We start from the raw sequence: 72,089 nt of genomic DNA, 5'->3' as shown, positions 1-72,089 counted from the left end.
TTAATTGTTATTGTTATTATTAATTGTTATTGTTATTATTATTACTCTTTTATTCATAAAACGTGAAACTCAGTCAACTGAACACTCAAATTGACTGGCACTAATGGTTGACACGGGTTGCTGCCAGCATCCTAGGTATCAACCAGGTATCTATTATTATTATTATTATTATTATTATTATTATTATTATTATTATTATTATTGTTGTTGTTGTTGTTGTTGTTGTTGTTGTTGTTGTTGTTGTTTTGTTGTTGTTGTTGTTACTGTTACTGTTACTATTGTGTTTGTTGTTATTAATTGCTATTGTTATTATTAATTGTTATTGTTATTATTATTACTCTTTTATTCATTAAACATGAACCTCAGTCAACTGAACACTCAAATTGACTGGCACTAACGGTTGACATGGGTTGCTGCCAGCATCCTAGGTATCAATCAGGTATCTCCTTAAAATGTAAGATGTTCCGAGTAGCGCAGTTGTTGTTGTTGTTCTTGTTGTTATTGTTACTGTATTTACAAAGTAATAAAGGCACTCATTTCTCATGCTAGTAAAGTCATGCTTAAAATCCTACAAGCTAGACTTCAGCAGTATGTGGATCGAGAACTACCAGAAGTACAGGCAGGATTTCGAAGAGGCAGAGGAACTAGAGATCAAATTGCCAACATACGCTGGATCATGGAGAAAGCTAGGGAGTTCCAGAAAAACATCTACTTCTGCTTCATTGACTATGCCAAAGCCTTTGATTGTGTGGATCATAACAAACTGTGGCAAGTTCTTAAAGAGATGGGAGTACCAGACCATCTTATTTGTCTCTTGAGAAACCTATATGCGGGTCAAGAAGCAACAGTGAGAACTGGACACGGAACCACTGATTGGTTCAAAATTGGGAAAGGAGTCAGGCAAGGCTGTATACTGTCGCCCTGCCTATTTAACTTATATGCAGAGCACATCATGAGAAAGGCAGGGCTAGATGAATCAAAAGTTGGAATTAAGATTGCCGGAAGAAATATCAACAACCTAAGATACGCAGATGATACCACTCTAATGGCAGAAAGTGAAGAAGAACTAAAGAGCCTCTTGTTGCGGGTGAAGAAGGAGAGTGCAAAAGTTGGGTTGAAACTTAACATTAAGAAAACCAAGATCATGGCATCTGGCCCTCTCAATTCCTGGCAAATAGATGGGGAAGAAATGGAGGTAGTGACAGATTTTATTTTCCTGGGCTCCAAGATCACTGCAGATGGGGACTGTAGCCAAGAAATTAAAAGACGCTTGCTCCTGGGGAGGAAAGCCATGGCAAATCTAGACAGCACACTAAAAAGCAGAGACATCACCCTGCCAACAAAAGTGCGTATAGTCAAGGCTATGGTCTTCCCAGTTGCAATGTATGGGAGTGAAAGTTGGACCATAAGAAAGGCTGAGCGCCAAAGAATTGAGGCCTTTGAACTATGGTGCTGGAGAAGACTCCTGCGAGTCCCCTGGAGTGCAAGGCAATCAAACCGGTCAGTCCTAGAGGAGATCAACCCTGACTGCTCTTTAGAAGGCCAGATCCTGAAGATGAAACTCAAATACTTTGGCCACCTAATGAGAAGGAAGGACTCACTGGAGAAGAGCCTAATGCTGGGAAAGATTGAGGGCAAGAGAAGAAGGGGGCGACAGAGAATGAGGTGGCTGGATGGAGTCACTGAAGCAGTAGGCGTGAGCTTAAATGGACTCCAGAAGATGGTAGAGGACAGGAAGGCCTGGAGGAATGTTGTCCATAGGGTCGCGATGGGTCGGACACGACTTCGCAGCTAACAACAACAACAACAAAAAATGTAACAAGGTAATCTAGGGATGAAAAATTCAGTGTAAAAGGCTTCATTAAGGGATATTGTTGCAAATCATATAAAAAGGGGGAACTTAATTGTGTAGTCACAGCTGCTGTTTTGACTTTTTGACACCCTGTGAAGTCATCCTTGGCTCAGTCTGCTAGGAGTCGTTGTTTTCCACTATCCCTAAAAAAAATGCCTGTGCACAAAAGCTGAATTAACCCATTCTCCGGATTCACACGGTTATCTTGAATTATCACTTCACTAGAATATGCAAAATATGCTATTATTGTTGTTGTTGTTGTTATTATTATTATTTGTGGCAGGGGTCATGTGACCCCCTTTTACGAACTTCTGAGAAGCAAAGTCAATGGAGAAACCAGGGTCACTTAGCAACCGTGTTGCAAACTTACCGACGGCAGCGATTCGCTTAACAAGCATGGCAAGGGCAGAACTCACTTCATGAACTTCTCACTTGGCAACATAATTTGAGCACTTTTCATTATCTGTACCCAGTTTGATGGTTCTCTGTCCTCAATGTCATAGGTGCTACGTAGCAGCTATAACTGGCAGAAAGAGAGGTGGGTCACGTTGGAGAAGACGGGTACGATGTCAACACAGAGAAGGCTATGTATCATGCTCATGTAAAGTTTTTACGTTTGGACATTTGATTTCCCCTGTGTAAAATTATAATCCCCTTTCATCCTTCTAATGAAAGGTTTACTCAGTAGTAGTAAGGGATTTGATGTGGGTGAGTTAGATCTCCTAGTCTCGAATCATCATTGATCCTGTTGATTGGTGGTACTGGGAATTATAATTACAACATCGGGTTTTTTAATTAATTCTACAGGTTGGCCAGGTCTGTAATATCCATGTCTAGAAATAAATCCATAACCTGCCTTATTTTATCCTCCTAATGCATATAAATATTGCCTAAGTGGTTAATCGCCTTTGGGTCAATACGAAATGTGAAAAGTTTAAAAGGGGGGGAAAGTCCTAAGGCAGGACAAAATAAGCCAATCGATCTGATAAAAGTAATTAATTAGAGGGAGAAATTCAGAAGTTGGCTTTGCAGGTGGAGAAGACATTTTCCTAAAAATAACTATCTCGACCCATTAGTGCATGTTTTTTTCCAAACTCGGTTTCATGAGAGGTTGGTGGGCTTCCATGGGAGATAAAGGCAGGGTAAAATTCAGCCAATATGTGTCATTAAAACCTTGCTTTTCGTCAAGAGTTCTGGAGAACTTGTTAATTAATTAACAAATTCCACAGCCTTTTCATGAAATTTGAAAACTTCTCAAAACCAGCCTGGGAGGCACCAGTTGAGTCTTTCAAGAGACGGAGACCATACTTGATGGATAATCCTTGAAGCAGGTCCACCTTAGTTCCAACCAACTCTACTGCTTCCATAGACGGTCAATGTAGACAGCCCTAGTGAGCGCCTTGAAGGAAATATGAAGAAGATGAATAGAATCATAAAAGTTGGCTGGGTGACTTTGGGCCAATCGTCTGGAGACTATGAATTCTAGTCCCGCCCCTTAGGCACTAAAACACTGCTCTCATGTCCCTCCTCGTCCTCCTCTTCATTAAACTAGACATACCCAATTCCTGCAACCGTTCTGTGGGAAGTCAGGCCCCCAAAGAAGGAAATGTTAACAGGGCAGAAAAATATATTTCCTCAAAGGATCTTAAAAGAGGCAGAAAAGCGGGCCCAGTTTTTTTAATAGCCCCAAGTCTCCCTCCCCCAAGCAGAAACCAGCTCTGTAGAAATGCAGATGTGATAATCCATTCAGGAAGGTTGGAGGCCCCCAGCTAGAAGATCGAGAAGACAAAGACACCTAAAATCTACATACCCCACCCAAACTCTAAGACAGGACATAATAGGATTATCCCACAGATGCCAAAGGGAGACAGGTCAAAATACATGACACAGGAAATACAAAGCCTCAAACAGGAACAGGAAACCACCTCAAGAGCCCCAGATGGTATAAAAACCCACTCCCTCCATGTGCTCACTCTCTCTTTTCTTCCAGAGCCATCTTCCTGCCTGACTCTCCTCTTCAATAAACTGCAACCTTCTTTCTAAAGCAGTTGCCATGTTGTTTATTCCCGGCTTGGACTGAACCACGATGAAGACTTTTCTTTCAACCATTCCTGATATGTTTCAGCCTCCAGTCCTTTAATCGTCTCCCCTGTTGAATTCCCACCTGGGGGTTTTCACAAGCCTCCTGAAAAACCTAATTTTTCTTTTTTTTTCTTGTTGTGAAGTTTAATTCCTCCGCAAATGGACAACACATTCCTAATTTGGAAAGAGAAAAATAGAGATAAGAATGGAAGGGAGAAGGGAGAAAATGGAATTCCAGAATTCCTTTTCAAAAAAACCGCCTCTCTTTTTTCCCCCTCCCTCTCTCTCCCCCAATATACATTGAAAGGGCCTTTTTTGTAAACTAAACTTGGGGGGGGGGAACGGAGGGAAGGGATTAAATAAAATCAGAAAAAGAGGAGAAGAAGAAGAAGAAGAAGAAGAAGAAGAAGAAGAAGAAGAAGAAGAAGAAGAAGAAGAAAAAGAAGAAGAAGAAGAAGAAGAAGAAGAAGAAAGAAAGAAAGAAAGAAAGAAAGAAAGAAAGAAAGAAAGAAAGAAAGAAAGAAAGAAAGAAAGAAAGAGCAGAAGGATCTAGTGAAACTTATCCAAATCTAATTAACTAAAGGAGCTGAAGGCTTATTAAGTGTCTCACTCCCCCCCCCCTCTTTGGATCTGCATTCATAACTTTGCAACCACAACAGAAAAGGCGAGGGAGATTTCTTTATCGCTGTTTCTATAGCCTCCCCCTCAAAAAAGCCAGAAAGAGGCTAATAAGAAGGTTTCTGAGAAAGTGGAGGAGGGCATACATCGAAACCCCCACTTGGCATTTCGGTTACGACACGCTTTGCAAGATAAAGAGGTTGCGGGGGGGGGGGCTTCCGAAAGGCTTGTGAGAAATGGCGAGAATTGGTTCCCCCTCTCTCAAGAGGCTCTTCGGTTCGTTTCTGGATTATAGCAGCTCTAAGTCAATGAAATAGCCTTCCAAGGAACGATGGAGGGACCTTTTCTTCCCTCCCTCCTTCCTTTCCTCTCTTGCCTTCCTTCCCTCCTTCCTTCCTTCCTTTTTTCCTTCCTTCCTTCCTTCCCTCTCTCGCCTTCCTTCCCTCCCTCCTTCCTTCCCTCTCCCCCTTCTTTCCTCTCTGGCCTTCCTTCCTTCCTTCCTTCCCTCGCCTTCCTTCCCTCCCTTCTTCCTTCCCTCTCTCCTTTCTTTCCTCTCTTGCCTTCCTTCCTTCCCTCCTTCCTTCCCTCCTTCCCTCCTTCCCTCCTTCCTTCCTTCCCTCCCTCTCTCCTTTCCTCTCTCGCCTTCCTTCCTTCCTTCCTTCCTTCCTTCCTTCCTTCCTTCCTTCCTTCCCTCGCCTTCCTTCCCTCCCTTCTTCCTTCCCTCTCTCCTTTCTTTCCTCTCTTGCCTTCCTTCCTTCCCTCCTTCCTTCCCTCCTTCCCTCCTTCCCTCCTTCCTTCCCTCCCTCTCTCCTTTCCTCTCTTGCCTTCCTTCCTTCCTTCCTTCCTTCCTTCCCTCGCCTTCCTTCCCTCCCTTCTTCCTTCCCTCTCTCCTTTCTTTCCTCTCTTGCCTTCCTTCCTTCCCTCCTTCCTTCCCTCCTTCCCTCCTTCCTTCCTTCCCTCCCTCTCTCCTTTCCTCTCTTGCCTTCCTTCCTTCCCTCTCTTCCTTCTTTCCTCTTTCACCTTCCTTCCTCCTTCCCTCCCTTCCTTCTTCACTATCATTTTTTCATTCCTTCCTTCCCTCCTTCCTTCCCTCGCCTTCCTTCCCTCCCTTCTTCCTTCCCTCTCTCCTTTCTTTCCTCTCTTGCCTTCCTTCCTTCCCTCCTTCCTTCCCTCCTTCCCTCCTTCCCTCCTTCCTTCCCTCCCTCTCTCCTTTCCTCTCTTGCCTTCCTTCCTTCCTTCCTTCCTTCCCTCGCCTTCCTTCCCTCCCTTCTTCCTTCCCTCTCTCCTTTCTTTCCTCTCTTGCCTTCCTTCCTTCCCTCCTTCCTTCCCTCCTTCCCTCCTTCCTTCCTTCCCTCCCTCTCTCCTTTCCTCTCTTGCCTTCCTTCCTTCCCTCTCTTCCTTCTTTCCTCTTTCACCTTCCTTCCTCCTTCCCTCCCTTCCTTCTTCACTATCATTTTTTCATTCCTTCCTTCCCTCCTTCCTTCTTTCCTCCCTCCCTCCTTCTTTTTTCCCTTCCTTCCTTCCTCACTCATTCTTTTCCTTCCTTTCCACCTTCCTTCCTCTCCCCCTCCTTCCTTCCTTCCTCCCTCCTTCCTTCCCTCCCTCCTTCCCCCCACCTTCTTTCCTTCCTTCTTCCCTTCTTTCTTCATTCACATTTTTCTTTCCTTCCTTCCTTCTCTTCCACCTTTCCTCTCTTGCCTTCCTTCCCTCCTTCCCTCCTTCCTTCCTTCCTTTTTTCCTTCCTTCCTTCCTTCCCTCTCTCGCCTTCCTTCCCTCCCTCCTTCCTTCCCTCTCCCCCTTCTTTCCTCTCTGGCCTTCCTTCCTTCCTTCCTTCCTTCCTTCCTTCCTTCCTTCCTTCCTTCCTTCCCTCGCCTTCCTTCCCTCCCTTCTTCCTTCCCTCTCTCCTTTCTTTCCTCTCTTGCCTTCCTTCCTTCCCTCCTTCCTTCCCTCCTTCCCTCCTTCCCTCCTTCCCTCCTTCCTTCCTTCCCTCCCTCTCTCCTTTCCTCTCTCGCCTTCCTTCCTTCCTTCCTTCCTTCCTTCCCTCGCCTTCCTTCCCTCCCTTCTTCCTTCCCTCTCTCCTTTCTTTCCTCTCTTGCCTTCCTTCCTTCCCTCCTTCCTTCCCTCCTTCCCTCCTTCCTTCCCTCCCTCTCTCCTTTCCTCTCTTGCCTTCCTTCCTTCCTTCCTTCCTTCCCTCGCCTTCCTTCCCTCCCTTCTTCCTTCCCTCTCTCCTTTCTTTCCTCTCTTGCCTTCCTTCCTTCCCTCCTTCCTTCCCTCCTTCCCTCCTTCCTTCCTTCCCTCCCTCTCTCCTTTCCTCTCTCGCCTTCCTTCCTTCCCTCTCTTCCTTCTTTCCTCTTTCACCTTCCTTCCTCCTTCCCTCCCTTCCTTCTTCACTATCATTTTTTCATTCCTTCCTTCCCTCCTTCCTTCTTTCCTCCCTCCCTCCTTCTTTTTTCCCTTCCTTCCTTCCTCACTCATTCTTTTCCTTCCTTTCCACCTTCCTTCCTCTCCCCCCCTTCCTTCCTTCCTTCCTCCCTCCCTCCTTCCTTCCCTCCCTCCTTCCCCCCACCTTCTTTCCTTCCTTCTTCCCTTCTTTCTTCATTCACATTTTTCTTTCCTTCCTTCCTTCCTTCTCTCCCATCTTTCCTCTCTTGCCTTCTGTCCTCACTCTCATTTGTTAAGTGAGTTTTGCCCCGTTTTATGACCTTTCTTGCGACAGTGAAGTGAATCACTGCAGTCGTTCAGTTAGTGTCACGGTTGTTAAATGAAACCGGCTTCCTCCATTGACTTTGCTTGTCGGAAGTTCGCAAAAGGGGATCACGTCACACACACACACACACACACACACGGACACACTGCGACCGTCATCAATATGAAACAGTTGCCCAGAGTCTGGATTTTGGTCACGTGACCACAAGGCATGCTGCAACGGTCGCTAAGAGTGAAAAACGGTCATAAGTCATAAAACCTTGAATGGCCACTAAAAGAAAAGGCCTATCTGTAAATAGAGCTAGGGAGAGGTGACAACTGATCTAAAATGAACCAATTTCCAGATCTTTTTAATCATCCTCAGAAAGCGAAATCGAGGCTCCCCTTTGCCCATTTTGCTCAAGGATTTACCACTTATTTTCTTTGTTCTTCAAAAATACACTCAGGAAAAGTGTTGCAAAAAGGCACGGCCGCATTAAAATTAGCATTCAAAACTACGGTACTTAGGAAATCGTTGCAAAAATGAAACATTAAGCAAAAAAAACAAACCCAAACCCCCATGCATTTAGTAGACGGTTTTTAATTGTGAGCTTTTAAATCCGTTTTAAGTTAAACCACCCTTGTCATATTTGACAGAAAAAGAGCAATTCAGGAAAGGAAACTCCGACAGATTTTCCAAAATCCGAGAGAAATCAAAGGGGATAGAGTCACCACATGTCCTTATTTAGTTCATTTGCATCAATTATAATTAAGATATAAGGTTCCCTAAAATGTCAGAAAATAACATTACGGAGAATTCAGCTGATATTCTCAAAAGTTATTAACTGCCTCTAGAACTCATTATCTTAAAAAGTTATGCCTTTTTAGCCTGCATTAACACCAAAAAATACCTTAAAATTTGATTGTTCTACAGACCTATGGAAATTTAAAGTTAACGGACATTGCTTTTATTTTTATTTTTTATTTGTATTCCCGCCTTTATGAGGGCAACGAACATATACAACACACCCTTCCTCCTCTTATTGTCCCTACAACAACCCTGTGAGGTGGGCTAGGCTGAGAGTGAGGGACTGGCCCAAAGTCACCTGTCTGGTTTTTCATGCCTAAAGTGGGATTAGAACTCACAGTCTCCTGGTGATTGGCCCAAAGTCACCCAGCTGACTTTCATGGCTAAGGCAGGACTAGAACTCACAGTCTCCTGGTGATTGGCCCAAAGTCACCCAGCTGACTTTCATGGCTAAGGCAGGACTAGAACTCACAGTCTCCTGGTGATGGGCCCAAAGTCACCCAGCTGACTTTCATGGCTAAGGCAGGACTAGAACTCACAGTCTCCTGGTGATGGGCCCAAAGTCACCCAGCTGACTTTCATGGCTAAGGCAGGACTAGAACTCACAGTCTCCTGGTGATGGGCCCAAAGTCACCCAGCTGACTTTCATGGCTAAGGCAGGACTAGAACTCACAGTCTCCTGGTGATTGGCCCAAAGTCACCCAGCTGACTTTCATGGCTAAGGCAGGACTAGAACTCACAGTCTCCTGGTGATGGGCCCAAAGTCACCCAGCTGACTTTCATGGCTAAGGCAGGACTAGAACTCACAGTCTCCTGGTGATTGGCCCAAAGTCACCCAGCTGACTTTCATGGCTAAGGCAGGACTAGAACTCACAGTCTCCTGGTGATGGGCCCAAAGTCACCCAGCTGACTTTCATGGCTAAGGCAGGACTAGAACTCACAGTCTCCTGGTGACTGGCCCAAAGTCACCCAGCTGACTTTCATGGCTAAGGCAGGACTAGAACTCACAGTCTTTCACTTAACCGCTAGAGTAAAATGGCTTTCGTAGCGATTGCTCATCCCTTTTGTTATAGTTATCTTTCTAAAATTAATGTTTTATTGCCAGGTTACAACATTCGGCGCCTATTGTACACGTCTCGCCTCTTCAAATCCAAGATGAAAGAACTGACTCCAGATTTGTTCAGGTGATGAATATCAAAGTCACTCCATATTCCTAATACCACTTTTCTCAATCTGGAAATAGCCTATTTCACGTCCCAGCTTGAGAAAACAAATAAAGCTACAGGATTGTCAACTTTGCTTTTTGATTGCTTTTTGCGTTTTTGTTTTTAAAAAAAGTTCCTCGAACTCCAGTCGCGCCGTTGCTCTTCCCAACGATAACAATGTCAGCTAAATATGCTAACAGCGAAACCGTCCCTTGCTAGCCACGTTAAATGTAGGAAATCCTGAGGCTGTTTTTGTTTTTTTTTTAAATTTCAGATGAAAGTTGGCCTTTCCAGTTAAGATAAGCCAGCTGGACCCCTCTGATGCAATTACGTCTAGGAGAAGCTTTAAAAGAAACCGCATCACTCACCAGAAATTACGAGGGCTGCAATAATAAGCTCCGTTTCATCAATCGTTACTTCCGCTGCAATTATTAGCGAGACCACGAAAGGAATTCTTTGCAGCCAGGGCTGAAAAGAATTAACGCACAGAGTGTTTTCCCAGGCTTGCCTTGAGCAAAAACTGCAGATGTCGCAAAACTAACCCAAACCGAACCAACGCTGTCGACAAGGTCTGGTTGCATTTTCGCTCCGAAGCCTTCTGGATACCGTCAAAGATCTGCGGGACAGACAAGAAGGAATCATGGCATGGTCGAGCTGGAAAAGAGCAGGATGACCCCTCAAGTCATTGGAAACTGGGTGCAAAAGCATGAAAGGCATGTTCCACCGGCGTCCGTTTTCTGCCTCTGTGTATTGGCTTTGAACTTATAAAGGATAAATAATTTTTTTTTTTTAAAAAAAAAGAGGCGCTGCGCAGTTTTGTCCACTTCCTTCCTTAGTTCCCTTCCCTTTCTGCTCCATTCTCCTTCTTCTCTTTCTCTTCTTCTTTCTCCTTCTCCCTTCCCTTCCTTTCGTCTTTCCTTGCGCCACTTTCCTTTTATGATCCTCCACCTACTCTTCCTGTTCTTCTTTCCTCTTCCTTCTTCTTCTCCTCTTCCTCTTCCTTCTCCTCCGCCTTCTCTTCCTTCCCCTTCTCCTCTTTCTCCACCCATCCTTCTCCTCCTCTTCCTCCTTCTCTCTTCCCTTCCCTTTTCCACAATTTACTACCCTGCTGTTGTGATTCAGGGTCAGCCTGTGGGTTCGGCAGTTGGGTCGGACGACTCAGAGGAGGAGGAGGGGGGTGTTGAAGACCTTGCTGAGGGGGTTGAAGATCTTGCTGATGAGAGCCCTCAGGCAGGCCCCTCCCACTTGGTCACCACGGAGACCCAGCTGTGTGAGCCTGACAGCGTGGATGAAGATGACCCACAGCTGGCCCTGTTCAAGGACGCCCGACGCAGGAGGCAGTCAATCAGGAGTAAACAGAGGAAGGCAATGGGGCACCTTGGAAGGAGGCAGAGAGAAGCCACGCCCTGAACTCTATAAATTTGGCAGGCGTAATTCCAGCCTCTTGCCGTTTGTAACGGGGTTGTCCCTGCCTTTTCTGCAGGGCCGGTAGCAGGCTGGTACAGAACACCTGCCAGATTCCAGCAGGTGGTTTAATGCCTTTACGAATAAGTCCTACATATATCAAATTCTATGGCTATGGTCTTCCCAGTTGCAATGTAGGGCAGTGAAAGTTGGACCGTAAGAAAGGCTGAGCGCCAAAGAATGGAGGCCTTTGAACTCTGGTGCCGGAGAAGACTCCTGCGAGTTCCTTGGACTGCGAGGCGATCAAACCGGTCAGTCCTAGAGGAGATCAACCCTGACTGCTCTTTAGAAGGCCAGATCCTGAAGCTAAAACTCAAATCCTTTGGCCACCTAATGAGAAGGAAGGACTCACTGGAGAAGAGCCTCATGCTGGGAAAGGTTGAGGGCAAGAGAAGAAGGGGACGACAGAGAAGGAGGTGGCTGGATGGAGTCACTGAAGCAGTAGGCGTGAGCTTAAAGGAACTCCAGAAGATGGTAGAGGACAGGAAGGCCTGGAGGAACGTTGTCCGTGGGGTCGCGATGGGTCGGACACGACTTCGCAACTAACAACAACAAAATATCAAATTCACATTTCATCAGAGTCCCCTGCTAGCCTGAAGTGTATTGCCAATCCAATAAATATTTTGTTTCTGGCCAAGATTTCCTGGTTGCTCCTTGCATTCATTCCATAGTGTGTGATTTTTCTCTTACATGAAGATAAACTAGGGGAAAACTATTGCCCAGAAGAATAAGATAATCCGCTGGGCCTCTTCTCCTGTGTTAATGTTTTGGTTCTTGCGCTTCTCGACACCTCAACCCTTGTTAACTGAATGTTGCTGTAATGGGTCTCTGATGTTGTCTCTCCACCTTTTTCTGTCTCTCTGGTGTTGTGTTCTTTCACCTCCTCCCCTATTTGTCTATGCCACGCACAGTGTGGGATCCCAAGATATCTGCCCCAGATCAGCAAATCACTTTATCGGCTGTGTGTGTGTGTGTGTGTGTGTGTGTGTGTGTATAGTTTAAGACTGGTTCTATGTCAGTTCTTTCTCTTAAGGTCTCGTTTCTGATTTTCTCTCTCTTCCAGTCACTCCGGCAGCTTTCCTCAAACATCTCATTTCTGTGGTAGAAGTCAGTCAGTCAGGGTCTCTCAGCTTGGCTACTTTAAGATGTGTGGACTTCAACTCCCAGAATTCCTCAGCCAGCCATGTTGGCTGAGGAATTCTGAGAGTTGAAGTCCACACATCTTGAAGTGGCCACGATTGAGAATAGAATAGCATATAGAACAGAACAGAACAGAACAGAACAGAACAGAACAGAACAGAATAGAATAGAATAGAATAGAATAGAATAGAATAGAATAGAATAGAATAGAATAGAATAGAATAGAATAGAATAGAATAGAAAATATGGAATGGAATGGAAAATAGAACAGAACAGAACAGAACAGAACAGAACAGAACAGAACAGAACAGAACAGAATAGAATAGAATAGAATAGAATAGAATAGAATAGAATAGAATAGAGCTGGAAGGGACCTTGGAGGTCTTCTAGTCCAGCCCCCCACTCAAGCAGGAGTACCTATACCAGCTCAGACAGGTGACTGTCCAATCTCTTCTTTAAAACTTCCAGGGATGGAGCACCTATGATTTCTGGTGGCAAGCTGTTCCACTGGTTAATTGTCCTCACTGTCAGGAAGTTTCTCCTCAATTCCAGGTTGCTTCTCTCCTTGATCAGTTTCCAACCACTATTTCTCGTCCTTCCCTCTGGTGCTTTGGTGAACAACGTAAACCCCTCCTCTTCTTTGTGGCAGCCCCTCAGATACACCCGAAGTAAGTAAATGTAAGTAAATGACAGCCACAATTTTGTTGAAATATAACCCTCGAGTTACCAAAAAAACATCTTAATAAGGGTGTCCACAGGATAGGGTCAAAATGTTAAAGTGGCGGCTGTACAATCAAAATGCCTCCCCTTTTTTTAAAAAAAAATGAGTGGAGTTTCCCATTCTGGCTTCCATTTTAAGTGTTTTGTCCCTATTCTATGGACACGCTGCATAATTATTATCTAGAGTGGGAAGCTCCTATTACATTATTTATTTATTTATTTATTTATTTATTTTATTTTTATTACATTTATATCCCGCCCTTCTCCGAAGACTCAGGGCGGCTTACAAGCTTAGCAGTAGCCTTCATTCTATGTATATGCCTGCTTATTAGGGCTTTCACACACACACCCCAAGCGGCATTATTACAAAGTCAGCTTAATTGCCCCCAACAATCTGGGTCCTCATTTTACCTACCTCGGAAGGATGGAAGGCTGAGTCAACCTTGAGCCTGGTGGGACTCGAACCTGCAATAATTGCAGGCAGCTGGTGTTACTTAAGGAAGCATCAGCCCACTGCTCCACCAAGGCTCAATTATTGTATGCTTGCTGCTGGTGTTGAAAGGAAACAGTTTCCTTAATGCCGGGTTGCTTCTCTCTCTGGTGAATGGTTGGAAACCGACCAAAGAGAGAAGCAACCTGGAATTAAGGAGAAACTTCCCAACAGTGAGGACAATTAACTGGCGGAACAACACAAGTTGCCTTCAGAAATCGTGGGCGCTCCATCACTTTTAAGAAGAGGCTGGACAGTCACTTGTCTGAGATGGCATAGGTTCTCCTGCTTGAGCAGGGGGCTGGACTAGAAGACCTCCAAGGTCCCTTCCGGCTCTATTCTATTCTATCCCTTAGCTTGAATTCATAGCCTTCAGGAGGTAAAACCAGGCCAGCTTCTCATTAAATCCCCATAATCTTGTTCAGAGGAGTGAAAAGTTCACCTTGATTGTTCAGAGAGAGAGAGAAGGGGGGGGGGGAGAAAGAGGGCGAAGACAAAAATGGAAGGAAAGCCTCCATAGAAAACAGGGTTTTGGATGCCATCCAGGATTAGCAGGGCTGTCACTTTGAGCTGGTAATCAGAAGCCTTTTTCAGGAACGTGGGAAAAAAAGTTCTTTCCATTGTTAGCTAAAATGCTCGGCGGGGAAGACCCAGCCAGAGCTTTGAAGGTGCAAAATGAATGCAAACCCTAACACGCAGCTTAGGGGGGGTGGGGGGGGGGTGAGGGGGGGAGAAATGAGGAATGAGATCTCCCTGATCATGCACATTTTTCCACAGCAAAGCCAAAAGTATCCAAAGGACTTGATGCTTTTGTCAAAAAATAAATAAATAAAAACCACAAATGCCCAAGGCCCAAACTCGCCACACGTGTCAGAAAGGGGGAAGCTAGATGACCTCCAAGGTCCCTTCCGACGACGACGATGATGATGATGATGATTCATCACACAGTCAGCCAGATGTTCAGAATGGATTTGGCATTCTTGTCTACCTATCGAGTCCTTACCAAGGACTTGGGATAGGCATATGTAGATGTTTGATGGTATTATTATTATTATTATTATTATTATTATTATTATTATTATTATTATTATTATTATTATTATTATTAATCACACAGTCAGTCAGCCAGATGTTCAGACTGGACTTGGCATTTTTTCTAATTATTATTATTATTATTATTATTATTATTATTATTATTATTATTATTATTATTATTATTATTATTATTGATCATCGCACAGTCAGCCAGATGTTCAGACTGGATATGGCCTTTTTGTCTACCCGACGAGTCCTTCCCAAGAATCTGGGATAGGCAGACATGGATGTTTGATGGTATTACAGATCTCGTCGCAGGATGGAAGCAGTTCCTAGTAAGGCCGCCTTTTGCAATTGACTGATGGCGAATTTGTCAATGCCGATGTTGGTGTTCAAGTGGTGCTCCAGTTGTTTTGGGATTGCACCAAAGGTGACTATTATTATTATTATTATTATTATTATTATTATTATTATTATTATTATTATTATTATTATTATTATTGATGGTTGCAATGTCCTGGGATCAGGTGATCATTTTTTGCAACCTTCTGACCAGTAAAGTCAACGGGGAAAGCCAGGCTCACTTAATAACCATCTTACTAACACCTGTGGCCAGAAAAGTCGTAAAATGGAGCAAAACTCACTTAACAACCATCTCACTTAGCAACAGAAATCTTTGGGTCAATTGTGGTCGTACGGAGTATCTGTGTCCAAACCTGCAGGGGTCCCCAACCTTTCCGGGTCTGTAGGCTGCTGGGGGGAGGGGGGAGGATGTTTTTACATGTGTGCCGATTGCCGGCCTGGTTCCCAACAGGCCATAGCCCAGAACCAAGTCACAGACCAGCAGTTGGGGACCCCTGATTTAAAGCTTTATATGTAAGGAAGCATTGTCACCTGAATGAATAGAATAGAATAGAATAGAATAGAATAGAATAGAATAGAATAGAATAGAATAGAATAGAATAGAATAGAATAGAATAGAATAGAATAGAAAATGTGGCATAGAATAGAATAGAATAGAATAGAATAGAATAGAATAGAATAGAATAGAATAGAATAGAATAGAATAGAATAGAATAGAATAGAATAGAATAGAAAATGTGGCATAGAATAGAATAGAATAGAATAGAATAGAATAGAATAGAATAGAATAGAATAGAATAGAATAGAATAGAATAGAATAGAATAGAATAGAATAGAATAGAATAGAATAGAAAATGTGGCATAGAATAGAATAGAATAGAATAGAATAGAATAGAATAGAATAGAATAGAATAGAATAGAATAGAATAGAATAGAATAGAATAGAATAGAATAGAACCGGAAGGGACCTTGAAGGTCTTCTAGTCCAGCCACCCGCTCAAGCAGGAGACCCTATATCATCTCAGAGAAGTGACTGTCTAGTTTCTTCTTAAAAACCTCCAGTGATGGAGCGCCCACAATTTCTGGTGGCAAGCTGTTCCACTGGATAATTGTCCTCATTGTCAGGAAGTTTCTCCTTAATTCCAGGTTGCTTCTCTCTTTGGTCAGTTTCCAAACATTGTTTCTTGTCTTGCCCCCTGGTGCTTTGGTGAACAACCTGGCCCCCTCTGCCTTGTGGCAGCCCCTCAGACACTGGAAGACTGCTATCATGTCTCCCCTATTTTTTCTTTTCTTTTGACTAGCCAAACCCAAGTCCCGTAGCCGTTTTTCATATGTTTTAGTCTCCAGGGCTTGGATCATCTTAGTTGCTCTTCTCTGATTTTTTTTCCCAGACTCTCAACATCTTTTTGTGATATAGTAACCAAAACTGGCTGCACTATTCCAGGTGTGGTCTCACTAGCCTTTTTATAAAGCGGTACTAATATTTTGTGTGATCTTGATTCTATGCCTCTGTTTATGCAACACAGGATTGTATTAGCTTTTTTGACTGCTGCTGCTGCTGCACACGGCTGGCTCGTGGTCAAGGGATCATCCACTAGATCCCTCTCACAGTTCCGTTTTTTGAGTCAGGTCTCACCTAATCTGTACTTAAAGCTTTGATTTTTCCTGCCTAAATGTAAAACTTTGCTTTTTCCCATATTAATAGGGCCCATTGTTCAACTTTGTCAAGATCTTGTTTGGATCCTGAGTTTGTCTTCTGGGGTGTTGGCTACTCCTGTCAGTTTGATGTCATCTGCAAATTTGATGAGTTCCCCTTTCAATTCCCTCATCTAAGTCATCGATGAAGATATTCGAAGATTACCGGGCCTAAGACGCAGCCTTGTGGTACCCCACTGCTTAGTCCTCTCCATGTGGATGTAGTACCACTCAGGACTACTCACTGAGTACGGTTAGTTAAAGTTCTATTATGAATCTATAATCAGTTTGGCCATTCACTTCTGCAGATTCTCCTATTTTACCCTCCCTTTCTGGCACTACCAGCAGCGTTTTATTTTTCCAATGTTGTGCCAAACTGATTCTGGCTGATGTCAGCATGTATCTTATTAGATTGCGACCCTTTTCATTTATGCTTTCTGGAATTATTCCTAGTGAACGTACTTGTGGTTTTCTTTCAAATGTTATTTTTAAGGTTTTAGCGTATTGCTTTCCAGTAACTTGGGATTTCTTTATATAAGCCTCCATGTGGCAAGATGTTTCTTCTCTGTTTGGACAGAGACCAAGGGGGTTACAAGGTCCTCCAGATCATCATCAGGTCCCATCACAAAGGGCAACAAGAAATGGCCAAGTACGGGAGAATATTTGTAGCTCAGGGTTGACATGAGGGGTCCTTGATGTTCTCTGAGCTTGGTTGTTTTCTTGCAGACGTTTCATGACCCAACTAGGTAACATCATCAGTGCTAGAAGGGAGGAGAGGAGGAGGAGGAGGAGGGGGAGGAGGAGGAGGAGGAGAAGGAGGAGGAGGAGGAGGAGAAAAGAACTGTGGGGTTCTGGATGCTTGGTGGTTTGTGGAGAGGCAACTGGACTTTCAGTGGTGATGGTCCAAAGTTGGAAAATGTCTGAACATCTGGCTGACTGTGCGATGATGATGATGATTATTATTATTATTTTTCATCAGATTTATTTTTTAATCCCATTTATATCCCGCCCTTCTCCGAAGACTCAGGGCGGCTTACAATCTAAAGCACAAATCAATGTTCTTAGCAATGTGCTTAGATTTCGTAAGTTTCATCCTGAGGAATCATCAGCGCCAGATATTTTCTAATTTTTTTGTTCTACTATTAATATTTATTTATTTCCTTATTATTTATAACATTCCTACATTGTCTCTCTTGCCTGAGTGACTCCAGCTGGTTTACAAATAAAACCATGGAATCATACAAAGGACATTGTTAAAAACAAAATTAAAACAAAACAAAACAAAACAAAGTTAATTCTATTAAATATCAATATTAAGCCAGTATTAGTAGTAGCAGTTAAGATATACTGGCCTAGAAACCAGGAGACAATGAATTCTAGTTGTGCCTTAGGCATGAAAGCCAGCTGGGTGACTTTGGGCCAATCACCAGGAGACGGTGAGTTCTAGTCCTGCCTTAGGCACAAAAGCTGACTGGGTGACTTTGGGCCAATCACCAGGAGACGGTGAGTTCTAGTCCTGCCTTAGGCACAAAAGCTGACTGGGTGACTTTGGGCCAATCACCAGGAGACGGTGAGTTCTAGTCCTGCCTTAGGCACAAAAGCTGACTGGGTGACTTTGGGCCAATCACCAGGAGACGGTGAGTTCTAGTCCTGCCTTAGGCACAAAAGCTGACTGGGTGACTTTGGGCCAATCACCAGGAGACGGTGAGTTCTAGTCCTGCTTTAGGCACAAAAGCTGACTGGGTGACTTTGGGCCAATCACCAGGAGACGGTGAGTTCTAGTCCTGCCTTAGGCACAAAAGCTGACTGGGTGACTTTGGGCCAATCACCAGGAGACGGTGAGTTCTAGTCCTGCCTTAGGCACAAAAGCTGGCTGCGTGGCTTTGAGCCAATCACCAGGAGACGGTGAGTTCTAGTTCTTCCTCAGGCACGAAAGTCAACTGGGTGACTTTGGGCTAGTCCCTTTATCTCAGACCAGCTGACTTCAGAGAGTTGTCTTTGGGAAAAAGTACGAGGAAGGTGTGTTGGATATGTTACAAAAATAACTCATAGCTCATTTTATAAAAATAATAAAGGCAGGATACAAAACAAACAAATAAGCCATTAAAATAAAAAACCTACCCCACCCTCTGTGGCAGCAACTACACAATTAAATCAGACCCTGGATTGGCTCCCTCTTCATTCGGGGTCCCCAGGCTTGCCGACAAAACCATGTTTTCAGGGATTTTCAGAAAAGCAGCAGGGTGAAAGTCAACCATAGCCTAGTGCAGGGGTAGGCAACCTCGGCTCTTTTATGACTCATGGACTTCAACTCCCAGAATTCCTGTCAGCATATGCTGACTCCGGAATTCTGGGAGTTGAAGTCTATGAGTCATAAAAGAGCCGAGGTTGCCTACCCCTGGCCTAGTGGAACCATGTTCCATATAGAAGTTGCCACCATCGAGAAAGTCCTTTTTGGTGTCTATGGAGATTCTCAGTCATCCAGGTCATCGTTATCCCAAAGGTGCTTTTTTTAAGAGGCAACTGGATTTCTTGTTTTTCTTTGAAGATGTTTCTCTTCTCATCCAAGAAGCTTCTTCAGCTCTGACTGGATGGTGGGGAATGGAAGGAAATGACCAACTGTCTGCAAGGAGTATAAATCCTTCCATTTTTTGGATGGTTCCATCAGATGAAAAATCCCTAATCGATGGGACCCGTAGCATGCTGTGCCTTTCTGTCTTGGTGAGCTGGATGGATATAATAGGTAGAGCCAATTTGTCAGGTTAATGATTTAAAGCAGGGATACCTAACCCCTGGTCCGTGGATCAGTACCAGACTGCAGCATGCCAGCAACCGGTCTGCACAAACAAGCAAAGCCCCATCCGCAGGATGCGGGCAACACACAAAACCATGTATCCTCTGGTCTGCGGAAAAACCTCTCTCCATGGACCGGTCCCTGGTGCTCAAAAGGTTGGAGACCTCTGACTTAAAGGCTAACCAACTGATGTAACATAAGGTGGATGATGCAATGATAGGAATGACTTAGCAGTGTCTAAGTGTAAGCAGGGTCTGTATCCCTTTAAGAGCCTGAGTATAAAAGGGAAGGGTTTTGCTGCTGTGTTTTCTCTCGTCCGTTTCCTGCTGTAACTGCCGTGTGTTGGATTCTGCTGTATTACCACATGTATGTATATTGTTCCTGGTGTATGATATTGTAGATAGTGTAAGATAAACCACTCTTTACTGTGTTTACTCCTGGGTTATCTCAGCGCAATAAGACTATGCATGGTCTGACAGAGTTCTTCAAATAATCTGGCCCCAAGTATGTAATTATAAGGCAATCTAATAAACAGGATTCAGAGCCAATTGAAATGAAACAGAATAGTTAAGGCCTGGATTGATTTGGCTCGATGTGTGCACACGTTTGACAAGTTTTCAAAAAGAATCCCAAGAGCCCAAATTTGATTTGACACGTCACCACAGTTCAGTCATTCTGTATTTCAAATCTATGGCTGGAGTTGATTAGACCCTTCCATTAGAAGGAGCTTGTTTTAATCCAAAGGCTTAAGATTTAGACTGAATTTCAGTGCCATTAATTTATAATAATAATAATGATGATGATGATGATGATGATGATGATGATGATGATGATGATGATGATGATGATGATGATGGAAGGGACCTTGGAGGTCATCTAGTCCAACCACCTGCTCAGGCAGGAAACCCTATACCAGACATGTCAAACACAAGGCCCGGGGGCCAGATCCGGCCCGCAAAGTGGTTTCATGTGGCCTGTGAAGCCATCCTGGAAACAGTGAGGGAACGGCCCCCACTGCCTTGGCCCTGGCCCAGAGACCCTCCTCCTGCCAGAGACCCTCAGATCTGTCCCACTCCTGCCCAGGCCCCCATAGGCACCCTTGATGCGAACAATGTAGAGCTGGCCATGCCCACCCAGTAGGCCATACGCACTCTAGCCACGCCTACCCAGTAGGCCACGCCCACCCAGGCCATACCCACCCAGCCCCCTGAGGGCAACTGCAATGCTGATGTGGCCCTCAATGAAATTGAGTTTGACACCCCTGCCCTATACCATTTCAGACAAATGGCTGTCCAGTCTCTTCTTAAAAACTTCCAGTGTTGGAGCATTCACAACTTCTGGAGGCAGGTTTTTCCACTGGTTAATTGTTCTGACTGTCATGAAATTCCTCCTTAGTTGTAGGTTGCTTCTCTCCTTGACTAGTTTCCATCCGTTGCTTCTTGTCCTGCCTTCGGGTGCTTTGGAGAATAGCTTGACTCCCTCTTCTTTGGGGCAGCCCCTGAGATACTTGAAGACTGCTATCATGTCTCCCCTCGTCCTTCTCTTGGTTAAACTAGACATTCCCAATTCCAGCAACCGTTCCTTGTATGTTTTAGCCTCCAGTCCCCTGATCATCTTTGTTGCTCTTCTCTGTACTCTTTCTAGAGTCTCAACATCTCAAATGTTTTGTATCATAATCATATTGTGAAACAAATGCACCCGATCATGCTGGGTTAGCTGGTCATAATAAACACCAGTCAGACAAACAACGGGCGGAAAAAAGGGACCAAAACCATCATCTCCAAATGCCAAAAGGATCAGACACTTTCCCCATCCTGCCAATTATCTTTAGTTCTGGAATGGAATGGCATATTTGACTCTCAGCCCAGATATGTCCACATTTCATAAAAATCAGCGTCTGAGAGGGACATTTTTTAAAAAAAACATCCTGTTTACGTTCACATCGTAAAGGAACTCATCATTTTAATAGCCTTTCTCCCAGCCGAAAAAGTATTGCTATTTCTGTTTGGATTAAAAGCCTGAGACAGGGTAAGAATAAAGATCAGATCTTGGAAACCTTAAAAGATCAAGTTTTTTTGTCCCTGCTTGATGTTAATGGCTTCTGCATTCATTCTGTCATTTTTCCCCCCGCCTGTCTAGTTTAATTTCTTCCACATCTGAATTGTTGTTGTTGTTAGCTGCAAAGTCATGTCCGACTCATTGAGACCCCATGGACAACCTTCCTCCAGGCCTTCCTGTCCTCTACCATCTTCTGGAGTCCATTGAGGCTCACGCCTCCTGCTTCAGTGACTCCGTCCAGCCACCTCGTTCTCTGTCGTCCCCTTCTTCTATTGCCCTCAATCTTTCCCAGCACTAGGCTCTTCTCCAGTGAGTCCTTCCTTCTCATTAGGTGGCCAAAGTATCTGAGTTTCAGCTTCAGGATCTGGCCTTCTAAAGAGCAGTCAGGGTTGATCTCCTCTAGGATTGACCGGTTGGATCACCTTGCAGTCCAAGGGACTCGCAGGAGTCTTCTCCAGCACCACAGTTCAAAGGCCTCAATTCTTTGGCGCTCAGCCTTTCTTACGGTCCAACTTTCACAGCCACACATTGCAACTGGGAAGACCACAGCCTTGACTATATGGACTTTTGTTGACAGGGTGATGTCTCCGCTTTTTAGTGTGCTGTCTAGATTTGCCATGGCTTTCCTCCCCAGGAGCAAGCGTCTTTTAATTTCTTCCACATCTGAATGGAGTGTCCCAAATACACATATAAATCTATAAAGACTTTTCATCTGCCCTCGGAGTTCAGAAAATGCTATTTTATGCCATTTGTGCGAAGCTAAAGAATCTAAAACAGCAATGCACCATGGAGCTTCTCTTTGTAACTACCAGCTGTGTAATGCTGGAGATCTGGGACACTCCAACATCATAAATATGCATCATTTGCCAAGCATTTCAATTTTGATCCCGTGGATCACGGGGATGCTGCATTGGCCATGTGAAAAATGGTCATTAACACCTTCTTTCAGTGCTGTTGTAGCTTTGAGTGGTCACTAACAAACTGTTGTAAGTTGAGGACTACACGTATTGGGGCAGAAAATGCTTTCCTAAGAATAACGGTCAACTCAAGAGTTGCTATTGATACAAAAGTACACTGTTCAGTCTGAACTAAAGCAATGTAATCCATCTGGTTTAAGGACGGAGCCAGATTCACAGATGAAACGCTGGTTATCTGGAGAACATGGAGCATCAAGAATAATAGCTTTATCTTATATGTTTCTGGACCTTGGAGTCCGAGTCCCTTGACCACGAGCCAGCTGTGTGCAGCAGCAGCAGCCAAAAAAGCTAATACAATCCTAGGTTGTATAAACAGAGGCATAGAATCAAGATCGTGCAAAGTATTAGTACTGCTTTTTAAAACCCTAGTGAGGCAAAACCAGGAATACTGCCGCCAGTTTTGGTCACCACATCACAAAAAAGATGTTGACAGTTTGGAAAAAATTCAGAGAAGAGCAACTAAGAGGATTCAAGGCCTGGAGACTAAAACCTATGAAGAACAGCTGCAGGACTTGGGTCTGGCTAGTCTAAAGAAAAGAAGAAATAGGGGTGACATGATAGCAGTGTTCCAGTATTTGGGGGTCTGCCACAAAGAAGAGGAGGGGGTCACGTTATTCACCAGAGCACCAGAGGGAAGGAGAAAAACAATGGTTGGAAACTGACCAAAGAGAGAAGCAACCTGGAATTAAGGAGAAACTTCCTGACAGTGAGGACAATCAACCAGGGGAACAGCTTGCCACCAGAAATCGTGGGTGCTCCGTCCCCGGAGGTTTTTAAGAACAGACTGGACAGTCACCTGTCTGAGATGGTATACATAGGTTCTCCTGCTTGAGCTGGACTAGAAGACCTTCAAGGTCCCTTCCAGCTCTGTTCTGTTCCATTCTATTCCCTATTTTCCATTTTCCATTTGCAATATTCTATTCCATTCCATTCCATTCCCTATTTTCTATTTCCTTTCCTTTCCTTTCCTTTCCTTTCCTTTCCTTTCCTTTCCTTTCCTTTCCTTTCCTTTCCTTTCCTTTCCTTTCCTTTCCTTTCCTTTCCTATTCTATTCTATTCTATTCTATTCTATTCTATTCTATTCTATTCTATTCTATTCTATTCTATTCTATTCTATTCTATTCTATTCTACTATTCTATTCTATTCTATTCTGTTCTGTTCTGTTCTGTTCTGTTCTGTTCTGTTCTGTTCTATTCTATTCTATTCTATTCTATATTTTCTATTCTATTCTACTATTCTATTCTATTCTATTCTATTCTATTCTATTCTACTATTCTATTCTATTCTATTCTACTATTCTATTCTATTCTATTCTATTCTATTCTATTCTATTCTATTCTTCTATTCTATTCTACTATTCTATTCTATTCTATTCTATTCTATTCTATTCTATTCTATTCTATTCTACTATTCTATTCTATTCTATTCTATTCTATTCTATTCTATTCTACTATTCTATTCTATTCTATTCTATTCTATTCTATTCTATTCTATTCTATTCTATTCTATTCTATTCTATTCTATTCTATTCTATTCTATTCTATTCTATTCTACTACTCTACTCTACTCTACTCCATTCCATTCCATTTCATTTCATTCCATTCCATTCCATTCCATTCCATTCCATTCCATTCCATTCTATTCTATTCTATTCTATTCTATTCTATTCTATTCTATTCTATTCTATTCTATTCTATTCTATTCTATTCTATTCCATTCCATTCCATTCCATTCCATTCCATTCCATTCTATTCTATTCTATTCTATTCTATTCTATTCTATTCTATTCTATTCTATTCTATTCTATTCTATTCTACTACTCTACTCTACTCTACTCCATTCCATTCCATTCCATTCCATTCCATTCCATTCCATTCCATTCCATTCCATTCTATTCTATTCTATTCTATTCTATTCTATTCTATTCTATTCTATTCTATTCTATTCTATTCTATTCTATTCTATTCTATTCTATTCTATTCTATCTCTAGAGACCATTCTGGGGCTCTAGGATTGACCGATATCCTGACCTTGCTCTTCTCCTGAACCCAGCTTGGGTGGAACTCTCCATCTCCTTTGGCTGATTCCTGGACTGTTGATAAACCTGTCCTTGCTTCACTCCCCAAATAAGTTGTTTTTGGCTTAACAAATTCCATCGCTCTGCCAAGCACAATGGCTTGTAAATGGGAACAGGACGTGATGAGGTCCAGCTGGCTGTAAAAAAAAAAGTGTTTGTTTCTGATGGCTTACAGAAAAATGTCATTTATTTCTCTTCCCCGCCCCCCATGAGCAGAACGTAGCATGCCTCTACAAGGTGGCCAACACTTTTCACCTGAGAAGGGATGGGCCTCTGCTAGACCCCTGTCATTTAACCAGATCGGAGTAATTTATTGCGATTCCAATATATTCAACAATCATACTGCTTTCATAACCGTAATTATGAATCCTTATTTTAAATAGTAGAGGGTGAGAACTTGGATGGGAAGGTCTCCTGCTTTGGGCAGTGGATTGGACTAGAAGACCTCCAAGGTCCCTTTAAGCCCTGTGATTTTATAAGTCAATCTCCCATCAAGTAAGCGGATTCCTTTAAAGCAGGGGTCTCCAAAGCTGGTAATGGTGAGGTCAGGGGTAGGCAACCTTGGCTCTTTCATGATTCGTGGACTTCAACTCCCAGAATTCCTGAGCCAGCATGGCTCAGCTTGGAAACCTCTCCCTTTCCTCTCAGCAATGGCTGGCTGAGGAATTCTGGGAGTTGAAGTCTAAGAGTCATAAAATAGCCAACGTTGCCTACCCCTGGTGTGGGGTCTCCTGTTCGGGCAGAGGGTTGGACTAGATGACCTACAAGGTCCCTTCTAACTCTGTAATTCTATTCTATTCTATTCTATTCTATTCTATTCTATTCTATTCTATTCTATTCTATTCTATTCTATTCTATTCTATTCTATTCTATTCTATTCCATATTTTCTATTCTATTCTATTCTATTCTATTCTATTCTATTCTATTCTATTCTATTCTATTCTATTCTATTCTATTCTATTCTATTCTATTCCATATTTTCCATTCCATTCCATTCTATTCTATTCTATTCTATTCTATTCTACTCTACTCTACTCTACTCTACTCTACTCTACTCTACTCTACTCTATTCTATTCTATTCTATTCTATATTCTATTCTATTCTATTTTAGTCTAGTCTAGTCTAGTCTAGTCTAGTCTAGTCTAGTCTAGTCTATTCAACTTGTGGACTTCAACTCCCAGAATTCCCCAGCCCAGTCTCCCAAGCCTTAAAGTTGCCATGTTTGGAGACCCCCTGCTTTAAACCTTTCCAGGACATTCTAACATCAGCCTATTCCCTTCAGTTTCCAATGTTCTTCCCCCACTCCTTTTTTTTTTGGCCACAGTTACTAAAGCATAAATCATGTGTCATCAAAGATTTCATGCAGAGACACAGAGAGAGAGAGACTAAGAACAGGGCAGCGTTAGAGCAGATGAGTCATTTAATGAATATGCACTTGATGGTTTTGTCGTTTGGTCGTATTCCACTTTGAAAAGCAGCAATTAATTTCAAGGAGATTTTCAAAGCATTAGTCAAGGGTCCATTGCACAGTGTTTGGGATGCACAAGGAGAAGTTAAGAACTGTTGGAAAAACTCGTTGTTGAGGCAATACCGAGAGAAGTCAAAGAGCAGGTTTAAATCTGCTTTTCTTTAAAAAAGTGATGCAGAGGCCCTAGAAAGAGTGCAGAGAAGAGCAACCAAGATAATAAAGGGTCTAGAGGCTAAATCGTGAGATAAACAGCCAAGGGAACGGGATATGTTGAGCGCAAAGAAGAGAAGGCTAAGGGGAGCATTGAAAGAAAAATCTTCACCAGGGCCAGGAACAAACAACATGGCGACTGCTTTAGAAAGAAGGTTGTAGTTTATTGAAGAGGAGAGCCAGACAGAAAGATGGCTGTGAGAAAAACTGACCACATGGAGCAGGGAGTGGTGGGTTTTTATACCTTCTTGGGCTTTTGTTATTTGGAATTGTTTCCTGTTCCTTTGGCATGAACTTTGACCTGAGCTTTTGAGTGTGTCCTTTTTTTTGTGTATTCTGATGGTGGTGGGCTAATCCTGTTATGTCCTAAAGGTCACATCCTGCTTCCCTGGGGCTGTGGCTGAGGACTATGTCCTATGTTGGATTTTTTGGGGTGAGGGGTTGTTGGTTCTAGGGGTCTTTGTCTTTCTAATCCCATCAGCTCTAAGCTTCCTGGCTCCAGCCTACCTGAAAGGATGATCAGATTTGCATTTCTACAGAGCTGGCCTGCTTGGCTTCTGCTTGGGGGAAGGGAGAGTTGGGGATGTCTCTGCCTAAGAATTGTCATTATTCCTTTGGGAAAATATAATATTCTGTCCTTTTTAATATCCCCCCCCCAAAAAAAAACCTTTCTTCTCTAAAAGAGTGGGTGGGTGCTGACTTCCAACAGGAGACATGATACTTAAAGAGCTGCCACAGGGAAGAAGGGATTCACTTACTTTCCAAAACACCTGAGGGCAGGACGAGAAGGAATGGATGGAAGCTTAACAGGGGAGACTAGAACTCACAATCTCCCTGTGATTGGCCCAAAGTCACCCAGCCAGTTTTTGTGCCAAAGACAGGATTAGAACTCACTGTCTCCTGTCTGACTCACTCAAAATTGCCAAGCCAGGTTTAATGCCTAAGATGAGGTCACCACACACTAACTCCTGTGATGGGGCCAAAGTTGCCCAGCCAGATTTTGGCCCTAAGGCAGGACTAGAACTCACCATCTCCTAATAATTGACTCAAAATCACCAAGCCAGGTTTAATGCCTAAGGTGGGACTCGAACGCATCATCTCCTGTGATTGGCCCAAAGTCAGCCAGCTGCCTTTCATACCTAAGGTGGGACTAGAGCTCACAATTTCCTGGTGATTGGCCCAAAGTCACCCAGCCGGTTTTCGTGACTAGAACTCAGAGTCCAGAGTTCCCCCAGTCCTCAGCACCTTCATCACTACACAAGGCTGTCTGCAAGGAGTATAAATCCTTCCATTCCCCACCATCCAGTCAGAGTTGAAGACATTTCTTGGATGAGAAGCGAAACGTCTTCAAAGAAAAACAAGAAAGTCCTGTAGAAGGAAAAGTCTTCATCAGGGTCCAGTTCAAGTCGGGAATAAACAAAATGGCGACTGCTTTAGAAAGAAGGTTGCAGTTTATTGAAGAAGTGAGCCAGACAGGAAGATGGCTGTGGAAGAAAGGAGAGTGAGCGCATGGAGGGAGTGGGTTTTTATACCCTCTGGAGCCTTTTGTTGGGAGTTGTTTCCTGTTCCTGTTTGAGGCTTTGTATTTCCTGTCTCATGTACTTTGACCTGAATCTGAGGGTGCCCTTTTGGTATCTGTGGGTTATTCCTATTATGTCCTGTCCTAGAGTTTGGGTGGGGTATGTAGATTTTAGGTGTTTTTGTCTTCCTAAGCTTCTAGCTGGGGGCCTCCAACCTTCCTGAATGGATTATCACATCTGCATTTCTACAGATCTGGTTTCTGCTTGGGGGAGGGAGACTTGGGGCTATTAAGAAAAACTGGGCATGCTTTTCTGGCTCTTTAAGATCCTCTGAGGAAATATAATATTCTGCCCTTTCAATATTTCCTTGGGGGGGGGGTGACTTCTCACAGTCCAGTTGCCTCCTGAAAAAAAGGCACCCTTGGTACACACAGACTGACTTTCCAATATTTTTTTTTAATTTTAATTCCATTTATATCCCGCCCTTCTCCGAAGACTCAGGGCGGCTTACAAGCTTAGCAGTAGCCTTCATTCTATGTATATGCCTGCTTATTAGGGCTTTCACACACACACCCCAAGCGGCATTATTACAAAGTCAGCTTAATTGCCCCCAACAATCTGGGTCCTCATTTTACCTACCTCGGAAGGATGGAAGGCTGAGTCAACCTTGAGCCTGGTGGGATGCGAACCTGCACTAATTGCAGGCAGCTGGTGTTACTTAAGGAGGCATTAGCCCACTGCTCCACCAAGGCTCAAACAAATCAAACAAACTAGTCGGTAAATATTAGAATCCTAAATAAAATCTTGCCAAGAGCACTGCAGGGTTGCCATGAATCGGAGGCACACTATGTAAAAATAACAGAGAGCCAATTTGCCGTAGAGGTTAAGGCACCAGGATAGAAAACAGGAGAGTGGGAGTTCTAGTCCCACCTTAGGTACAAAGCCAGCTAAGGGCTAACCACTTCCAAAAAGCTTGCCAAGAAAACTGCAGAGACTTGTCCAGTCACCATTTCCTTCCTTCCTTCCTTCCTTCCTTCCTTCCTTCCTTCCTTCCTTCCTTCCTTCCTTCCTTCCTTCCTTCCTTCCTTCTTCCCTCCCTCCCTCCCTCCCTCTCTGAAGGCACAGTAGTTAGAATGCAGTATTGCAGGCTCACTCTGACCACAGCCTGCAGTTCGATCCTGATGGGGCTCCAGGTTGACTCAACCATATTGCAAAACTGGGTCTGGTCCCATGGTGAAACTCCTTTACGACTATCCTAACTTATGACGACAATTGCCAGGCTCAGTTATGGTCCTCAATTTACGGCCGTTTGTTTAGTGATTGTTCAAGGTCATGTTGGCACTGGGGAAAAAACCGACTTATGGCCACATTTCACACTTACGACCATCTCAGCATCCCCACGGTCATGGAGATCCAAATTCAGATGCCTGACAACTGACTCGCATTGACGACGGTCGCAGTGTCCATGGGGCCACATCATCCCCCAGGGTTAGACTAGATGGCCTCCAAGGTCCCTTCCTATGATGATGATGATGATGATGTCAACGACTACTTCTATTTTACTTTATAGTAAAGGTAAAGGTTCCCCCGAAACACGCGTGCTAGTCGTTTCTGACTCTAGGGTGCCGGTGCTCATCTCCGTTTCAAAGCCGAAGAGCCAGCGCTTGTCCGAGGACGTCTCCGTGGTCATGTGGCCGGCATGACTGGATGCCAAAGGCGCACGGAACGCTGTTACCTTCCCACTGTAGTGGTCCCTATTTTTCTACTTGCATTTTTACGTGCTTTCGAACTGCTAGGTTGGCAGAAGCTGGGACGAGTAACAGGAGCTCACTCTGTTACACGGCACTCGAGATTTGACCCGCCAAACTGCCAACCTTCCGATCGACAAGCTCAGCGTCCTAACCCACTGAGCCACCGCATCCCTTATTTTACTTTATGGCAATCGGCTATTGTAAGAGAATCTTGCTCCTGTGTCTGACTGTGCTTATCCTTCATCCTTATATTCTAGGAAATTGGAAAGGAGCCAGTCTTTCTAATTTTGTTTCTAATATTCTCCGTCCTCCCTCAGCTCAAAGCCTGCGTCTGCCCTGTTATCTTAATAGCTTCTGGATGTTTCTCCCAAGTCATCTCCATAGCTCCTAAATCTTGCTTTTCATCTGCATCGAACAGTAAAAACCAAGCGGAGCTTTGATCAGTCCCTTGCAACTGCAATCTTGATTGTTTTTAATTAATTACATCCTTGGGACACCGCTGCTGAGCTGCTTGGATATGAGGGTGGAAGCATCCCAGATATATTTCCCAGGTTGTTCCATCATCTTGACTCAATCTTTCGTTTCTTCCGTTTTGTTTTATTTTATATACAGTATATTTGGACATAATAGCGGTGTCCAGCTATTTGAGGGACTGTCGCAAAGATGAAGGGGGTGACCTTATTCCCCAAAGCCCCTGAAGGCAGGACAAGAAACAATGGATAGAAACTAAACAAGGAGAGAAACAACCTAGAACTAAGGAGAAATTTCCTAACGGAGAGAACAACCAACCGGTGAAACCCCTAAGACTAGAGGTTGTCAAGAAGAGACTGCACAGGCACTTGTCCTCCACGGTCAAGAAGGAGGAGGAGGAGGAGGAGGAGGAGGAGGAGGAGGAGGAGGAGGAGGAGGAGGAGAAGAAGAAGAAGAAGAAGAAGAAGAAGAAGAAGAAGAAGAAGAAGAAGAAGAAGAAGAAGAAGAAGAAGAAGAAGAAGAAGAAGAAGAAGAAGAAGAAGAAGAAGAAGAAGAAGAAGAAGAAGAAAGTTGGAAGGGACCTTGGAGGTCACCTAGTCCAGCCCCCCTGCTCAGGCAGGAAACCCTATACCATTTCAGACAAATGGCTGTCCAGTCTCTTCTTAAAAACTTCCAGTGTTGGAGCATTCACAGCTTCTGGAGGCAGGTAGTTCCACTGGTTAATTGTTCTAACTGTCAGGAAGTTTCTCCTTAGTCCTAGGTTGCTTCTCTCCTTGATCAGTTTCCATCCGTTGCTTCTTGTCCTGCCTTCAGGGGCGTTGGAGAACAGCTTGACTCCTTCTTTGTGTCTGAGATGGTATAGGTTCTCCTGCTTGAGCAGGGGGCTGGACTAGAAGACCTCCAAGGTCCCTTCCTGATTCTATTCTATTCTATTCTATTCTATTCTATTCTATTCTATTCTATTCTATTCTATTCTATTCTATTCTATTCTATTCTATTCCATTCCATTCCATTCCATTCCATTCCATTCCATTCCATTCCATTCCATTCCATTCCATTCCATTCCATTCTATTCTATTCTATTCTATTCTATTCTATTCTATTCTATTCTATTTTATTCTATTCTATTCTATTCCAGGTTGCTTCTCTCCTTGATGAGTTTCCATCTGTTGCTTCTTGTCCTGCCTTCAGGTGTTTTGGAGAAGAGCTTGATCTCCCCTGTTTAACAAATCACTTTGTTATTCTATTTTCTATATTCTATTTCTTAATTCTTTTTCCTCACATTCCCAAGCCCAAGAGGACATTGGCGTACAAAAGCAAGTCTCCTTTTGAATCCTTCCTTCTCAGAAGCCTTCCAAATGGGAAGAGAGGAGCAAGATTACATGAAAGACAAATTTTTCACTTCGGCACTTGGGGGGCACAACGTCTTTCCTTATTCCTCAGTGGGCTAATCAAGGACTTGGCCAGCCCATTCACTATCGAGGGGGGAAAGCTGAGAAAATTCCCAGGGAATCCCCATCTGTATTTGCAACCTAGAAGGGCGAGGGGGGACATGATAGCAGTCTTCCAGTATCTCAGGGGCTGCCCCAAAGAAGAGGGAGCCAAGCTATTCTCCAAAGCACCCAGAGGCAGGAGAAGAAGCAACGGATGGAAAGTAGTCAAGGAGAGAAGCAACCTAGAACTAAGGAGAAACTTCCTGACAGTTAGAACAAATTAATCAGTGGAACAACCTGCCTCCAGAAGTGGTGAATGCTCCAACACTGGGAGTTTTTAAGAAGAGACTGGACAGCCATTGGTCTGAAATGGTATAGGGTTTCCTGGCTGAGCAGGGGGCTGGACTAGATGACCTCCAAGGTCCCTTCCAAGTATTATTATTATTATTATTATTATTATTATTATTATTATTATTATTATTATTATTATTATTATTATTATTATTATTATTATTATTATTTTCAGGAATGCCTCAGTCGATCTGTTGCAGACTTTGTAATAGGAGCCCTTTTGCCCAGGCGTGACTCCCATTGACTGCTATCGGACTGCACGGGAAGCAATAAATCCAGAATTGAACCCGGAAGGACCCATCTTAGCCCGACTTAAAAAGTCCGCTGACTAGGTTCAGGAGTGCTCAGTGACGAAAGAAGCGTCTGATGTATGGCCCACAATCGTAGAGTAGCTTCGAAGAAAGCTGTAAAAACCAGGAAATCAATAGTGGATTTGGCCGAAAGCCTTCACAAACCTGTAAAATATAAAGAATGCCATCCAGGATGAATTAATCTTTTTTCAGGGCTTTGTCTGGCCGTCTAGTTGGAGGCAGGCCCCCGTTAAAATCTTAGTGGTGTTAGAGAAGAAAAAAGAATAGAACAGTATAGATGTCAGAGCAGGCACAGTCTTGTTGCGCTGAGATAACCCAGGAGTAAATACAGTAAACAGTGGTCTATATTATATGGTGGTTTATCTTACACTATCTACAATATTTAATATTTGCATTTGTATACCGCCCTTTCCCTGAGGACTCAGGGCGGTTTACAGGGAATTAAAATCAAAACATACAAAAGTTAAAACCAATTTAAAAAGCATTAAATTCACCCTGTACATTAAAACCCCAGTTAAAATTTTCCCCTCAGCCTGGGCCCGAGAGCTCAAAGAGCCAGGTCTTCAGGCCCCGGCGGAATGATCGGAGGTCGGGAGCAGTCCTCAGCTCTACTGGCAGCTGGTTCCAGAGGGCAGGCGCTCCCACTGAGAAGGCCCTATCCCTGGGTGTCACCCGCCGGCAATCTCTCACCGGCGGAACCCTGAGCAGACCCTCCCTGTGGGAGCGCACTGGGCGAAGGGCGTTTGATGCCGGCAGCAGGTGTTCCCTCAAATAACCCGGACCCAGGCCATATAGGGCTTTATAGGTGATAACCAGCACCTTGAATTTCACCCGGAGGGCAACCGGAAGCCAATGCAGCTCGCGGAGTAGAGGTGTTACATGGGAGTATCGGGAAACCCCCATTACAACTCGCGCGGCCGCATTCTGCACCAGTTGAAGCCTCCGAGTGGTCTTCAAGGGCAGCCCCATGTAGAGAGCGTTACAGTAGTCCAAACGGGAGGTCACAAGCGCATGAGTGACTGTGCGTAGGGCGTCTCGGTCCAGATAGGGACGCAACTGGCGCACCAGGCGAACCTGTGCAAAAGCCCCCCTGGTCACGGCTCCTATGTGATCTTCAAAATTGAGCCGTGAATCCAGGAGGACGCCCAAGTTGCGAGCCCTATCAACGGGGGGTAACACCTCACCCCCCATCATTAGAGGTGGAATAACTTGGTTAACCCGAGACGCCGATATGCACAGCCACTCAGTCTTGGCGGGATTGAGACGAAGCCTGTTTCTCCCCATCCAGACCTGGACCGCCTCCAGGCACCGGGACATCACGGAGAGGGCATCACTGGGTTGGTTCGGGGTGGAAAGAAAAAGTTGGGTATCATCAGCATACTGGTGATACCCCACCCCAAAACCACGAATGATCTCGCCCAGCGGCTTCATGTAGATGTTGAACAGGAGGGGCGAGAGAACCGACCCCTGAGGGACTCCACAAATGAGAGACCTCGGGGCGGATCTCTGCCCTCCTGTCAACACCGACTGCGAGCGGCCCTGGAGGTAGGAGGAGAACCACCGTAAGACGGTGCCTCCCACTCCCAACCCCCTGAGACGCCGCAGCAGGATACCATGGTCGATGGTATCGAAAGCCGCTGAGAGATCTAATAGGACCAGGACAGAGGAGCAACCCCTGTCCCTAGCCCTCCAGAGATCATTCACCAGCGCGACCAATGCCGTCTCCGTGCTGTGTCCGGGCCTGAAGCCCGATTGGTACGGGTCCAGATAATCAGTTTCCTCCAGGAACAGAGGGAGCTGATGCGCCACCACACTCTCAACAACCTTCGCCAGGAAGCGAAGGTTGGAGACTGGACGATAGTTGTTTAAAACAGCCGGGTCCAAAGCAGGCTTCTTGAGGAGGGGTCTCACCACTGCCTCCTTCAAGGCGGCAGGGAAGACACCCTCCTTCAAAGAAGCAGTTATCACTGCATGGAACCAGCCTCGTGTTCCCTCCCGAGCCGCATAAGCTAGCCAGGAGGGGCACGGATCCAACAAACAGGTGGTGGAGCTCAGTCTCCCCATGATCCTGTCCACATCATCAGGGGAAACAGGGTCGAACTCAGTCCAGATAACGTGCTCAAGACCGCCTGATTCCTCCACATCAGACTCTGCCCAGTCAGAGTCCAAGCCGGTCCGGATCTGAGCGATTTTGTCCGTCAGATGATGACTAAACTCCTCGGCTCGTCCCTGCAAGGGATCCTCCCTCACCTCCTGGTTAAGGAGGGAGCGAGTCACCCTAAACAGGGCGGCCGGGCGATTATCTGCGGACGCGATAAGGGCGGCAAAGTAGTTAGACTTCGCCGTCCTTATCGCCGCAAGATAAGACCTTATGAAGGTTCTTAACTGCAATCGGTCGGATTCGGATCGGCTGGATCTCCAACCGCTCTCTAGACCTCGTCTCCGACGCTTCATCTCCCGGAGCTCCACAGAGAACCATGGAGCCCAACGGGATCTGCGCCGAGTCAGAGGTCGCATGGGTACAACACAGTCGAGTGCCCTGGTGGCGGCCGTTTCCCAGGCCTCCACCAGAGCATCGACTGGGCTGTGGGTAAGGGTGATAGGTATCGGCCCAAGCGCCCTCTGGAACCGATCCGGGTCCATTAGGCGCCTGGGGCGGAACCACCTGGTCGGTTCCGCCGCCCAGCGGCGGGGGATGGCATGACGGAAAACCAGCCTCAGGAGGTGATGATCTGACCATGACAGAGGGGTGATGGACGGAGAACCCCCTCCCAGATCATCCAACCACTGTCCAGACAGGAACACCAGGTCGAGAGTATGATCCCCCTCGTGAGTAGGGCCCTCAATAACCTGGGTCAGGCCCATGGCTGTCATGGAAGCCATGAACTCCCGAGCTAACTCCGACGACCCCCCCAGTGATGGCAGGTTGAAGTCACCCAGGACTATAAGCCTGGGGAACTCCACCGCCAACCCTGAGAGGGTGTCGAGCAGCTCAGGCAGGGCTGTTGCCACACAGCTGGGCGCCAGGTATGTGAGCAACAAGCCCAACTGAACCCGAGGACCACATCTCAAGAGGAGGGATTCACTCCCGGCCATCTGGACAATGGTGGCCTCCCGGGGACACAAAGTCTCCCGAATAACCACTGCCACCCCACCACCCCTGCCCTGAGCCCGTGGCTGGTGCAGCACCCGGAAACCTGGCGGGCATAACTCGGTGAGAGGCACCCCTCCCTCCGAACCCAACCAAGTTTCCGTGATGCACGCTAGATCCGCACATTCCTCCTCGATCAGATCACGGATGAGGGGAGCTTTGTTAACTACGGATCTAGCGTTAAAATAGACCAACCTGAGCTCAGGGGCCTGATCACCCTCATCCCCGGGTAGGAGGGTGCTAACCGGAGGGTCGGAGCGCGCCACCGCTCGGAGATAGCGGGGGCGCGATCCCAGATGTTGATATGGCCCTCCGCGCAAACACCTGCTGCCATACCCTATCGCCGTGGGGATTCGATGCCCCACCCCCACATTCCCAGTGCCAGCAGCCACCTCCCCCGACCCCGTCCCGTCGGGACCTCTAACAGGTCCAGACTGAGTGCCGGTTACAGATTCCTTCCCCACCCTCCCCATCCTCCCCCTCCCTAACCTCTTAAAATAACCGGCTAAGAATCTTATCAGGGGCCTCTTAGCGCGTCTTAACTCGAGGCCCCTGTCCAAGCCCAACCACCTCTCGGAGTCCCAAAGCTTGGACCCGTCATTAAGGGGAGTATGGAAACAGGCGACAGGTCGCGCCCATGAGGCAGGAACCGCCCTAAGGGCATACAAATCCGCTTCGGAATAACGATAGATCATATTGCGCTCGAATAGTCTCTCAGGGCCGATGTTACAAATATATCCAGAGGATCGCTCGTTGATGGTACATAGATGGAGAAAGAAAAAGTCCAGTGGGCGTATCTCTCAATCTGCAAAGCCATCTCAGCTCTCACCTGAGATGGAAATCCAAAAGACAACCTCAGCCGTCCTCTCACTCCGGCTGAGGCATCTGACTGGAGCAGGGAGAGAAAAAGGGGATCCTGAGCCAGGCCCACCCCAACTGGTCTCTCACACCAGTGAGGTGGACGCTGACCAGTCCAAAACCGTCCTCCCACCACGGTTCGGTCCCGTCCACATTGGACTATCAATAGGGAGATCTTAATTCCCATCAGGTACGGAGCCAGTCATAACGCCTGCCTGGCAGCAAAAAAGTAAAGGACAGGGAGGCCAAGCCTCTGTTGATCCTCACACCGCCAATCAGCGCCGTCAGTCAATGCCCGTCCGCCAGTCCAAACCATCTCCAACGGAGGAAAGAGGTAGTCCCAGCAGCTATATTGAATAAAAAAGTTCGCTAGCATGTCCGCCGAGGCCGATGACCAGGCCCACAGTCTGCAACCACCATCCGGGAGGAGAGGAGGCTCCGCACCGCAGAAAACGGTGCCAGCCAGCCAATGGTAGTAGAAGAATCTCCGTCCGGTGGGATCATCGCCGCTGCCCCTCCAACAACAGAGGGTATCCACGACGAGCAAGCAGAGGAAGGAAGACAGGCAAGGCGTCCCGGGCTTCCCGGTGCTGTAATAGTGCTCGGCGCCATAACGGAGCTCAGCAGGTCGGCAGGAAATTCTCAGCGCTGCTCGTTCAAATCAGCAGACCGCTGGTTGGGGGGGGCTCGGCGTCACGAAAAGCAGCGCCCAGCAGCTGTTCCAACAATCCCCAATCCCCAAAGCTGCCTCAGCCCGCGAGCAGATGGAAACAAAGCAGACGTCCCGAGCTTCACGACGTGGCAGCGCTCAGCGCCATGATGAGGCTCAGCAAGTCGACAGACAGTTCTCGGCACCGCTCGCTAGAATCCACGAGACGCTGTTTCGGAGGGGGGGGGCTCAGCGCTACAGAGAGCAGCGCTTAGCAGCTGTTTTAAAAACCCCCGAGTCCCGGAGTAGCCACAGCCAACAGCAGCACGAAGTCGCCTCGGCCAGCAGCAGATGAAAAAGCAGGGCTGACATCTCGGGTTTCACAGCGTAGCAGCGTTCGGCGCCATCATGGGCCGGCAGGTTGACAGGCGGCAGATGTCAAAAGCCGCTGGCTCGAAGGGGGGGGGATCAGCGCCGCAGAAAAACAGCGCCCAGCAGCTGTTTTTAGACCCCCCACCCCCAGAATCGCCTCGACATACCGTGGGCTTCCCCGAGCTAAATCCTTTGAAGCCCTCAAAGAGCGCCCGAAGCCTAAGTTGCGGCCGTCGCCATCTTGGGCAGGAAAAAAAAAAAAAAAAAAAAAAAAAAAAAAAAAATATCATACACCAGGAACAATATGCATACACGTGGTAATACAACAAACTCCAAAACACAGTGTCAGGTTTCCGATGTATGGGCTTTTCAAGTGACTCTGAAGCTGCTAACATCGAATGTTATTGCTTGACACACAGCAGTTACAGCAGGAAAACGGACCAGAGAGAAGACAGCAGCAAAAGCCTTCCCTTTTATACAAGGGCTCTTAAAGGGACACAGACCCAGCTGGCTCTTAAAGGGACATAGATCCTGCTGAGTCATTACCATCATTACATCATACATCTCACACTATACAAGCTGGATAGCTGTTAAATTATTACCTTGACAATAGAGCTGGAAGGGACCTTGGAGGTCTTCTAGTCCAGCCCCTCGCTCAAGCAGGAGAACCTATACCATCTCAGACAAGTGACTGTTTAGTCTCTTCTTTAAAACCTCCAGTGATGGTGAGTCCACGATTTCTGGTGGCAAGCTGTTCCACTGGTTAATTGTCCTCACTGTCAGGAAGTTTCTCCTCAATTCCAGGTTGCTTCTCTCTTTGGTCAATTTCCAACCATTGTTTCTTGTCTTGCCCCCTCGTGCTTTGGTGAACAACCTGACCCCCTCTGCCTTGTGGCAGCCCCTCAGACACTGGAAGACTGCTATCATGTCTCCCCTATTTTTTCTTTTCTTTTGACTAATCAAACCCAAGTCCTGCAGCCGTTCTTCATATGTTTTAGTCTGGAGATAAATGACCCAAGAGGAAAGGATAGTAACAAATGCAGGCACTCCTCAGCTTACAACGGGTTCAGCCCAAAATTTCCATTCCTAACCGAGACAGTTGTTAAGTGAGTTTTGCCCGATTGTACAACTTTCCTTGCCACATGTGTTATGGGAATCACTGCAGCTATTTAATTAGTAACGTGGTTATAAGGTGAGCCTGGCTTCCCCCAGCGGCCTTCCTTGTCAGAAGGTCACAAAAGAGGATCACACGAGGGCCCGGGTCACCACAACCGTCACAAATACGAGACGGCTGCCAAGCGCCTAAATTTTGATCACATGACCCTGGGGATGCTGCAACGGTCATAAAACGGTCTAAGTCACTTTTTCCCATTCTTTCATACCCACTTTTTCCATTCTTTCTGCATTCAGGAGAGAATTATTGTGTGTTCCCCCTTTGGTACAATATAGAGCAGTGGGCTAATGCCTCCTTAAGTAACACCAGCTGCCTGCAATTAGTGCAGGTTCGAGTCCCACCAGGCTCAAGGTTGACTCAGCCTTCCATCCTTCTGAGGTAGGTAAAAATGAGGACCCAGATTGTTGGGGGCAATTAAGCTGACTTTGTAATAATGCCGCTTGGGGTGTGTGTGAAAGCCCTAATAAGCAGGCATATACATAGAATGAAGGCTACTGCTAAGCTTGTAAGCCGCCCTGAGTCTTCGGAGAAGGGCGGGATATAAATGGAAATAAAAAAAATTAAAAAAAATAAAAAAACTTGGCCCTTTTATGACTGGTGGACTTCAACTCCCAGAATTCCTCAGTCGGCCATTTTGATGAAACTGCGGGCGTGGATCCAGACTCTCAGGAGTCTTCAAACCTGGCCCTTTTATGAACTGGTGGACTTCAACTCCCAGAATCCCTCAGTTGGCCATTTTGATGAAACTGTGGCCTTGGATCCAGACCAGGGGTCTTCAAACAGAGCCTTGGTGGAGCAGTGGGCTAATGCCTCCTTAAGTAACACCAGCTGCCTGCAATTAGTGCAGGTTCGCATCCCACCAGGCTCAAGGTTGACTCAGCCTTCCATCCTTCTGAGGTAGGTAAAATGAGGACCCAGATTGTTGGGGGCAATTAAGCTGACTTTGTAATAATGCCGCTTGGGGTGTGTGTGAAAGCCCTAATAAGCAGGCATATACATAGAATGAAGGCTACTGCTAAGCTTGTAAGCCGCCCTGAGTCTTCGGAGAAGGGCGGGATATAAATGGAATTAAAATAAAAAATAAAAATAAAAAATAGTATGTAGACGTCTTCCAATCTCTCAGGGGCTGCCCCAAAGAAGAAGGAGTCAAGCGCTTCTCCAAAGCGCCCGAAGGCAAGACAAGAAGCAACGGATGGAAACTGACCAAAGAGAGAAGCAACCTGGAACTAAGGAGAAGTTTCCTAACAGTCAGAACAATTAACCAGTGGAACAACCTGCCTCCAGAAGCTGTGAATGCTCCAACACTGGAAATTTTTAAGAAGAGACTGGACAGCCATTGGTCTGAAATGGTATAGGGTTTTCTGCCTGAGCAGGGGGTTGGACTAGATGACCTCCAAGGTCCCTTCCAGCTTCTATTCTATTCTATTCTATTCTATTCTATTCTATTCTATTCTATTCTATTCTATTCTATTCTATTCTATTCTATTCTATTCTATTCTATTCTATTCTATTCTATTCTATTCTATTCTATTCTATTCTATTCTATTCCATTCTATTCTATTCTATTCTATTCCATATTTTCTATTCCATTCCATTCCATTCCATTCCATTCCATTCCATTCCATTCCATTCCATTCCATTCCATTCCATTCTATTCTATTCTATTCTATTCTATTCTATTCTATTCTATTCTATTCTATTCTATTCTATTCTATTCTATTCTATTCTACTGTAATGGTAATAGGCTCCTCTTATAGTCCAGGTTCTCCTCGACCTACTATTCATTTAGTGAATACCTATAGATTTCGCAGGGCTGCAGAATCTAGAAAGTGAATTAAAAAATAGTCAAGACACCAGGCACGATGCTGCCATTAAAACTCTGGCTGCTTTTATGCCCTTTGCATGTCAGTCCACGTGCGACCCACATACAGTAAAAGCAGGTGGAATTTCAATCACACCATTGCAGCTGCAATTTTGACATTTTTTTGACCAACACTGTGTAGACACTCAACACCCAAAGCCTTTTCCCGTAAAGACATCTGCTTTGTCCTTTAACATATTCCAAAGCCTGTGTGCAACTTTTGCTCTCTCCTTGCTGGGACTGTGTCGGTGGGCCTGATTTATGATAATAATAATAATAATAATAATAATAATAATAATAATAATAATAATAATAATAATAATAATAATAATAATAATAATAATAATAATAATAATAATAATAAAAATAAATAAATAAATAAAAAGTTGGAAGGGACCTTGGAGGTCATCTAGTCCAACCCACTGCTTAGGCAGGAGACCCTATTCCATTTCAGAAAAATGGCTGGCCAGTCTCTTCTTAAAAACTTCCAGCGTTCGAGCATTCACAGCTTCTGGAGGTAGGTTGTTCCACTGGTTAATTGTTCTGTCAGGAAATTTTTCCTTAATTATAGGTTGCTTCTCTCCTTGGTTAGTTTCCATCTGTTCCTTCTCGTCCTGCCTTTAGGTGCTTTGGAGACTAGCTTGACTCCCTCTTCTTTGGGGCAGCCCCTGAGATATGGGAACACTGATATCCTGTCCCCCCTCGTCCTTCTCTTCATTAGACTAGACATACCCAATTCCAGCAACCGTTCCTTATATGTTTTAGCCTCCAGTCCCCTGACCATCCTTGTTGCTCTTCTCTGCACTCTTTCTAGAGTCTCAGCATCTTTTTTACATCTTGGTGACCAAAACTGGATGCCGTATTCCAAGTGTGGCCTTACCAAGGCTTTGTAAAGTGGTATTAACACTTTACGTGATCACAATTCTATCCCTCTGTTAATGCAGCCTAGCACTGTGTTGGCTTTTTTGGTCAGCTGCAGCACACGGCTGGCTCATATTTAAGGGATTGTCCACTAGGACTCCGAGATCCCTCTCACAGTTGCTACTATTGAGCAATGTACCCCCTATACCATACCTGTACATTTGGTTTTTCTTGCCTAAATGTAGAACCTTACTTTTTTCACCACTGAATTTCATTTTGTTAGATAGCGCCCAGGGTTCGAGTCTATCCAGATCCTTTATGAAGGTCCACAGAGCAGCAGGAGGGCCGGGGAGCGACGTTAATAGCAATGCGGAAGACCCTTGTTACTGCAAGGATTTTCGTGACCTATTTTGATGTCTCTTTCAAATTAAGAAAAGTCGAGAAGTATCAGTTGCCGGGGCACCTGAACACAGCCAAGATACTTTGCAAAAAGCAGTGAGGGAGGGGCAAGTGGCAGGATGTGCAGGACGACATCCTCAGGACATTATGCAAATTACATATTTTTCATCGTTTACCTCAGTGTTTTTCAAACTTGGCTGCTTGAAGGTTTTAAAAGTAGGCCAGTTTTGAGAAACACTGATTTGAGGGTTACTTGGTGGTCCCTGAGCGTGGGGTTTTTTTTTTCCTTTCTTGCAGACGTTTCATTACCTAACTAGGTAACATCATCAGTGCAACTGACTGGTAATGTTACCTAGTTTGGGAATGAAACATATGCAAGAAAGTCAACTGAGCTCAGGGACCACCAAGGACCCCTTATTTCAACCCTTACTGGTTTGGAGGAGGAGGAAGAGGAAGAGGAGGAGGAGGAGGAGGAGGAGGAGGAGGAGGAGGAGGAGGAGGAGGAGGAGGAGGAGGAGGACTGTGGGATGCTTAATAGTCTCTGACCTTGGTGGTTTTCCTGCAGAAAATGTTACCACCTAGGTAATGTCCTCAGTGTTTATGGAGAGGAGGAGGAGGAGGAGGAGGAGGAGGAGGAGGAGGAGGAGGAGAGAACTGTGGAGTCCTTGGTGCTTTCTGAGCTTAATCATTTTCTTGCAGACATTTCATTGCCCAGTTAAGTAACCTCATCAGTGCTAGAAGGGAGGAGGAGGAGGAGGAGGAGGAGGAGGAGGAGGAGGAGGAGGAGGAGGAGGAGGAGGAGGAGGAGGAGGAGGAGGTGGTGGTGGAGGAGGAGGTGGAGGAGGAGGAGGAGGAGGAGGAAGAGGAGACATCATTGAGGCTTCTTCCTTAAACCAGGGTAGTTGTGAAGTTTTTATTCAAAGATTGACTCTAAAAGAAATTCTGTCTTTATGTGTCCTGGAATCAAACCTTGAAAACAAATCAGTTCATAAGACCCTTGAATTGATCCCGCAGTTTAACAACTTTTTTCAGAATTTTCTAGAGCCACCTTCCCATTTTTTTAAAAAATTTTCCCCCTAAGGTAAAATTCTGTATTCAATTTACCCTCCTTTTCTGGCAAGGCTTCCCCCGTTTAGGAGTTAAATGCCAGCTCTTTGCTGCCTTCCACGAGCACATATGTCAGACACCCATTCAAACTTCCAGATGATGCAACTTATATATTACCCGCAGAAGACCACCCACATTCACGCACACTGATGGATGACAGACGTTTGTGGGATCCTGCCCAAATGGGTGACAGCAGAGAAAATGGATTTTTCTCAGCAGGCTGCCACAGCCCTTTAGAAAACACGTTTCTCTGGGAAGGGGGGGGCAGGAATGGAACTTAAAACAGCTTTGCGCATTAGGGAAAACACAGACTCTAAAGACAAAATGGTATATTATTTGCAACAGGATACAGTACTGGAGGGTGGGAGAGGGAGAGAGAGAGAGAAGGAGAAAGAGAGAAAGAGAGAGAGAGAAAGAGAAAGAAAATAAATTTAACAAATCCTAATCCTAAATCCTAAAAAGAAAAAGAGAAGGAGAAAGAGAGAGATAGAAGGAGAAAAAAGAGATGAGAGAAGGAGAGAGAGGAGAAAGAGAGAGAGAGAGAGAGATAAGGAGAAAGACAGAGGAGAAAGAGAGAAAGAAAAAGAAAAAGAAAGAGAGATGAAAGAGAGACAAAGAGAGAAAGAAAAAGAAAAAGAGAGAAAAAGTGAAGACAAAAAGAGATAGAGGAGAAAGAGAGAAAGAGAAAGAGGAGGAGAAAGAGAGATGAGAGATGAGAAAAAGAGAAAGAGAGACAGAGAAGGAGAAAGAGAGAAAGAGAAAGAAAAAGAAAGAGAAAGAGAAAGAAAGAGAGAAAAAGTGAAAGACAAAAAGAGAGAGGAGAAAGAGAGAAAGAGAAGAAGGAGAAAGAGAGAAAGAGAAAGAAAGAGAGAGAAAGAGAGAAAGAAAGAAAGAGAAAGAAAAAGAGATAGAGGAGAAAGAGAGAAAGAGAAAGAAGAGGAGAAAGAGAGATGAGATGAGAAAAAGAGAAAGAGAGACAGAGAAGGAGAAAGAGAGAAAGAGAAAGAAAAAGAAAGAGAAAGAGAAAGAAAGAGAGAAAAAGTGAAAGACAAAAAGAGAGAGGAGAAAGAGAGAAAGAGAAGAAGGAGAAAGAGAGAAAGAGAAAGAGAAAGAAAGAGAGAGAAAGAGAGAAAGAAAGAGAAAGAAAAAGAGATAGAGGAGAAAGAGAGAAAGAGGAGGAGAAAGAGAGATGAGAGATGAGAAAAAGAGAAAGAGAGACAGAGAAGGAGAAAGAGAGAAAGAGAAAGAAAAAGAAAGAGAAAGAGAAAGAAAGAGAGAAAAAGTGAAAGACAAAAAGAGAGAGGAGAAAGAGAGAAAGAGAAGGAGAAAGAGAGAAAGAGAAAGAGAAAGAAAGAGAGAGAAAGAGAGAAAGAAAGAGAAAGAAAAAGAGATAGAGGAGAAAGAGAGAAAGAGGAGGAGAAAGAGAGATGAGAGATGAGAAAAAGAGAAAGAGAGACAGAGAAGGAGAAAGAGAGAAAGAGAAAGAAAAAGAAAGAGAAAGAGAAAGAAAGAGAAAGAGAGAAAAAGTGAAAGACAAAAAGAGAGAAAGAGAGAAAGAGAAGGAGAAAGAAAGAGAAAGAAAAAGAAAGAGAGAGAGAAAAAGAGAGGAGAAAGAGAGAAAGAGAAAGAAAAAAGAGAAAGAGAGAGGAGAAGGAGAAGATGAGATGCTACTTTTGTACCATCAAAATGATCTAAAAATTTCTTGGCTTCTACGAATACACGTAATAATTTTTCTTGTGAGAGGAGGAAAAAGAGGGGGGAAAAACAATTCATTTAGCGACCGTTCAAAGTCACAAGGGCGCTGGAAAAAGTGACTTCTCGCATGTGTGACCATCGCAGCCTCCCCAATGGTTGCCTGATCCAAATTCAGACGGTCAGCAACTGACTCATATTTATGACGGCGCCAGTGTCCCAGGGGTGGGGTGGGAGGAGCTGTCATACCATCCCCTTTTGGGACCTTCTGACAAGCAAAGTCAACGGGGGAAGCCAGATTCCCTTGACAACCGAGTGACTTATTTAACGACCGGAGTGATTCACTTGTCAGTCAGGGTTAAGTGGTTCAACTAAGAAAGGTCATAAAATGGGGCCAAGCTCACTTAACACATGTCTCATTTAGCAATGGGAATTTGCGGCTCCATTGTGGTCATACGTTGAGGACTACCTGTACTAGGATGCCGAGAGTCACTTAGAGACTCCTGTGTGTTTTTGTGTGCTTCTAGGTGTGTATGCGTATGTGTGCATCAGAGAGAGAGAGAGAGAGAGAGAGAGAGAGAGAGAGAGAGAGAGAGAGAGAGAGAGAGAGAGAGAGAGAGAGAGAGAGAGAGAGAGAGAGAGAGATGAGAAAGAGAGAGAAAGAGAAAGAGAGAGAGAAAGAGAAAGAGAAAGAGAAAGAGAAAGAGAAAGAGAAAGAGAAAGAGAAAGAGAAAGAGAAAGAGAAAGAGAAAGAGAAAGAGAAAGAGAAAAAGAGAGAGGTGATAGATAGATAGATAGATAGATAGATAGATAGATAGATAGATAGATAGATAGATAGATAGATAGATAGATAGATAGATAGATAGATAGATAGATAGATAGATGAGAAAAGAGAGAGAGAAAGAGAAAGAGAGAAAGAAAGAGAGAGAGAGAAATAGAGGTGATAGATAGATAGATAGATAGATAGATAGATAGATAGATAGATAGATAGATAGATAGATAGACAGACAGACAGACAGACAGACAGACAGACAGACAGACAGACAGATAGATAGATAGATAGATAGATAGATAGATAGATAGATAGATAGATGAGAAAGAGAGAGAGAGAGAGAAAGAGAAAGAGAAAGAGAAAAAGAGAGAGGTGATAGATAGATAGATAGATAGATAGATAGATAGATAGATAGATAGATAGATAGATAGATAGATAGATAGATAGATAGATGAGAAAGAGAGAGAGAGAGAGAGAGAGAGAGAGAGAAAGAGAGAGGTGATAGATAGATAGATAGATAGATAGATAGATAGATAGATAGATAGATAGATGAGAAAGAGAGAGAGAGAGAGAGAAAGAGAGAGGTGATAGATAGATAGATAGATAGATAGATAGATAGATAGATAGATAGATAGATAGATAGATAGATAGATAGATGAGAAAAGAGAGAGAGAAAGAGAAAGAGAAAGAAAGAGAGAGAGAGAAATAGAGGTGATAGATAGATAGATAGATAGATAGATAGATAGATAGATAGATAGATAGATAGATAGATAGACAGATAGAAGAAAGAGAGAAAGAGAGATGGAAAGAGAGAGAGAGTGAAAGAGAGAGGGGGAAAGAGAGAAAGAAAAAGAGAGAGAAAGAGAGAGAGGGAAAGAAAAAGAGAGAAAGTGAAAGAGAAAGGGGGGGAGAGCAATGGGGAAGAGAAAGATAGATAGATGATAGATAGATAGATAGATAGATAGATAGATAGATAGATAGATAGGAGAAAGAAAGAAAGAAAGAAAGAAAGAAAGAAAGAAAGAAGGAAGGAAGGAAGGAAGGAAGGAAGGAAGGAAGGAAGGAAGGAAGGAAGGAAGGAAGGAAGGGGGAATAAGAGAGAGAGAGAGAAAGAGAAAGAGAAAGAGAGAGAAAGAGCGAAGGGGATTCTGTCAAATCCGCCTGCTGGAATTGGCTTTGCAGAGCGGAGTGTTTTGCATACCCAGCCAGGATAACGACATGCCAGATTTATGGGCCTCGTGGACCGGTTGCTATGACAACCCAGCCAGCTGCTTTGCACCAAATAACCTTGTCGTGTGAACATTTATCACAAACACCTCATCAAGGAGAGGACAGACCTGGATGCTGGGGATTCAACTGCAGGAGGTTTTCCGCGTGTTTATTATTCCTGGCTTTTTCCCGGGAGAAAGTCAACATCTCAGATTATATCCCGATCTCTGACCAGGCCAGTGGCGTAGCGTGGGGGGTGCATGGGGGGGCCGGCCGCACCGGGCGCAACATCTGGGGGGGGCGCGCTCACACTGAGCTGCTCAGGGAGCCCCAAGGGCTGCAGAGTCGGCTTGGCTCCGCTCTCGAGCTGCTCTTTCTTGCAAAGCGAAACGAGTCCGGCAGGTGAGATGGGCGGCCACATAAACTGAATAAAATAAATAGAAGCGCCCAACTCTCCGCCCAGGCTCAGGCCAACCGCAAGTGCCCCGCAGGCGCCCCGGCAGGCTTGGCCGAGCGAAGACGGACCCGCTGGCCGGCTGGCCTAGCTTCGTGCGCATGCGTGGCTTTATTTAGTGGGGCTCACGTGCGAGCTTGAATGCAGCGGCTCTTGCAGGTCGGAGCCCCGCCCAGCCGCCCTCGAGAGGGACCCGGAAGCATCCCGCATGTGCGCGACTCTTCTTGGAAAGTCTACGCCGCTGCGGGGCGCGTCTTTTCGGCGGTGCCATGACATCACCGGGTTAGGGGGCGCAAATTGCCCCGGGTGCTGACAACCCACGCTACGCCACTGGACCAGGCTCTGGATTTCCTTTTCCCTGGCTCTCCTTGTTGTAGCTCTCTTTGCCTTCACAAGCGCAATGATCCGCTGTCGTTGTTGTGTCTCCTTTTGAAGATTCCACAGAGCATCTGGGTGGAAGAAGCTTCCTAGAATCCTAGGGATGTTAGGGACCTCAGAGGTCTTCTACTCCACCCCACTGCCTAAGGCAGGAGATCCTATACCATTTCAGACGAATGGCTGTCCGGTCTCTTCTCGAAAACCTCCAGGGATGGAGCGCTCACGATTTCTGGTGGCAAGCTGTTCCACGGGTTAATTGTTCCCACTGTCAGGAAATTTCTCCTTAATTCTAGGTCGGATCTGACTCTGACAACGTGAGGATATTAAATTTAGGAGCTGGAGCAGTAAAGTGTGCAATGGGCCAGAACACCTAATTATGGTTGATAGATTGGAGAATGCGCTGTGGGGGTGTAAAAGAGATGTTTCATTTTCTTTCCCGCCTTTTTTCTTGTGGGTGTTCTGTATACTGTTAAATTTAACCTCAGGATCGTACTACGTTCCTGACTGTCTTGTCTGCTGTGAATATAAATGAGAAAATATATTTATTCATAGAAAACTGCAAAGTTCGCGTCAGCATCTCCCTTTGGACACCGGCTGAGCAATTTCCTTCTTCTCCTGTCCTCAGTGGTTTTGTAGAATAAATTGAACCTCCATTTCGTTGTCACAACCTTCTCTTCTATCATCAGCTACTATCCCGCCCAATCCAAGGTGTTCACAACCACGTCTAAAATCCTACACGGCTTAGATCCCTGCTACTTCACAGGGATCCATGCGCTCTGCCGGGCTTCCTTAAGCCGTAAGCATGGGTTCCTTTTCGTGCGTCACACTTGATGTCAACCGTGAATCAGACTTTCTCCAATGTGAAGTTGATGTTGATGAAACAGATTCTCACTGGATCCAGGGATCGCTCTTTCCACTCACAATAGATTTAGCACCCATCCAAACCAAGATCATTTGTCTGAAATGGTGTAGGGTCTCCTGCTTGAGCTAGTGGTTCAACTAGAGGACCTCCAAGGTCCCTTCCTATCCTATCCTATCCTGTCCTATTCCATTCCTTTCCTTTTCATATTTTCTATTCTATTCCATTCCATTCTATTCTATATATTTTCTATTCTATTCTATTCTATTCTATTCTATTCTATTCTATTCTATTCTATTCTATTCTATTCTATTCTATTCTATTCTATTCTATTCTATATTTTCTATTCTATTCTATCCTATCCCATATTTTCTATTCTATTCTATTCTGTTCTGTTCTGTTCTGTTCCGTTCCGTTCCGTTCCATTCCATTCTATTCCATTCCATATTTTCTATTCTGTTCCATTGTATTCTATTCTATTCTATTCTATTCTATTCTATTCTATTCTATTCTATTCTATTCTATTCTATTCTATTCTATTCTATTCTATTCTATTCTATTATTCTATTCTATTCTATTCTATTCTATTCTATTCTATTCTATTCTATTCTATTCTATTCTATTCTATTATTCTATTCTATTCTATTCTATTATTCTATTCTATTCTATTCTATTATTCTATTCTATTCTATTCTATTATTCTATTCTATTCTATTCTATTCTATTCTATTCTATTCTATTCTATTCTATTCTATTATTCTATTCTATTCTATTCTATTCTATTCTATTCTATTCTATTCTATTCTATTCTATTCTATTCTATTCTATTCTATTCTATTATTCTATTCTATTCTATTCTATTATTCTATTCTATTCTATTCTATTCTATTCTATTCTATTCTATTCTATTCTATTCTATTCTATTCTATTCTATTCTATTCCATTCCATTCCATTCCATTCCATTCCATTCCATTCCATTCCATTCTATTCTATTCTATTCTATTCTATTCCATTCCATTCCATTCCATTCCATTCCATTCCATTCCATTCTATTCTATTCTATTCTATTCTATTCTATTCTAGTGGGTTTAGAAAGCCAAGGAAAGGCTGGGATGGTGTGATCAAAGCCCTTCCCCCTTTTATAAGCATTGCAATGTAACTGTGGGGTCCTTGGTGCTCTCTGAGCTTGGTGGTCTTCTTGCACACATTTCATTAGCAGACTAGGTAATATCATCAGTGCTAGAAGGGAGTGTGGTTTGCAGAGTGGAGGAGAAGAAGGAAAACGGGAGGAGGAGGAGGAGGACTATGTCATTCAAGTTCTCACTGTTAACAATGGAGGCCACTAATATAAAAGCAATGGAAGAGAATGTTTGTAGCTCAAGGTTGAACTGGCGAGTCCTTGGTGCTCTCTGAGCTGGTTGTTTTCTTCCAGATGTTTCATGACCCAACTAGGTGACATCATCAGTGCCGTAAGGGACTGGGATTTGCTCTCTTTTTATACGCTAGTGATTTGCCCTCTCGGTGCTGGTGGGAGTGTTCTTGGTGGTTCAAGCCACTAAAGTGTAAAAAGAGAGCAATCCCCATTTTCTTGGAGCACTGATGATGGTACCTAGTTGGGTAAAGAAAGGTCTGCAAGAAAAACCACCAACCTCAGGAGAACCAAAAACCCCACAGTTCTCCTGCTCCTCCTTCTCCTCCTCCTCTTCTTCCTGCTCCCTCCTCCTCTTCCTCCTGCTCCTCCTGCTCCTTTTCCTCCTGCTCATGCTCCTCTTTCTCCTGCTCCTCTTCCTCCTGCTCCTCTTCCTCCTGCTCCTCCTGCTCTTCCTCCTGCTCCTCCTCTTCCTCCTGCTCCTCTTCCTCCTGCTCCTCCTTCTCCTGCTCCTCCTTCTCCTGCTCCTCCTGCTCCTCCTCCTCTTCTTCCTGCTCCCTCCTCCTCTTCCTCCTGCTCCTCCTGCTCCTTTTCCTCCTGCTTCTGCTCCTCTTCCTTCTGCTCCTCCTGGTCCTCCTGCTCCTCCTGCTCCTCTTCCTCCTGCTCCTCCTGCTCTTCCTGCTCCTCTTCCTCCTGGTCCTGCTCCTCTTCCTCCTGCTCCTCCTGCTCCTCCTGCTCCTCCTCCTCTTCTTCCTGCTCCCTCCTCCTCTTCCTCCTGCTCCTCCTGCTCCTTTTCCTCCTGCTCATGCTCCTCTTTCTCCTGCTCCTCTTCCTCCTGCTCCTCCTGCTCTTCCTCCTGCTCCTTTTCCTCCTCTTCCTCTTCCTCCTTCTCCTCCTCCTCCTCTTCCTCCTGCTCCTCCTGCTCCTCTTCCTCCTGCTCCTGCTCCTCTTCCTCCTGCTCCTGCTCCTCTTCCTCCTGCTCCTCTTCCTGCTCCTCCTCCTGCTCCTGCTTCTCCTCTTCCTTCTCCTCCTCCTCTCTACAAACCCCATTCCCTGCTAGAACTGATGATGTTACCTAATTGGGTAATGAAAGGCCTGCAAGGAAACCCCCCAAGCTCAGAGAGCACCAAGGACCCCACAATCCAACCTCTCCGCCACAAAGATTCTCTGGTAGTAGAAACCCAAAATGAAGTCACCTTGAATTCTGGGGCTCCCCTCTCATTGAAAGCACGGTATATCCCCGCTGGGCTTTGTATTTTTATGAGCAGTTTTCTGCAGTCGGCGGCTTGAGTTGCCGGCTTCTCTTTGTGGAAAGCTCGTTAGCCCAAATTGGCATTTGAAAGGCTGGGCTGGAGCACCAGAAAATCCAGGGCAGCCGAGAGAAAATTAGATCGTGTGAGGGGAGGGGTGGGCGGAGGAGGGAAGGGGTGGGTGGGGAAGGGAAAAGTTCAGATGTTTAAAAAATGGAGGGCAGAATCTACAAACACGAAGGGTTAAGATGGCAGAAAGCGGGAAGGAAAGAAATGCACAGACGGTGACCTAATTCTAAGCAGATATCTTATACGGGGGGGGGGGATCAGAGGAGGTGGGGTGGGGAAAGCAGTGGAGAACATTTATCTCCTACCCTTTTCGTTGCGTTCAGATGCTTCTTTGTAAACTGCCCTTTTGAACGGCTTATCTTGGGTAGGTGTGTAGCAATGAGGAGAAGCGGAGCGTGGCAGAGGAGCAGAGGATGAAAACTGCAGACACTTTTGAAAGGGATATGACACTTCCGGCAACACGATCAGAAGCAGAGGCTTCAACCCTTCTGTTGGGATGTTAAATCCCGTTTTTGCGTTGACTTCAGGGGGGGTTCAGAATAACTGTCTTCAGGGAGGCCCTATATGCCCAGGGTGGCGAACCTATGGCACGGGTGCCACAAGTGGCGCGCAGAGCCCTCTCTGTGGGCACGCACGCCGTCGCTCCACTCCTAGGCCTTCAGCTGGGTTTTATAAAACCTTTTCGCTTTAGGCCTCCGCCACCATCTGCAAAAAAAAAAAAAGTTTCAATCAATCAATCAATCAATTTCAACTTCTCACGGGGAAAAAAAAGTTCTCGCAAAGTTGGAATTGATTGATTGAACTTTTTAGTCCCACCTAGTCTGCCATTACCACTGCAGCCACGCCCACCCAATGGGCCACGCCCACCCAAAGGGCCACGCCCATCCGGCACCCAATGATACATAAGTGGGTTTTGGGTTGCAGTTTGGACACTCGGTCTCTAAAAGGTTCGCCATCACTGCTATATGCCATTGGGGGCAAAATTCACAAACATCTCACTTAGCGACCTAAATTTTGGGCTCAATTGTGCCCGTAAGTCGAGCACTATCCGTAGGCGGTACCTGGATCAACGATGATCATTGTCGAGAGGGATTTGGGTGTCGTAGTGGACAACCACGTAAGCGAGACAGCCGTGTGCTGCAGCTGTCAAAAAAGCCAATGCAATCCTGAGCTGCATCAACAGAGGGATAGAATCAAGTTCACGTCCCCAAAGGTGATTTTTTCAAGAGGCAACTGGACTTTCTTGTTTTTCTTTTGAAGACGTTTCGCTTCTCATACAAGAAGCTTCTTCAGCTCGGACTGGATAGTGGGGGAATGGAAGGATTTATACTCCTTGCAGACAGCTGGTCATTTGCATTCTTTCAGAGGGTCGTTGAGTCCACCTGGAGGTTTGTCTGCGTCCTCAGGGTCACCTGAGTGTTGCAAATGGGGGTGGAGCCTTCTTGGAACTTCAGCAGAAGTTGAAGTGCTGAACTGTGCTGAGCTGAAGAAGGGAGAGAAGGGAGCTGGGAGACAAGCATGACCTGGATCAGAGGTCACCAACCTTTTCATGCTGGCGGCCTGGAGGGAAAGGGAACAGCTGGGAAATTCATGCTCACGTGCACAGAAGTGCATGCGCAAACAGAATGTAAAATCGCCACACACTCGCGGCTCCCGTTTGCACATGCACGTGGTTGGTAACCACCACTGCTAGCCCCCGCGTGCATGCACAAATGGGCCACGCAACCTGCACGCATGCCAGCGGCCCCATTTGCCCAGGCGGGCAGGCACTAGCTAAGGCCGCTAGCCCCACGCACTTGCGCAAATGGGTCCGCAGGTGCTAGCGTGAGTGGGGGTGAGTGTGCGCATGTGTGTGCTTGCAGTGGCCAGTCTGTTCCATGGCCAGCTGTGGCCCATAGGATGGGGACCCCTGACTTGGATGACTGAGACTTTCCATAGACATCAAGTGCCAACGCTGCTAACATCGGATGTTCTTGCTTTGACAACATATGGAGATGCAGCCATTTTCCTTCTTATGTGTTACTCTTAGAGTTAGAATTAGATGATACTGGGGTGGGGAGGAGGAAGAATGTGTAGGGAAGTTAGCTAGACATAACTGTGCTGAACCAGTATACATTGAGCTGCTCCATTTTATATCTAATTTAGGAATTAAGAACTGTGTTAGTGTATTCAGCATTTATAGGGTTAGTACAGCTTTCTTAGCAGTTTTGTATGTAAGAACATGTAGCATTTACAGGGTTAAACATTATGTCCTCAAGAGATGCCTTATGGGAATTGTAGTCTGTCTGTTCAGTGAATACCATGCTTACCTACTTAAGTGGGTGGAGTTTAAAGTTTTATAGCAGGACTTCCGGGCCTTTTATCTTTGTTCTACAACTCTACACAAATGCATGCAAGGAGACTTCTTTGCTCCAAAACAATATGGGGTAAATTTACCTTCAATCTTTTACACTGTCAGGATGGACAGATGTGCCATGTTGGAGGATCTTGACAGCAAACGTAAGTCTGGCTAGGATGCCTGACCAATAAAGTCTGTTTAACACCATTCTGCAGAGTTTATGCTATTTGGACCATTAATTATAAAGCATCTTAATTCATGTTCCATCATAATAACAATATGGTGGTAGTGTGTGAATCAAGGTTTTCTGAAATAAGAGATGATAAGAAATGGCGGGTTGGAGCACTGGAGGGAAAACCTGCATTTCAAACTAATTGGAGAATGTGATTTATGACATTTAATTAAAGGAGGGAATTGTGCTTTGATACTATGTGTTTAGGGGAGAAGAATTCAGATTTCAGATTTCGGCTTCGATTAGGTCAGTGCCGATGCCATGCTACTCGAATAAAGATTCTTTAAGGTAAACAACGCCTCGAAGTTGTTGGAAGAGTTTCATCTGTCGGAACCATGACATCAAGTTCCTGTGAAGTGATAGTACAACTTTATACCACACTAGTGAGACCACACTTGGAATACCACATCCAATCCTTATTGCCATGATGCAGAAAATATGCCGAAGTCCTAGAAAGAGTGCAGAGAAGAACCACAAAGAGGATAAAGGATCTGGAGGCAAAATCATATGATGATCAGTTTGAGGGAACTAGATATGTCCGGTCTAACAAAGAAAAGGTCTAGGGGGTGACGTGAGAACCATCTTCCAGTACTTGAGGAGCTGTTACAGGGAAAAGGGGGTTGACGTATTCTCCAAAGCAGCAGAGACTAAGGCAAAGAAAGAAAGAAAGAAAGAAAGAAAGAAAGAAAGAAAGAAAGAAAGAAAGAAAGAAAGAAAGAAAGAAAGAAAGAAAGAAGGAAGGAAGGAAGGAAGGAAGGAAGGAAGGAAGGAAGGAAGGAAGGAAGGAAGGAAGGAAGGAAGGAAAGAAAGAAAGAAAGAAAGAAAGAAAGAAAGAAAGAAAGAAAGAAAGAAAGAAAGAAAGAAAGAAAGAAAGAAAGAAAGAAATGGGTAGAAGCTCATCAAAGTGAGATCCCATCTGGAACTAAGGAGAAACTTCCTGACACTGAGAACAATCAATCAACGGGAACAACTTGCCTCCCGGGGTAATACAGTAGGTGCTCCATTGCTGGAAGTTTTCAAGAGAAAATTGGATAACCATTTGTAGGAAGTCACCAAACCTCACACACACACACGCACAGAGAGAATGAAATATTTTGGGGAATATTAAAAGAGGCAGGATAGAACATTTCCCCTAAAGGAGTAATGGAGAAAAAATCTTTTAACAAAGGCAGAAACAGCACCAGTCATTCTGCCTGCAGCAGAAACCTGAAGAAGCTAATCTTTAGACATGGAGATTTTGTAATCCATTCAGAAAGAGTGGGGCCACCCTATTCATAAGCAAAAACCCCTTCAGCCACCGCTCCTACAGAAGGCTGGAGCTGATGGGATTAGACAAACAAAGACTCCTAAACTCTACATTCCCCCACCCAGCTCCAAGGACAGGACAGGACCTCCCAGCCACAATGGGAGTCAGGCCACAATGATGGGAATACAAAAAGGGCACACTCAAGGACAGGTCAAAGTACAGTTCACAAGGAGCAGGCATTTCAAACAGAAAGCCTCAAAGAATGTATAAAAGCCCATCTACTCTCAACTCCATGTTGTCAGCTGCCCCAGAACTGCATGCCGTTGCCGGTTCTGCTCATCGATAAACAGAAACCTTCTTTCCTAAGCAGCCAGCCTCCATTTTATTTCCAGCGCTTTTCTCCCAGCTTGGAACTGGACCTGATTTTTCTTTCAACACATTCATCTGAGATGCTGTTGTGATTCAGGGTCAGCCTGTGGGTTCAGCAGTTGGGTCGGACGATTCAGAGGAGGAGGAGGAGGGGGTTTTTGGAGAGCCTGCAGAGGACAGTTCTGAGACTTCGCAGAGCCCTCAGCCAGGCCCCTCCCATCAGTTTACTACGCAGACCCAGCTGTGTGAGCCTGACAGCATGGATGAAGATGACCCACAGCTGGCCCTGTTCAAGGACGCCCAAAGCAGGAGGCAGTCAATCAGGAGTAAACAGAGGAAGGCAATGGGGCACCTCCAAAGGAGGCAGAGAGAAGCCACACCTTGAACTGTTTAAAAGGGGAATGTGTGGGAAGGCTGGTTTGCTGAAGGCAACCGTTTGAATAGCTCCTGTTTTCATGGTTCGTGTTTTGTTTTGCTCAGTTTGCTCTGTTTTGTGTCAATAAATTTGGCAGGCTTAGTTCCAGCCTCTTGCCTTTTGTAAAGGGGTTGTCCCTGCCTTTTCTGCAGGGCCGGTAGTAGGCTGGAACAGAACAGATGCCTCTTACTTTGGGCAGGAGGTTGAACTAGAAGACCCCCGAGGTCCCTTCCAGATCCAAGATTCTATGATTCTAGATGGCAGAGAAGAAGACCTGGTTTTATTACTCTCGGCTACCACCTCCCTGATTTTTACAGCTCAGATCCGGTAGCCCTTTTTAAGATGACAGGTTTTAGTTAGTGCTTCCAAGAAAGGACGGGAAGAAGATAGAAGTGTCAAATATATATATATTTAAAAAAGAGGAACAAACAGCCACTACCACATGCTTCTCCCAGAAGAAGGAAGCGGAAGTCACCAGCCTGAGGATGACGGATGGGATTCCGTCGAAACGTTGCTCTTACACCTTCAATTCTACGTGGGGAAAAACCCGAATGACCAAAGATCCACATACAAACAAACACACACACACACACACACACACACACACACACACATATACATATACATATACATATACATATACATATACATATACATATACATATACATACACATATACATATACATACACATACACATACACATACACATACACATACACATACACATACACATACACATACACATATATATATATATATATATATATATATATATATATATATATATATACACATATATACGACTAAGGAGTCAGAAATGCATCTCAGTTTCCCTTTAATTCTTTGTTAGTAATTTACACAAATATATGAATTGTCCGGTGTGACTACTGCCTGTTTGATAGCCTTCAAGATAGGCTGAAAACAGGAAATAAAGATTTGCCCCATGTTTGGGGATATATATATATATATATATATATATATATATATATATATATATATATATATATATATATATATATATATATATATATATATATATATATATATATATATATATATATATATATATATATATATATATATATATATATATATATATATATATATATATATACATACATATATATATACATACATATATATATATATATATATATATACACATACATATATATATATATACATACATACATACATACATACATACATACAAAGAAGCTCTGTGCATTGATGGGGATGTTTGATTGCATGTTTATGCAACTTTTAATTTCTTTTGCATCCTCACCTATAAAAGGTCCCTGAATGCACGCCCTGGGATTGTTAAGGATTCGTCAGAGTAAACTAAGAAAAAAAATGGAATTGCAAAAAACCCTGCTTGTTTAAAAAATCCTTTGTCCACTTTTTACCGAGAAGCCAACAAGAAAGAAATCTCACCAAATAATAGTGGATTGAGGAGTGGGGCGGGGGAGGGAAGGAAATATCCTTCAGTTCATTTCATGCTTTCAAATAAAGCTCGGATATTCCTATCCTTCCTTCAAGAATGCATCGTATCCAAAGTTAAATCAGCAATAATAATTCAAATTATTTACAGATAATACAACAGAGAGGGGTTATAACTCAGTGGGGAAGCCTCTTATTCCTTCTGGCTTTTTCCGTTAACAGGATCAGCTAAAGAAAAAATTATCATAATAGGCTACATAGGGGTGGGGGGAAACATACTTGTGTATAAAGTCGAATTGGAGCACTATTAGTTGCCCATGAAGCAGATAATCAGCTGGGCATTATTCTCACAGCCTTGTTGGCTTTCTCTCTTTGTAATATTCCTCTCGGTCGTGGTTTGGGCTTGTTCTGTTGAGAAGTTGCAACCATGCACACTTTCTTTCCTTTCTGGGTAAACCAATGCAAAGCATGGAAAGGAAGTAAAAAAGTAATAAGCCAAAAACAAAATTAAAGGTAATAGATAAGGATAGGAGAAGTCAATTAATCTAGTTTATACCAGTGGCTGGAACTTTCTGCACATTTTGTCTTTGTAAACCACCCCTGCTTCCACCATCTCCAAATCAAACTTTCCTCCCTCACTTCCTTTCATTTTTCCTTCTTCCCTCTTGCTTCCTTGTTTCCTTCCTTCCTTCCTTCTCTTTCATTTTTTCTTCTCTCTCCTTCCTCTGTCCCTCTCCTCCCCCCTCCCTCCCTCCCTTCCTTCCCTTTCTCCATCTGTTTATTCCTCCCCCTTCCCCTCTCCTTCCTCCCTCCCTCCCTTCCTTTCATTTTTCCTTCTTCCCTCTCACTTTCTTCTTTCTTTCCTTCCTTCCTTCCTTCCTTCTTTTTCATTTTTTCTTCTCTCTTCTTCCTCTGTCCCTCTTCTCCCTTCCTCCTCCCTCCCTCCCTCCCTCCCTCCCTTTCCTTTCTCCATCTGTTTATTCCTCCCCCTTCCCCTCTCCTTCCTTCCTCTCTCCCTTCCTTTCATTTTTCCTTCTTCCCTCTCTCTTCCTTCTTTCCTTCCTTCCTTCTTTCATTTTTCTTCTTCTCTCTCTTTCCTCTGTCTCTCTCCTCCCTCCCTCCTTTTTTTCCCTTTCTCCATCTGTTTATTCCTTCCCTTCCCCTCTCCTCTCTGCTTCCTCTGTCTCTCCTCCCTTCCTCCTCCCTCCCTCCCTCCCTCCCTTCCTTTCCTTCCTCCCTCCCTCCCTTCGTTCCTTCTCTTTTGTTTTCCCTTCTTTCACCTCCTTCCTCTGTCTCTCTCTTGCCTTCCTGCCTCCCTCCCTCCCTCCCTTCTTCCTTTCTTGTCAGATGTGTATAGCTGTCCATTTCACAAACATGACCTGGGCACCATCCAATAAGCAGTCAGTTAAAATTGGTCTACTGTAGTTTGCTTTTAGTGCTCTAATCTTCTCACCTCTCTTCCCGAGAAGCTCCATTCACTCCATCCATCACAAGGTCCCAGCTCTTCCCCTTCCTCGTGACCCATTCACCTTTTCTTCACACACTTGTTTGCAGTTCAGTCGTTATTCATTCTCGCCCTATTTCTCCTAACCACTTTAGCACGTTTCTTTTGCATCAGTCACCCATTTTTCTTGTTCTTGCATGTCTTCCTTCCCCTGTCCTGACCACTTCCTACAGGGGGACGATCGAGAGCATCCTGTCATACAGCATCACAGTCTGGTTTGGAAGCATCCCTGCTTTGGACAGGAAGGCAGTGCAGAGAGTGGTGAGGACGGCAGAAAAGATCATTGGCAGTTCCCTCCCTCCCATTCAGGACATAGCACAGAAGCGTTGCTTGAGCTGGGTCCACAAGATTGTCTGGGTCGCTACACACCCTCTTCACGACCTGTTTTCCTTGTTCTTTTCTGGGAGGAGGGGGGCTTCGTGGTATCCGAAGCAGAACATCCAGATTCAGCCACAGTTTCATTTCATACAGCATTAACCTTGTGAACTCTCAAGCTTCCTCCTTCCATTATGTATTCAAGATGGACAGTGATTAATATTTATATGTTACTTATATTTAAGGGTGTAAGTCTATACATATGGTGCATATAGTATGTTTAGGTGTGTGTCATGTATGTGTTCACTTTGAGAGCGGGCAACTAAATTTCATTTTTGATGTGTGCCGTTGTGCCCACAGTAAAAAAAATGACAATAAAGGTTGTCTTGTCTTGTTTTGTCTTAGTCACCACGATGTAAAAAAGATGTTGAGACTCTAGAAGGAATACAGAGAAGAGCAACAAAGATGATGAGGGGACAGGAGGCTGGGTGGATATTATGCCTTCCTTGAAGCATTTTGGAAAAGTATGGAGACTCTAGAAAAGAGTGCAAAGAAGAGCAACAAAGATGATCAGGGGACCGGAGGCTAAAATATATAAGGAACGGTTGCTGGAATTGGGGATGTCCAGTTTAACGAAGAGAAGGACGAGGGGGGACATGATAGCCATCTTCCAGTATCCCAAAGAAGAGGCAGTCAAGCTATTCTCCAAAGCACCCGAAGGCAGAACAAGAAGCAATGGAGGGAAACTAACCAAGGAGAGAAGCAACCTAGAACTAAGGAGAAACTTCCTGACAGTGAGAACAATTAACCGGTGGAACCACCTGCCTCCAGAAGCTGTGAATGCTCCAACACTGGAGGTTTTTAAGGAGAGACTGGACAGCCATTTGTCTGAAATGGTGTAGGCTTTCCTGACTGAGCAGGGGGTTGGACTAGATGACCTCCAAGGTCCCTTCCAACTTTTTTTATTACTAATGTTGTTGTTGTTCTTGCTGTTGCTGTTATTCTATATTACTTTATTGAATATCTACATTGTCGGAAGGCAGCAGCCACCCTCCTAGAGAAGGAAATATTTTTTTTGGGGGGGGAATATTAAAAACAGGCAGAATATTATATTTCCCTAAAGGAATAAGAGAGAAAAAATCTAGGCAGAAACCAGCCCCCAGTCTGCTTCCCCCAAGCAATCCCGTTTTTAGAAATGCAGATTTGGGAAGCCCTATTCATAAGCAAAATGCCTTCAGCCAGGAGCCCCAGAGAAGGGATTAGAAAAACAAAGACTCCAAGGACAGGAACATGATCTGTAGGTCTATACATATGTTGTATACAGTATGTTTAAATGTGTGTACACTTTGAGAGCAAGCAACTAAATTTCATTTTTAATGTGTGCCATTGTCCCCACAGTAAAAAAATGACAATAAAGGTTATCTATCTAATCTTTCGGACATCATAGGATTAACCCACCACTATTAGAATACCAAAAAGGCACACTCAAGCTCAGGTCAAAGTACGTTGCACAAGAACAGGAACAACCTCAAATACAAAGGTATAAAAAAAATCCACCCACTCCCAGATACTGCTGTTGATTCTGTTCTTTCATAAACTATCCTTCTTTCCAAACAGCCTCCATTTTATTCCCAGCTTGGAGCAGGACCTGAAGGTTTTTCTCTCAACAACATCCTGTTAAAAGTCTCTCCGTAATATTGCAAGAAATTAGGATTTACAGTTTGTGTAGATGCCATAAAATACTTTAATATTTTTCTCAAAATATATCACACTGTGTTGAATTAGAGATGCCCAAATGTATCAATGCAATTTTGGTAGATATACGGTATCTCAGTAGCAAAAACTTCCCATGGATTCCTGGGGCAAGATTAATAAGACTAAAATGAGTATTATATCAGGAGCAATGTAAATTTTAAGACAGACGTGAGCGTTAATTCTTATCAGATATTTTATGCCCATAGCCAATTAATGAGATAACATTTTATGGCCAAAACACCGTGAATAACTGTGGCCAAAGTGAGGTTGTGATGAAAATGTAACAGAGCTTTCATTTTAATTTAATTTTAATTTAATTTAATAACATTTATATACCGCCCTTCTCCCTGAGGACTCAGGGCGGTTCACAGGGCAGAATAAAATACCAAATACAAACATTAAAAAGAGATTAAACAGTTGCCCTAGTTAAAACAATAGGAGTACAATTCTAAAAACCCCAAGATAAAATTAAGAGACTAAAGATAAAACAACCCCATTTTAACATCTACCTCTGTTCTGAATTTTATGAAATTGAATTTTTTAGAATATTGCTCTCTCGGTTGTGTAGGAGGTAGAGCTTGAGCCTTAAAAAATGGGTTCAGAATATTTTGCAATTAACAATGTTATGTATTTTAAAGAAATATGTATGTAATTATGACTGTTACTGAGATCACGCTTCCTGAGACTCCTTTGTTAAATGATTTTTTTTAAATCTCAAAAACAAATAAAATTTTGGAATTCAGTTGAGTTTTAGTCAGAAAAATAGTGTAAATTTGAATTTAGGGTGGTAATCAAAGTAAATCAAACTTTTAATTCTGAAGAGGTTTAAAAAACTATTTCCTTAGGGTTGTTTGAATGAAAACTCTAATGCAGCGAGAGCCTCGCTATATATCAAAAATCTCCCGCGCCAAAATAAAAGAAACCAAAATTAAATACAGGTTTAGCTGTTCTAAGCTTTTGATGTATAAATGTGTACACATTGTGTGGAGGCCACTGTATATCCCTTATAAAAATTTGGCAAGGTTTTAGAGTCCAAATATATTAACCCAGGTTCTTCATTTCCAGTCTTGAAAGTTAATACATATATATGGTTCTTAATAAATGAGTGGTTAAGTTGGATCTAGAATCACATAGATTTTAACCTTATACCCAAAGTTGAAGCCAGCTAGTGTGGGAAGTCAGCTCCCCAGAGAAGGAAATATTAAAAGGGCAGGAAAATACATTTCCTAAAAAGAAGTTAAAAGAGGCAGAAAAGCAGGCCCAGGTTTTCTTAATAGCCCCAAGTCTCCCTCCCCCAAGCGGAAACCAACTCTATAGAAATGCAGGTGTAAACCATTCAGGAAGGTTGAAGCTAAGAAGACTTCAGACTTCTAAAATCTACATACCCCAGCCCCAGGGAGGTGGGCTGGGATAGACAACCAGCAAGACTCCTAGAGTGGCACACCTAGGCTCAGGACAGAATACGTGACAAAGGAAATACAAAGCTTGAAACAGGAAATAACTCCAGACAATAGAGTCCAGGGGGTATAAAAACCCACTACCCACATGTGCTCAGCCCTTCTTTTCCTGTTGGATCCATCTTTCTGTCTGCCTTTTCTCTGCAATAAACTACAACCTTCTTCCCAAAGCAGTTGCCATGTTTATTCCCCGCTTGGAGAGGAACCATGATGAAGACTTTTCTTCCAACACTAGGAGACTGTTCCATTGCCTCTCATCCAAACGAGGCATCAATACACAAATCAGTTGATTTGTAATGGTTTTTAAAAGACTTTGAGAGATTACATTCTGAGTACGGTTTTGTTATAACATCTGACTGACAATAGAAACTCTTGTCCTAACAGACACGGGACGCGGTGGCTCAGTGGGTTAGGACGCCGAGCTTGTCGATCAGAAGGTCGGCAGTTTGGCAGGTCGAATCCCGAGTGCCGCGTAGCAGAGTGAGCGCCTGTTACCCGTCCCAGCTTCTGCCAACCTAGCAGTTTGAAAGCACGTAAAAATGCAAGTAGAAAAATAGGGACCACTCCGGTGGGAAGGTAACAGCGTTCCGTGCACCTTTGGCGTCTAGTCATGCCGGCCACATGACCACGGAGACGTCCTCGGACAAGCGCTGGCTCTTCGGCTTTGAAACGGAGATGAGCACCGGCCCCTAGAGTCGGAAACGACTAGCACGCATGTGCGGGGGAACCTTTACCTTTACCTTTAACAGACAAAAAAAAGAGGTCTATCAGTTGACAAAGATTCAGACGCACCAGACTGACTGAACGGTGATAACAACCCTCATGGAGGACATTGTGATTAGCTCCCTTGTTAAGTTGCAAATCCTAATTAATAAATAATAATGACCACGCAGGCCATCCTCAACTGTTGAAATTAAAGCCATTAGGTCCGGTCCAAGCCGGGAATAAACAAAATGGAGACTGCTTAGGAAAGACGGTTCTGCTTATTTAGTTGCCAGAAACTTCAGTGACAGCAGCAGGTTTCCGGACTGGCTGACCCACATGGAGCTGGGAGTGGTGGGTTTTTATACCTTCTTGGGCTTTTGTGTTTGGAGTTGTTCCTGTTGGAGGTTGTTCCTGTGTCATGTACTTTGACCTGAGCTTTTGCTATTCTAAATGGTGGTGGCTTAATCCTATTCTGTCCTAAAGGTCTTGTTCTTGTCAAGGTATAAGTCCTGAGTCCCTCGGGAGAAGGGCGGTATACAAATTTAATAAATACAAATAAATACAATAAATCACCTTAGTAGAGGGCGAAGGACCATGCTTCAGAGGATGCATGATGTGCAAGAAGGAAGGAAATAAAACACGACGCATAATCTTACTAAATACCTTTTCATTACAAAAACTAAGTATATATTATAAAGAGAGCTAGCTGACTACATCCTAACATAACAGACAGTAACAGCAAAGACAATGAACGAATAACTGTGAGAAACTTTTTCTAGGCATGCGCACAAAACAGTCTGAAACCATAACATAGCTGGACATATGAGAGTCACTATGGTTACGTGATAAGATATCACCCCAGGTGCAGAGAGCAGGGGAAATGTACAGTTAGAAATGAACTTTTCTGACGAACTAAAAAAAAACGTGCAGTGACAGTTCTGTCCTTGGAAGTCTTTGCTTTTTCTAATCCCATCAGCTCCAACCTTCTCTGGGGCTGTGGCTGAAGGCAGTTTGCTTATGAACAGGTGTCCCAGTCTTTCTGAACAGGACTATCAAATCTGCATTTTTAAAAAAAGCTGGCCTGATCAGTTTGTGCTTAGAGGAAAAGGAGAAGTTCCCGCCTTTTGAGATTTTCTCCATCATTCCTTTGGGGAAATATAAAACTTCTGCCTTTCTTTTTTTTAAAAAAAATCCCATTTATATCCCGCCCTTCTCCGAAGACTCAGGGCGGCTTACAATCTAAGAAGCACAAATCAATGTGCTTAGCAATAGCCTTCATTCTATGTATATGCCTGCTTATTAGGGCTTTTGCCCCCCCCCCCAGCGGCATTTTTACAAAGTCAGCTTAATTGCCCCCAACAATCTGGGTCTTCATTTTACCTACCTCGGAAGGATGGAAGGCTGAGTCAACCTTGAGCCTGGTGGGACTCGAACCTGCACTAATTGCAGGCAGCTGGTGTTACTTAAGGAGGCATTAGCCCACTGCTCCACCAAGGCTCCTCCTCCTGTTCTTCCTCCTCCTCCACAATCCCCCCTCCCTTCTAGCCCTGATGGTGTTCCCTAGTTGGGTCATGAAATGTCTGAAAGGAAACCACCAAGCTCAGAGAGCACCAAGGACCCCACAGTTTGTTTTTTTTTATCCCATTTATATCCCGCCCTTCTCCGAAGACTCAGGGCAGCTTACAAGCTTAGCAGTAGCCTTCATTCTATGTATATGCCTGCTTATTTAGGGCTTTCACACACACACACCCTAAGCGGCATTATTACAATGTCAGCTTAATTGCCCCCAACAATCTGGGTCCTCATTTTACCTACCTGGGAAGGATGGAAGGCTGAGTCAACCTTGAGCCTGGTGGGACTCGAACCTGCACTCATTGCAGGCAGCTGGTGTTACTTAAGGAGGCATTAGCCCACTGCTCCACCAAGGCTCTCAATATCCCCCCAAATATTTCCTCCTCTAGGAGAGTGGATGGATGCTGACCTCCAACGGACTTGAGTCCAAAATTTCTGTTGCTAAGTGGAGGGAGAGGCATCTACACAAAGCCACTGTTTGTGTCCTTCTTCACCTCTCTCTTTTTCTCCCTTGCTGTTTCAGCTGCCTCAATTGGTGGGATTTGCCCAAAGCACTTTTTTTTTTCTTCTGTTGCAATTTTTGGAAGGTTTCCCTCCCCCCCCCCCGCATCCCCCCCCCCCATCTTTTTGATTCCTCCGTTTCAGCTGGATGACTTTTCAGGAGACTTTTTTAAAAAAAAATAAATTATTTTTTTCCAAGGAAGAAAAGCAGAACGAGTCACAGGCTCTGAGTGGACATGTGTTGGCAGAATCTAAATGTCAAGAGGAAGGAGGCAGATTTTTTATTTTATTTTTGTTTTATTTTATTTTATTTTATTTATTTTTTTTGCAGATCTGGTGCCAGCGGGTTCTTCGGAACAGGTGTTCTGAGCTGAGCAACTCGGCTAGGAGGTAAACTTTAATGCTTTAAATCAGGGGTCTTCAAACTCAGCCCTAATAATAATAATACCGTAATAATAATAATAATAATAATAATAATAATAATAATAATAATAATAATAATAATAATGATGATGATGATGATGATGATGATGATAAAGTTGAAAGGGACCTTGGAGGTCATCTAGTCCAACCCTCTGCCCAGGCAGGAAACCCTACACCATTTCAGACAAAGGGCTGTCCAGTCTCTTCTTAAAAACCTCCAGTGTTGGAGCATTCACTGCTTCTGGAGGCCGGTTGTTCCACTGGTTAATTGTTCTCACTGTCAGAAAACTCCTCTTTAATTCCAGGTTGCTTCTCTCCTTGATTAGTTTCCATCCGTTGCTTCTTGTCCTGCCTTCAGAGGCTTTGGGGAATAGCTTGACTCCCTCTTCTTTGGGGCAGCATACTGGCTGAGGAATTCTGGGAGTTGAAGTCCACAAGTCATGAAAGGGCCGAGTTTGAAGACCCCTGCCTTAAATTAAACTTTAATGGGGGGAAAAAACCCTAACCCCTCCATTGCCATCATGTCTAAATTCTAACAACATTGATTTGAGGGGTCCTTGGTGCTCTCTAAGCTTGGTGGTTTTCTTGCAGACATTTCATTACCCAACTATATAACATTATCAGTGCTAAGAGGGAATGGGGTTTGCGAAGAGGAGGAGGAGAATTGTGGGGTCCTTGGTGGTCTCTAAGCTTGGTGGTTTTCTTGCACACGTTTCATGACCCCACTAGGTAACATTATCAGTGTTAGAAGGGAGTGGGTTTGGTGGTGGTGGTGGTGGTGGAGGAGGAGGAGGAGGAGGAGGAGGAAGATTGTAGGAACTCTGAACTGGGTTGTTTTCTCACAAACGTTTTATTACCCAACTAGGTAACATCTAATGGCAGAAATTGAAGAAGAACTAAAGAGCCTCTTGTTGCGGGTGAAGAAGGAGAGTGCAAAACTTGAAACTAAACATTAAGAAAACCAAGATCATGGCATCCGGCCCTCTCAATTCCTGGCAAATAGATGGGGAAGAAATGGAGGTAGTGACAGATTTTATTTTCCTGGGCTCCAAGATCACTGCAGATGGGGGCTGTAGCCAAGAAATTAAAAGACGCTTGCTCCTGGGGAGGAAGGCCATGGCGAATCTAGACAGCACACTAAAAAGCAGAGACATCACCCTGTCAACAAAAGTGTGTATAGTCAAGGCTATGGTCTTCCCAGTTGCAATGTATGGCAGTGAAAGTTGGACCACAAGAAAGGCTGAGCGGCAAAGAATTGAGGCCTTTGAACTCTGGTGCTGGAGAAGACTCCTGCGAGTCCCTTGGACTGCAAGGTGATCAAACCGGTCAGTCCTAGAGGAGATCAACCCTGACTGCTCTTTAAAAGGCCAGATCCTGAAGCTGAAACTCAAATACTCTGGCCACCTAATGAGAAGGAAGGACTCACTGGAGAAGAGCCTAATGCTGGGAAAGGTTGAGGGCAGGAGAAGAAGGGGACGACAGAGAAGGAGGTGGCTGGATGGAGTCACTGAAGCAGTAGGCGTGAGCTTAAATGGACTCCAGAAGATGGTAGAGGACAGGAAGGCCTGGAGGAACGTTGTCCATGGGGTCGCGATGGGTCAGACACGACTTCGCAGCTAACAACAACAACAAGGTAACATCATCAGTGCTAAAAGAGAGTGGTGCAATTTATATTCTAGTGGCTTGCCCTGTTAGTTTTGATGAGAGTGGGCTTTGAAGTTTTTTGTTTGGGCTGTTCACCGTCAGTTTGGCAGTTCCTTGATTGTGGTATTGTTTACTTCTTGACTGTTGAGCTGGGGTTAATCTGGGTGTTAATCTCTGCTCATCTGGGTGTTGATTGCTGGTGGAGAGGTGCTGGGGTCTTTTTGTTCCCCTGTTGGCTTGTTAATTGTCTCTTTTGAATAGTCTGTAGATGTCTCTGGAGAAACATGGAATGAAAAATTATTTAGAAGGTATAATCAATTTGGTTGGTTGATTCCATGTTTGTTCTTTTCTTTTCTTTTCTTTAAACTGCTTAGCAAATTGTTGTTGTTGCTGTTTCATCTGTTTCTTCATCTTTGCAAGACATCCAAGAAATTCTTTTTCACCTTTTTCAATCGCAAAGGACTCCTGTATCAATCCACGGAGTTACAGCAGCTACTGAGAATTAAGTGTGACCTTTGGAATAATGCTGGAGGTTAGACTGGAGGCTAATTACTGCTTATCGACTGAGGATCATTAGCCAATAAGCCAATAAATCAAAGCCCTCTTGATACTTCTTCCAAGCAAAGGAAAGGATTTTGCCAAGCCCAAAGTTAATTGAGATTGTAATCTACTGTGGGAAAGGAAAAATAATCTTTTCTTTCTATAAATAAAATGTGATGTGGTCAGACCATCTGAAAAAGTCCAGTGTTAACCTGCATGTATAAAACAGTTGATAGACCTTCAAGAGATCTTGTGAGATCTTTGTTGCTTCCACTTAGCTCAGACCATCTCATGGTAAGTTGATAGATAGATAGATAGATAGATAGATAGATAGATAGATAGATAGATAGATAGATAGATAGATAGAGGACGGACGGACAGACAGACAGACAGACAGACAGATAGATAGATAGATAAAAGAGCCTTGGTGGAGCAGTGGGCTGATGCCTCCTTAAGTAACACCAGCTGCCTGCAATTAGTGCAGGTTCGAGTCCCACCAGGCTCAAGGTTGACTCAGCCTTCCATCCTTCCGAGGTAGGTAAAATGAGGACCCAGATTGTTGGGGGCAATTAAGCTGACTTTGTAATAATGCCGCGTGGGGTGTGTGTGAAAGCCCTAACAAGCAGGCATATACATAGAATGAAGGCTACTGCTAAGCTTGTAAGCCGCCCTGAGTCTTCGGAGAAGGGCGGAATATAAATGGAATTAAAAAATAAAATAAAAATAGATAGATAGATAGATAGATAGATAGATAGATAGATAGATAGATAGATAGATAGATAGATAGATGAGGAGGGAGAAGTAAAAATAATCAGCATTAACATGCACTAGTTTCCCCAACTTGTAATTCTGCTTGGGTATAATAAAAGAAGCAAGAAGATGGCAGAAATAAATAATAATTACAACAACCACAACAAAATCTGAGATCACAAATTATCCTTTTCTCAAGCTGCAGCCTTATGTCTCCAAAAGCAATTTAAAATGACATTTTGTGAAATGGCACGGGAGCGATTCGTGATCCGCAACGATGAAATGCACCAATACAATGAGGTTTTTTTCTTATGTGCACACACACACACACCTATAATCCTCAGCTTACAATGACAGTTTGGATGAGAATTTCCATTGCTAGACAAGGCGGCTTTTAAGTCAACTCCCCTCCGCCCTGTGCGTTCCCACAGAGAGGGCCTCCTCAGGGTGCCTCCAGTCAGAGAATGCCGGCTGGTGGCCCCCAGGGGGAGGGCCTTCTCTGTGGGCGCCCCGGCTTTGTGGAATCAACTGCCGGTGGAGCTCCGGATGGCACCGGATCTCCGCTCCTTCCGACGCGGGTTAAAGACCCACCTGTTTGAACAAGCTGGCCTGGCCTGATGGGGAGTTAATTTGGGTTTTAAATATTTGTATATTTTATAGTTTTATCTTGGGCATTAATTTAATTCTATTTTAACTTTTGTAGTTTTGTATTTTTATTATATGCCCTGTTCACCGCCCTGAGTCCCTCGGGAGAAGGGCGGTATAAAAATTTAATAAAACTAAACTAAACTAAACTAAACTAAGTGAATCCTGTCCAAATTTACCTTTTTTTTTTGGCCACGTTAAGGGAATCATTGTTAAATGAATCCAGTTCCCCCCATTGACTTTGCTTGTCGGTAAGGTCACAAATGGCAATCAGATGATACAAGGACACTGCAACCACTATAAATAAAAAAGATGTTGAGACTCTGGAATGAGTGCAGAGAAGAGCAACAAAGAAGATGGAGGCTAAAACATATAAAGAAGGATTGCTGGATTTGGGTGTATCTAGTTTAATGAAGAGAAGGATAGCAGTGTTCCAATATCTCAGGGGCTGCTGGAATGGAATGGAATGGAATGGAATGGAATAGAATAGAATAGAATAGAATAGAATAGAATAGAATAGAATAGAATAGAATAGAATAGAATAGAATAGAATAGAATAGAATAGAATAGAATAGAATAGAATAGAATAGAAAATACAGAATAGAATAGAATAGAATAGAATAGAATAGAATAGAATAGAATAGAATAGAATAGAATAGAATAGAATAGAATAGAATAGAATAGAATAGAATAGAATAGAATATGGAATATGGAATGGAATATGGAATAGAATAGAATAGAATAGAATAGAATAGAATAGAATAGAATAGAATAGAATAGAATAGAATAGAATAGAATAGAATAGAATAGAATAGAATAGAATAGAATAGAATAGAATAGAATAGAATAGAATAGAATAGAATAGAACAGAACAGAACAGAATAGAATAGAAAATACAGAATAGAATAGAATAGAATAGAATAGAATAGAATAGAATAGAATAGAATAGAATAGAATAGAATAGAATAGAATAGAATAGAATAGAATAGAATAGAATAGAACAGAACAGAACAGAATAGAATAGAAAATACAGAATAGAATAGAATAGAATAGAATAGAATAGAATAGAATAGAATAGAATAGAATAGAATAGAATAGAATAGAATAGAACAGAACAGAATAGAATAGAAAATACAGAATAGAATAGAATAGAATAGAATAGAATAGAATAGAATAGAATAGAATAGAATAGAATAGAATAGAATAGAATAGAATAGAATAGAATATGGAATATGGAATGGAATATGGAATAGAATAGAATAGAATAGAATAGAATAGAATAGAATAGAATAGAATAGAATAGAATAGAATAGAATAGAATGGAATGGAATGGAATGGAATGGAATGGAATGGAATGGAATGGAATGGAATGGAATGGAATGGAATAGAATAGAATAGAATAGAATAGAATAGAATAGAATAGAATAGAATAGAATAGAATAGAATAGAATAGAATAGAACAGAACAGAACAGAATAGAAAATACAGAATAGAATAGAATAGAATAGAATAGAATAGAATAGAATAGAATAGAATAGAATAGAATAGAATAGAATAGAATAGAATAGAATAGAATAGAATAGAATAGAATACAACAGAACAGAACAGAACAGAACAGAAAATACAGAATGGAATAGAATAGAATAGAATAGAATAGAATAGAATAGAATAGAATAGAATAGAATAGAATAGAATAGAATAGAATAGAATAGAATAGAATAGAATAGAATAGAATAGAATAGAATAGAATAGAATAGAATAGAATAGAACAGAACAGAACAGAACAGAACAGAATAGAATAGAAAATACAGAATAGAATAGAATAGAATAGAATAGAATAGAATAGAATAGAATAGAATAGAATAGAATAGAATAGAATAGAATAGAATAGAATAGAATAGAATATGGAATATGGAATATGGAATATGGAATATGGAATGGAATATGGAATGGAATATGGAATGGAATATGGAATAGAATAGAATAGAATAGAATAGAATAGAATAGAATAGAATAGAATAGAATAGAATAGAATAGAATAGAATAGAATAGAATAGAACAGAATAGAAAATACAGAATGGAATAGAATAGAATAGAATAGAATAGAATAGAATAGAATAGAATAGAATAGAATAGAATAGAATAGAATAGAATAGAATAGAATAGAATAGAATAGAATAGAATAGAACAGAATAGAAAATACAGAATAGAATAGAATAGAATAGAATAGAATAGAATAGAATAGAATAGAATAGAATAGAATAGAATAGAATAGAATAGAATAGAATAGAATAGAATAGAAAATACAGAATAGAATAGAATAGAATAGAATAGAATAGAATAGAATAGAATAGAATAGAATAGAATAGAATAGAATAGAATAGAATAGAATAGAATAGAATAGAATATGGAATATGGAATATGGAATGGAATAGAATAGAATAGAATAGAATAGAATAGAACAGAACAGAATAGAACAGAACAGAACAGAATAGAATAGAACAGAACAGAACAGAACAGAATAGAATAGAATAGGCTCAGCCAATCTCACTGTATACATGTTGTACTTTGATAATAAAGGTTCATTCATTCAATAGAATAATAGAACAGAACAGAACAGAACAGAGCTGGAAGGGACCTTGGAGGTCTTCTATCCCAACCCCCTGCTCAAGCAGGAGAACCTGTACCATTTCAGACAAAAAGAGGGAGTCAACTTATTCTCCAAAGCACCTGAAGCAGTAGTGGGATTCAGCCAAGTTCGCACCACTCTGGCAGAACCGGTAGCTCATTTGTTTGTTGCCCAGGCCCAGAATGGACTTCCGGAAACGGCATCCACACAGAGAACCGGTTGTTCACACGTTTGAATCCCACCACTGACCTGAAGGCAAGACAAGAAGCAGCGGATGGAAACTGATCAAGGAGAGGAGTAACCTAGAACTAAGGAGAAATTTCATCGCAGAAGGCGATGAAAGAAATTGCAGGGAAGGATGGGAAAGCAAGAAGCTGAGGACTAGACATCTGGACTAGACATTATCTCATTCCGCATTTTCAAGCCAACATACAAACTAAGCTTATTTATCATTTGATTTCTTTTAAAAAAAAACATTGAAAAAAGTATACTGGGGGAAAAAAACATTAGAAAAAAGGCATATATTCATTAAAACAAAAGCATTAGGGAATTTTGTTGGCCCAAAGCTCCAGAACTATGAAACAACATTGCATGGAACAACATTGCAATGATACATTTATATTTCTTGCAAACCGGTTTTTGGAGAAAAATAATAATAATCAAACTCTGACCTATTTGCAAAAATGAGCCTTTGAGGAATAATAATAATAATAATAATAATAATAATAATAATAATAATAATAATAATAATAATAATAATAATAATAATAATAATAATAATAATAATAATAATAATAATAATAATAATAATAATAATAATAGGTAGATGCAAATAAAACAGAATTGGAAATGAAAGAACCAGTAATAGCAACAAAAAATGGTAGAAAAAAGAGCAAGGAAGATCAAAAATTGGTCAGCACCAGGTGAATTAATTTAATATTTGCATTTGTATACCGCCCTTTCCCTGAGGACTCAGGGCGGTTTACAGGGAATTAAAAATCAAAACATACAAAAGTTAAAACCAATTTAAAAAGCATTAAATTCACCCTGTACATTAAAACCCCAGTTAAAATTTTCTCCTCAGCCTGGGCCTGAGAGCTCAAAGAGCCAGGTCTTCAGGCCCCGGCGGAATGATCGGAGGTCGGGAGCAGTCCTCAGCTCTACCGGCAGCTGGTTCCAGAGGGCAGGTGCTCCCACTGAGAAGGCCCTATCCCTGGGTGTCACCCGCCGGCAATCTCTCACCGGCGGAACCCTGAGCAGACCCTCCCTGTGGGAGCGCACTGGGCGAAGGGCGTTTGATGCCGGCAGCAGGTGTTCCCTCAAATAACCCGGACCCAGGCCATTCTCCTTAGTTTAGAAATTTCTCCTTAGTTCTAGGTTACTTCTCTCCTTGATTAGTTTCCATCCATTGCTTCTTGTCCTGCCTTCGGGTGCTTTGAAGAACAGCTTGACTCTCTCTTCTTTGGGGCAACCCCTGAGATATTGGAAGACTGCTATCATGTCTCCCCTTGTCCTTCTCTTAATTAAACTGGACATATCCAA

Source organism: Vipera berus (genome assembly GCF_964194415.1).
Source record: "Vipera berus genome assembly, chromosome: 2".
NCBI classification, from domain to species: domain Eukaryota; kingdom Metazoa; phylum Chordata; class Lepidosauria; order Squamata; family Viperidae; genus Vipera; species Vipera berus.
This window is presented reverse-complemented; position numbering follows the sequence as displayed.